Here is a 72,089-nt window from a genome sequence, read left to right as displayed (position 1 = left end):
AGAATTGGCTTGGATATTGGGACCGCCATCAAGGGTACAGAAGCAAAAAGGCAAATCCAAGAGAAAGTTAAGTCTTGACTCCTTCTTCAGGAGATTGGTTGGCAATTACGAGATTCCATTGTAACTTTTTTTCTCTCCCAGGTGTTTCTAAAACAACATAAGGGAGAAATAAGACCAAAGCCAGAACAATTTAAAACAAGTCATCCACATCCTTGGCCCAGTTAGATCTTGGTCTTAACATCATTGCTTCCAGTTCATCTCAGTGCCTTAAGGTCGTGTATTCGAGTATGTGGTTGCAAGCAAAAGGAATGGATTTTGGCTAACTTAACAAAATGGGAATTTATGAGAGTGCAGTGCGGGAGGACCATTGAGGGAAGCTCACAGAATGGAAAGGAAAACCCAGGCACTGGACTGAACTAGGGAAAAAAGAAAACAGATTGCTTTAGCATTCTTAGTTTCAAGATTTACTCACCCATCTCACTAGGCTCTGCTGCCAAGATGGGTGTGGGCCATCCTCAAGATTTAGGAGGGTGGCTCTGACTGACCTGGCTTTGTGACCTTTCCATCACTCATTTAGGGGAGGGGGAGGAGCTTTCATTTACAGTCCCACCCAGACTATACATCTTGGGGGAGATAAACTCTCCCTAAAGGGAAGGAGATTTCATTACCAAAAGACAGGGGCATGGATTCTGGATAATCAAAGAAAGAACAATTGTCTACTATGTATCATTCCCAAATGCAGTTTAAAAGAAGAATCTTTTAAGTCAGAAAGCTTCTTAATGAGTCCATTAATGAATTTAAAATTCAAATGTCAACAAGTCATGACTTAAATTTAGTGTTCTCTTCTTCGAATTATTGGGACTAATTTGAGGAAATGCCATACTCTTTATCGATTGTATTAAAGATGAGAACAATTTCCTGAGGAATAATTTCAGGCAGAGACAAAGGACAGTAGTTGTACAAGTAAGCGAACAAGTTGACCTTCTGGGCTTGCCTACTAACCTACGTTATAATCAACCTGAGTAATTCAATTTACCTAGCCTTGCAAATCATTAAAAAATAAGTAAAAACATAGGCCTGCAAAAATTCTGCCCGGCCTGCAAAATGTGCTTGGCTGCCCTCCATATTACCATCCTCTTGAGGCCTGGGCTTCTATCGTGGACAGAGTAAGAACACGCACACTCTGATATACTCCAGCACTCTAGAACTCTCTCCTCCATGGCTTCCCGGGAACCACCCCCCACCAACACACACATGAAACAAACAGAATTGAAGGAATGTGGAGGAGGGAGGGGATTGTTTTCTCATGAGGCTTCACGTGGCTTCTTTTCCACCCACGGCATGTGGCAGGAGGTGATTTTTGCAAATCAATTAACCCCTGTGCTCTTCAGTGTCAATAATACTTTCCCATTTTGCTGGGGAATTTGAATTATTGACTGTCTTGTGTCTTCATTCCCTGGAAGGTGAATTGAAGGAATTCATGTTTTTGAAGTCATTTTTTAAAAAAAACTTGTGTATACCTTTCTAGCAATTGGGTATTATTTTATTCATCCTTGATTATCTTGCAAAATGAGATACTGACTAAAAGCACTAATCCCAGTTTCTAGTGAGGCACAGAGAGGATCAGTCTATGACTTTGAGAACAAATTGGTTTCAGAGTATTCATAGAACCTTCTAGCACAAGCTGGCCCAGCATAGGATACGTTAAGTGTCTCCAGTTCAACATCTACATTCCCCTGGCAGCAAATTCCTAAGACTTTGAGGGAGAGGCTGTCTTCCAAACTGATAACATGATGATTTTCTGAGGCCCCTTTTTAATTAGTGTGCCTTTAAAATCAAACTTCAATATTTGTAATACTCTGAGAAGGAGAGAATAAGTGATCAGTCGTCTCAGTACTTATCTGAGGGCTTAGACACCTATTTAACTCAAGAAAAACATATTTTAGAAAGCCATGTTTGAACTCTTTACTATAACAAACAAACAGTAACAAAATACCCTTACAAGTTGTTGAGAAAAGCATGGCGACGCAGAATAAAAGCAGGAGGCTTGGAATTCCAGATAAAAATTCCAGCGCTGCCTCTTGCTAGCTGTGGGCAAACTACATATGTCCTCTTGAAGCTTCAGTTTTCTCATCCATTAAATGAAGGAAATACATAGTGCAGATTTTGCAGGGAGAATTAAGCAAGCCTAATGTATGCAAAGGAGTTGTGAGCTCTCTGCATACAATATGAACCCAATAGAGGTAGCTATGGGGAGAGAGAGTCCATGCCTAGGAAGCAGGCTGAAATGACTTGAGGTTTAATGTCTATTTGCTCTTCTACAGGAAGTAGATGACCAAGCCGTTTGTCTTTGGGTGAAGAGCCGATGAGTTCAAAGTAAATCTCCGGTTCTTCATGCCCCCTAAGACAGCTCTCCAGGAAGGGGGGTTTGCCCTCCTTTCAAGGTCAGTCTCTTTTCATTTTTTCCCCAAACCCTCCCCACCCCTACACCCACTTCTCCTTTACACGTTTAGTTACCTCACAGCTTTTCTCTCTAGTCTGTTTTATGCCTTCTTTACCCCCATGTAAGAGAAAGACAGCTTATTTGATGATATTTCTCATTCACTAAAGAAAGTGCTAAGTCACACAGTTCCAGGGTCGGAGGAGGGGGTGCTCCTCTGGCCAGGAGAGCCAACGGCTAACAGCCATCACGCTAACTTTCAGTACGGATTATTATTATTATTGAGCTTAAAGCACCTTGGCTGTTTGCCCAGCGTGTCCTTGCTAACTCAGGGTCACAAAAAAGAGTAATTCTCTGCCACAACTCAATAAGACATGGGATCTGCATGATTAAAATGACCTTAGCATTTGGGATCCTGAAATAATGGCACTCCAAATTAAATTAAAAATGGGTTAGATTGCTTTCAGTGAAGAATTGCTGTTATCCTGTACCTTTCTTCTTGCTCCCCTCCAAAGCCTTTATTGATTTCGTTGTTGCTCAGATCTGATAATATCTGTGCTATTGTTTGGAGGAATTTAAAATACTTACAAAGACTGAGACCAAATTAATAAATTAATGGAGGGAAATTGGAGAAACAAAGAAAATGAGGTGATCTGAATATACACACACGTTGCTCACGGAGGTTGCTTCTGTGGTAGACACTTCCTTTAATGAAGCCAGAGCAGAATCCTTTGTTCAACGGCCACTTTCTGGGTGAATGTGTTTAGGCAGGACATGAGACCACTGGCCCTTGGACAGCTCCTGCTCATTTACCTCACAGCAACCACGGTGCCCACACAGACCATTTCGATAATTAAATTCCCAGAAAACCTGCTCTGAATCACTCAATAATTGACTAAATTTGTATTTGGATGCCGTTGCTGATGAGAACAAAGCACCAAGCAATAATGCTTTCAGTTTCACCATGGTTTTATGACCTTATTGGACCAGCAGGGACCTGGTACATCCCAGGGGAAATACTTTTCAATTTAATTAACCTGCAGACATTCAGCTTAAAGAGTAATAAATAAAAGACAAATACTCCCCTTTCTCCTATTTGTCTCTTATGGAGAATTACAACTGCTAATAATGCAATAATTGAAATCTAAAATAAAGCCACACAGGCAGGGAGGTGATCAGACGGTGAGGAGTAGGGGGAGAGGGGAGCCGCGGAGGGCTTGTTGGGACGTCTGTAGGCTAGACCTGGTGGACTAGGGTTCTCCTTGGCTTTAAGCCACTAACTTGGAGGCAAAGAAGAGAGAATTCGCTACTTTCACAGGTGGATTTCGGGAGTCTCAGGAAGGGGCCCTGCTCACCGCCTCCCCTCCCAGTGCGCTGAGCCTCTCACTAGAAACAAAGCCTTTCTTTCCATTGTTACGTGGAAGGTTTGGAATGTGAAGTCTCCCTGGTGAGGGAGGGGATGATGTAAGCTCATTAACAAGAGGGGCAAGTGGCTGATGTCACATCCTCTCCTGAGAGCTGATTTTGATGAGGAAAAGAGGGGAGAAAGACCTGGGCTTTGAAGGGGGATGGGGAGGGAAAGAGTCCAGGGTTTGTCATACTTCATGCTTCTCCTGGGGCTGTTTTGGTGATGAAACATCATGCCTCCGCATCTGAACGGCAGACTCCTCGTCTACGGATATGTATTAAGCATTTACTGCGTGCCAGGTTCTAGGAGAGGTGCTTTCCCACACAGCGTCTCTCAGAATTATGATAACACTGCTGCAAAATAGGATTCCTAATCTCCTCTTGCTGGAGAAGAAATTGAGGCCGGTATGCATAAATTAATTTATCCAAGATCATCTGGCTTCTAAAGGGCAGAGCAAGGACTGGAATCAAGGCCAGCCTGATCCAAAACCCACATGCTTTTTACTCCCACCATGGTTGCTCATAACAGAGCTTGATCTCAAGTGTGGGGATGATTCTTTTGCTTCAAAATACCAACTAAATCAAAATTTTGCCATCAAACTTGGAATATTTTGGTGAAAGGAGTCAGAAGGATTAAGTCCGTTTAACAGACGAGATGGGAAAAGGATATGCAGGGACCAACCCCAGTTTCCACTGCAAAACAGAAAGTATTTGGGACTCAGTGTTCTGAAGTTATACTCAACTGCCGACTGGACTCCTCCTTTTGGGTCTCCCTCAGGTACCTCAACTCAGTGTGTATACAACTGAACCCATCGTCTTGTATCAGCCCATTGCCCATACCCCTTTCCCGCTCTAACATGGTCCCTCTTATATTTCCTGTCTTGACTGCGGGACACCATCACTCATCTTTAGTCACTTTAGACAGGAATCTAAAAGTACTTCTATATTTCTCCCTCTGCTGTACCCCCCTGTTCTGCCCCCCAAATCTAATCAGTCCTGTTGCATATACTTTCCAAATTTCTCTCAAATCACTTTACTTTTTCCTCTTCTCCATCTCCAACGTCAACTCCTTAGTTCATGCCCAGTCATTTCTCCTCTGTGTGAATGCTACAACCTCCTGAGTGAACTGGCCACACTGCATCCTATCTTCCCATGCTGCCTCTCCCGGTCGCCTTCAAATTGATGACAGATTGGTTTCTCCAAAACCCGAAGCCTGATACATAGAAAATGCTGAATGAATCAATAAGATAAGCAAGCAAACAAACAAAAAATTAAAAACAAATCTACTCTCAAGTACAAATATTAGAATAGTAACAAATCAGCTAGAAAAAATACAAGCAGTTTGTACTCCTTTAAACTGAGGTAAGATATACACAATGAGATATAAATCTTACGTGTAAAGTTCAGTTTTGTCAAAATATACACCTATACAAACAACAGCTCAGTGCACACAGAACATTTCCATGGCACTGGAAATTTCCCCCATGCCTTTCTCTGACGATGAATGATATTGAGCGTTTTTCACATGCTGGTTGGCCATCCATATGTTTGCTTTTGTGAACGTCTGTTCACATTTTTCACCTGTTTTTAAATTTGGCTGTTTGTAATTGTGAATTTGTGTGAGTTCTTTATAAATATGGATGAGATCTTTGTCACATAAAACTAATGTGAATATATTTTCTCAGGCTCACCTTTTCACTACTTAATTGTGGTTTCTGAGGAGGAGAAAAATTTGAATGTTGGTGAAGTCTATCTGATGAATTTTTTTCTTTTATGGTTACTGCTTTTTGTGTCTTGTCTAAGAAATCTTTCCCAACCCCAGGATTTAGTGATACTCTTCCGTTTTCTTCTAGAAACTTGACATTTTAGCCATTACGTTGAGGTCTAGAAGCCATTTAAAATCAATTTTGTGTATGTTGAGAGGTAGAGGGTCATAGTTTTTGATTTTTTCCCCATATGGATATCTAGCACCATTTGTTGAGAAGATTTCCTTCCCCTATAGAATTGCTTTGGTGCCTTTGTTGAAAATCAATTGACTTTGTACGTATCTGTTTCTGGATTCTGTTATGTTCTACTGTTGGATACCAATTCTACACTGTTGGTTAATACGCCTTTGTAGTAAGTTTTGAAACTGGTAGTACAAGTACTCCAACTTTCTCAAAATTGTTTTGGCTATTCTAAATCCTTTGGATTTTCCTATATATTTAAAAATATTATCCTGTCAATTTTCACAAAGAAAAGGCAATTGAGAGTTTGATTGAGATTGTGTGGAATCTTTAGGTCTGTTTGGGGAGAAATGACATCCTAACAATAGTGATTTTTCCAATCTATGAACAATGGTTTTTCCCCCCATTTTCAATGTTTTATTAATTTTCTTGTAGGTGTAGGTCTTGCATGTCTGTCATTCAAAATATTCTTAGCTATTCGATTTTTTTTTTAAAAGATTGGCACCTGAGCTAACAATTGTTGCCAATGTTTTTTTTTTTTCCTCTGCTTTTTCTCCCCAAATCCTCCCAGTACATAGTTGTATATTGTAGTTGTGGGTCCTTCTAGTTGTGGCATGTAGGACGCCACCTCAGTGTGGCCTGATGAGCGGTGCCATGTCTGTGCCCAGGATTCGAACCAGCAAAACCCTGGGCCGCCAAAGTGGAGCACAGGAGCTTAACCACTCCGCCACAGGGCCTGCCTCTATTCGACTTTTTGTTGCTATTTTAAATAATGTTTTTAGAAATTTCAATTTCTAATTATTTACTGCTAGTATGTAGAAACATATTTAGAATATTCTACATAAATAATCATGTGAATATGTGAATAAACCTAGTTTTGCTTTTCCTTTCCAATCTTTATACCCTTTATTTCTTTTTCTTGCCGTAAGATTTCTAGTGCAATTTGAATAGAAGTGGTGGAATTTGCATGCTCCCAAAGTTAGAGAAAAGAGATTTAACGACCTGCCATTGAACACGGTGTTGGCTTTAGGCTTTTTGTAGACGCAGCTGTAGATCAGGTTGAGAAAGTTTCCTTATATTTTCTGTTTACTGAAAATTTTTATCATGAAGGGGTGTTGAGTTATGTCACATACTTTCCTGCCTCTATTAAGATGATCATATAGTTATTCTCTTTTTTTCCTGTGAATGTGGTGAATTATATTGAATGATTTTTTTAATGTTAAACCAGTCTTATGTTCCAGGCATGAACCTCACTTGGTCATGATGTGTAATTCTTTTCATGTGTCACTGAATTCAATGTGCTAATGTTTTATTAAGGAGCTTTGCATCCATGTTCATGAGAGATATTGGTCCATAGTTGTCTTTACTTGTAGTGTCTTTGTCAAGCTTTCACCTCAGGAATGTAGCGGCATCATGAAACGAGCTGAGGACTATTTTCTCCTATATTCCTCTCCATTGCTCTCCATTGCTGGAGAAACACATCTTTATAGCTTTTTTGGTTTGCTTTTTGTTGCTCTAAGGCAATGATTTTCAAATCACCTAGAGAGTTTGTTAGAACAAACATTGGTGGGCCCTTGCCCCTGCATTCCTGATTCCATGAGTCTGGATAGAGACTGATAATTTTCATTTTTACCAAATTCCTAAGTGATGCTGATACGGCTAGTCTGTAACCCAAACTTTGAGGACCACTTTTCTATGGCTTAAAACATGCATCTTTAATTTATCATAATTTACTCAGAGTTAATATTGTACCACTTCATATAAAATGTATGAAAGTTTCAACAATGAAATTCAGTTTAATCACTATCTTTTTTGCTATTGTTGTCATATGTTTGATATGTACCTAAGTAATAAAAGCAAAATAAATTTTATTATTTTTTACTTAAAGAGTGATTTTTTGCAGCAAAATGAAGAGAGGGAAAATATATCTTCTATATTTTTATATATCTTTTATATTTTATATCTTTTATATTTTAATCTCACATTTGCTATTTTAGACCCTCTTCATTTCTTCTTATAGATCCAAATTTCTGACTAGTATTATTTCATTCAGATTAAAAAACTTCCTGTAGCATATCTCATAGTGCCCACATGCTGGAATGCTCTCCACTTTCGTTTATCTGAAAATGTCTCATTTGACCCTCATTTTTAAAGGATATCTTCACTGCATATAGACTTCTAGTTGAGAGTTGTTACTACTGTTGTTTTCAACACTTAAAAAAAATCATCTCATTTTCTTTTTCCCTCAGTTGTCTCTGGTGAGAGATCAGCCATTTTCACAGCTTTAGTCTCTTGAAAGTAGGATGTTTTATTTTTTTCCTCTGACTGCTTTTAAGATTTTCTCTTTATCTTTGGTTTTCAGTAGCTTGCTATGATCTGCCTTTATGATTTTTAAAAAAATTTTGCTTGGGTTTGTCAGGCTTCTTGGATTTATAAGTTGATACTTTTCTTCAAATTGAGGAAACTTTTGGCATTTATTCTTCATATATTTTTCTGTTTCATTCTCTCTCCTTCCCTTTTGTATCTCCAGTTACACGTGTTAGACTGTGTGGCACTGTCCTACAGATCAATAAATCTTCTTTCATTTTTCCTCTATCTTTTTCAGATTGGATAATTTCTTTTGATCTGCCTTCATGTTCACTAACTCTTCTATAATCCCTAATGTATATTATTAAGCCTATGCAGTGAATTTTTCATTTTAGATACTGTACTTTTCAGTTCTGGAATTTTATTTATTCTTTTTATAGTTTCCATTTCTCTGTTGAGATTTCCCATCTGTTTATTTATTATGGCTATGTTTTCTTTTAAGCCTTTGAACACATTTGTAATAGCTGCTTTCATGTTCTTTTCTGTCTTGTCTAGGCTATTTAGGGGTCTGTTTCTCTTTATTGCTTTTTTTCCTTTTTATGGGTCATATTTTCCCACTTCTTCTCATATTTCTTAATTTTGTATTGTACGATGGACCTTGTAGATGATTTGTTGTAGGAAACTGAGTTATGTCCTCTTCTTTTAAAGAATTTTGAGTTTTGTTCTGGGAAGCAGTTAAATAACTAGAGGATCTTTCAGGTTCTGTTGGGCTTGTTTTATTCCTCTTTAAGGACAGGTCTATTTTGGTTTTGAGCTTAATCTTGCATTGTGGCCGTTCCTTTGAGATCTGAGTCTTACTCCTGAAGTGTGGCCTTTTAGAGTTTTTGGATGAACACCCAAGGTGCTCAGGGGGCCTCTCCAGTGGATGTGCCAGAGCTCCAGTGTCTCCCAGTGCCTCCCAGTGCCACACAGCTTCCTGCTTCTCCAGTGAGCTCTTGGCCCTGCAGCAGCTGCTCCACTAGACTTTGTGGAGTCTTGCCCTGCAGAGTTTCAGCCCAGCCTTCAGCCACGGACGTATGGGGAATCCCCACAGACTTCTGGGACACCCCCTTTTGGAGCTCCCTCTTTTCTGGTACCCTGACCTGAAAATCCCAGGGACTTCTGCAGTCTAGAATTCTGACCTCTGCCTTTTCCACTCAGCAATACTGCCATTCTATGTGGGCTCCAATTTTCTACATTGTGGAAGGAAAATGTCCCCCAGCAGAAAGCCATGGAGATTCCTCTCTTCTCTCAGGGATCACAGTCCTTCACTGTAAGTCGTTCAATGCTTGAAAACAGATATGTCATATACTTTGACCATCTTTTATACTTGTTTATTGTGGGAAGGCAAATCTGGTACCAATTACTCCCTTATGGTTGGGAGCAGAAGTTTGAAAGTTGTTTGTATCCTTAAGTTAAGATTTTATGACTAACCACAAATGTGTTTGGTGAAAACAATGCAATAGAAACTGAAGTTTTTCTCACTGCCCTCCCCTCTGTCCCACCCTCACCCCTGTGCACACACACCCCCCAATCATCTGCAAATTCTGAGCTCTGATTACTGCTGGGTATTCCAGTGTGGCTAGGGCTGTGTATTTAAGACTTTTGCTTCAATAGTGTTTCAAATTTTTTTCGTGAGTTGTCATGAATTAAAAATTTGAGAAGTTTGACATAAAATCCAGAGTTTCTACTTCTTTTTTATAATGGAAAGATCTGGTGGCACTCAATGAGCATGGCAACAGTAGCCTGGAGCAGAGCAGTGGTTTCCTTCTTTAGAGAGGCTATGTGTTTTCTGGTCTGCCACAGTCCCAAGCCAGTCCGTTTCACTCAGTTGTGTTGTCTGTCTTATCCCTGTAGCTATTTGTGTATGTGATCCTGGCATGCGGGCAGATAAACTTACACCTAAGTAGTATGCCCACAATATCCAGTGTGATCCACTCCATCATGGCCACGTTCCCCATGATAGCTTTATTCCGTTAATACACCCAATTTTCCCAAGCTCCTTCTGGGTATGTAACTATCTCACAATAGAAAATAAACAAAGGGACAGGGAGCAGAGATATGGAATGGAGTTAAATTTCGCCAGCACACCCTGGTCTTTGCTCAGGTGGAAGTTGATCAGTAAGTGGTCAAGGGCCAGGCGTGCTGTCTGCTTCCATTCTGATTCCAAGGTTAAGATGTGTTTATGCCTTTCAGCCAACAAACCTCTCTCATGCTTAAAAGCTTCTCAAATATTACTTTCTTGGAAATTCAGTTTGGCCCTGCTCTGAATTTTATACCCATGGTTTTGCTTGAAAACTCAAAGAAATGAAAAACCATAATTGTTTTGCTTATGTAATAGGAAAATTGTCTTTGTGTTTTATAATCAAAATGTTGCTTTTTAAAAAATTTATTTTGTGCATGTGTGTATGTTTTGGGGATAATAATGCTAACTAACATGTTTTGGGTACTTACTATGTACTAGGCACTCTGCTAAGCATGTTATAGGAAAGATGAAATTTTACCTTCAACAACGATCTTTGCGAGGTAGGAATGAATGCTTTTCTCTTTTTACAGATGAGAAAGTGAGGCGTGGAGAGGTTAAATATCTTGACTGAGAACAAACGGCAAGTAAGCAGTGAAGTTGGAATTCGAAATCCCTGAATTGAAAATGAATACCTGAACCAGGTGCAAACCAGCTTGTGTCCTTTGACTCCCTGAGTGTCATGGTCATCAGCAAGAACGTGAAGGTCATGCTGCAGATCCCCACCTGCCACAACTCTTGCAAGTCCCCGCTTTGCACAATCCAGAGGGGTCTTTCATACCCAGAGTTACACTGCATGGCAGCCCTGCCGATTCGAGGATTCACCATGAAGAGGAATCCATTAAAGTGCACGCCTATTTAGAGTAGAAGTTAGCAAAACGTGCAAAACAAACCACAAAATGTCACAATGAAATGTGCAAATCACACAGGAAGTGAATATCACCCTTCGCGCTCTCCACTGACTCTGCCACTCGTCCTTGTGTATCGACCTCGCAGCTCTCAGACCCAGAAAGGAGGAAGGACAGAGGCTTGAAGCAAACTCTGCAGTGTTCCCAGAAAGACGTGGCTGAGGAGACCGGTAAACCTTGAGGAGTGCTCCTCCTTCTCACCCAGGGTCACAAAACACTGAAGATGGAAGGGGCCTAGGAAGACAGTCTTCTCCAGACCTCTCGTTTTACAGATAGAGCGACTGGAGGCCAGAGGTGGGGTCTGACTCCCCAGCTACCAAGTCAATGAAGGCAGAGCAGAGTCCGGAGTCGAGGCCTTGTGGTCCTCCACTCCAGTACTCTTTGCACAGTACCACGGAGTCTCTGCTGGGCAGGACGTAGGGTCTGCTCGGAGGTCACTCTATTCCCCCTTCTGCGTGTGCAGCAGAGGAAGAGCAACATGTACATGAGGGAGCTGGCAGGGGGAGAACAGCGATGATTCAATCAAGAGCCAAAATACCACGTTATTAAAAATAGAGCTGACTCTCCCTTCTATTACCACCCAAACTTTTTCATAGCAATTTCCAAGCTGTCTTCCAAGAGTTTGGAAGTAAAGGGAAACAGAGGGTATTGTTTTATTTTATTGGTTACTTCTCTGATAATTAGTGCCAGGAAGCAGAGAAATTAGAATTGTGAAGGTCCTAAGGACACGAGGAAGGTGTGAGTAACTCCTCACTTGCTTCAGCGCTTTGATGTGGCACCTGTGTCATGATGCTCTTTCATGCATTGTGTCCCATTGTCATAAGTGAAGAAAATGGGCTTGCAGAGGAGACCCGATTTTCCTCAGGTTGCACATCGACTGAGTCCAGAGCACCTGAAACCTCTGTAAGTTCAGTTACTCCTTCTGTGCATGTGCAACCCTCAAATCAAGTGTTTCCAGACATCAGGGAGACATCAGGATGGGGAGGCAAATTCTGAGTGGTGGACAGAGCTGAGACGTCCTACCTACAGACACAGGCTCACAGCTGTGTGGTGATGGCCAGCCACTCAACTTCTCCAAGCTTTAATTTTCTCATCCACAAAATAACAACAATAGCTGCCTCATGGACTAATACATAGACAGACGATTATCTTTACGTTACACAAAATGGTTTTCATTTTCATTTCACTCCACAGAGCAAATATTCGAGAGACGTTAGAACGTCTCCCCAGTTTGCTCTGTCGACACAAAATCTTCAAGAGTGACAAGAACGGAAGATCTCTAACTGCTTACTTACAATCAAGTTATCAACAGAAACACCCAACCATGGTGGCAGCATGCCTTCCGATCACACTGCTCCATGGCACAGCCATGGTCCCCTCTTTTTATGACTTTTCAGATCCTCCTATTGGCATGAAGTAAGGCAGAATACAGCTTTTTAACCTTTCCTAAGCCTCCCTATTTAAATCCTTCATATAAAACTCTGCCTCTACTTTGATATGCTAAGCTGGTATGTGTACGGGTTTTCAAGAGAGAATAGTTGAAAAGAATAAAGACTATACACAGGCCCCTCTTCCGAGGCTATAAACTTTGGTACCTACTCACGTCAGTCATGTTCTCTGGTTTGGAAACAGAGTTCCACGATGTTACATTATGCATGTCAATAACAAAGTGTAAACTCTAGTGAAGGATAAGGATATCTTTCATGGGCTCGTAACCACAAAAGTGATCGTAAATGAAAGTATTTAGTAAATGGCCAAGAAATAATGTAGTGAATTGTAATCAGATTTGTAGAGAAGACCTTTTGATGTGTCTGCCCAGCCACTGCTTTACCAGTTTTCTGAGAACTGTCCACCCATCCAAATGGGTAGATCTTTTGTGGCTGTATTTATACTGACTAACAACTCTTTCATTGGTCAAAGCTGATTGGATGAAAGATGGACAGTGGACCCAATCTGAGCCAATGAGATTCTCTCCTGGGGTTTGGACCTAGGGTGGTAATCAGTTAGTTGGGAGCCTTGATGCCAGGAACTGATGTGGTTCTAGAGTTGGACCCATGATGTCCCACCATGTGCAAAAGGAGCTAGTGTGGAGAGAGAAAAAAATAAGGTAGGAACCTGGAGAGAAGGAGAGGAGAGTGACTGCACAGAAAAAGTGGCCGTGCACCCTCTGGTTCTCATGGATTGTCCAGGTCCTATTTCCTTCTCTCCTGGAGCCTAAGGATTGTTGAATTCTGTGAGATAGACATGGATCCTCCTCCAAAATTCCCATTTTTACACATCTGAATTTGTGTGTTACTTACATAAAAACCTCTCTTGACCGAAGCTGTGTCTAAGATGATTAAGTGGTCAAGGTTATAATCCAGCTGCTCTCTACTGGGCGTGTCTTGTTGGGAGGCTGGGTTTCTCGTGCGGCAGTCCCGTGGAGCAGAGCCTCTGCTGGACACAGCTGCACGAAGCCCTTTGTTCAAGTTCACCTGCCATGTGGTACTCTCTCTCCTCCCTGTAAGCGGATTCTCCCTGACTAAACCGGCAGCTCCTTTAGGGAGACGACTCTCCTTATTCATCTTTTCATCCCCTGTAGCACCTGGGCTGCGATGCTATGGAATTTGCTGATGGTGTTTATGCAAAAAAAAAAGAAAAAAGAAAGAGAACTTTCTACTCTAATAATTTTCCATTTAGGCAAAACTTCTCTTGCCTCAGTTTAGGAAATAATCACATTTCTTTCTTTTTCAGTTGCAACCAATCCCTCTTCTCAGCTTTGTGTCAAGGAGGAGATAGGTTTATTTAGCCAGTAATTTCCACTGCAGAAAATCTTGGGCCCAGATTGCCCTGCAAAAGCAATATGTTCTGTTTTATTTTTATATTACATTATATTTATTTTAATTGCGTTCTCCATCTGGTCAAAGATAGCATTAAGCACCGTAGATGGAGAAAAGAAACAAAGAGATATCTAACCATGATAATAGTTTGTATTATTATGTTTTAAAGTCCAGGGGCACTGTAACCTCCAGGAATTAGGCAAAAATAGCCTTCCTGTTCAAGAGCTCCAGAAGGATTCTGGAGAGGAAGAGAGATCAAGAGAAATGGACGAAATCAGGGCCGCTGGTGTCCTCTGGGCAGCCCGGAATGGACTCTTGCACCCAGCCCACACCTGGAAGCAGTTCTAGGACGGTGTGGGCCACTGGGTGCAATTCTACACATAACCCTGTCTCCAGCGCTTTCACTATTTCCAAAGTAGTTTCAGCAGGACATTAGTGCACAGTTTCAATCGCATGTTTTATTAATAACCTTAGAAGAGACCCCCATGGGAGAGGTCATTTTCTTCTCATTTCAGGAGATGTTTTTGTGAAATTCAGCTAGCAGTTGGAGGTCTTCCAAATGAAGCTGATGTTATGTCAATGGTTTAGTATACCGGAAACCAAATCCTAAAATTGGAAGCCTGCAGGGGAGGGCCGGGCTCGCGGCTTCCAGGTGAGGATGCCGGGTGAGGGGTTAGTGGGGATGCGGAATCATCTGTTCCTGCTTTTAAATCTGAACAAACGAGGGGACTCGGGGGAGAGTTTACACGTGAAAATTTGCCAAAGACGAGTGGGCGGTGACATTCCTGACTATGATCCATTCCTCCGCCCCCTCTTTGCAGTCTATCACTTGGGATAGTTTACATTTCAGAAAACAAAAATCTGTCTGAAGCTGGCTGAAGTGAGTAATGGAATTTGTTGGTTCACGTCCTGACGGATCCAGGGGTACCTGGCTGCCGGTGTGATTTGATGCAGAGAGTCAGCAAATTCTCAGGGGTTCTGTTGACTTGAAAGCTTTTTGTCCACGTTAGTGTCAGTTCTTTTCTTCAGGCTGGGCCCAGGCTCAGGTTCTAGAAATGGTTTCACAGCTCTGAACATTGCATTCTTTCCCCATGTCGGTCAGAAGAAGAGAAAGCATCTTTCCTAGTCTTTAATGCTTTTAAGAGCAAGGAAGCATTTTCCCCTGAAACCCCAAGGAAAACTCTCCTTATGCTTTATTGGTGCACTCTGGGTGATGTGCTCATCTCTAAAGTAAGGCCTGGGCTGGGCTTTGTCAGAGCTCATCCCTGGAGCAGAGAGTGGGGTTGCTCCCACTGGGAGGGAGGCTTTTCCCCAAGGGGACTCTGGGATGTGCCATCATGAAAGAGGAAGAAACGGATACAGGCAGCAAAATCCCAGGTACCTACTACAATTGAGAGCCGTGACGAGGACCGCGGCCCCTGGCCCTGAATGGGCGGTAACTACTACGGATGCCTATTTCAGCATACGTTACAGAATGTGACAGAATAAATGTAACAACAAAAGGCAGAAAAGGACAACTGGTATTTTTGGGGCCTGCGAGGTCAGATGGGAGCTATCCTTGAAAGAGCATGCTGGAACCAGGAAGATGGATTTAATAGTTATAATCAAAGAAGGCAGTGTAGACACAACTGGTTCACCACCCACATCCCTTTTACCAGGGAACTTTCCCAGCTGCTATGAGTGTTGGCTGCTAACAGCTTAAAGTCCTCCTGTCCTCTGGGATGACCTGCTATTGGCTGACGGGAGCCACCTCGCCCAGGAAGTTAACCCGGCTCCCTCCCTGCCCAGCCAATCGCTGACTGATGGGACACAAAACTCCTACCCCCTTTGCTCAAGCCGAGACACATCTGTGGTGCAGTTTCTCTCCTGAGCCCCCGGGCCTCGGGCCAAGGCCAGACTTAGCTGAGACCGCCTCCTGGCTCAACTCTCTCTCCTTGCTGTTGATTCCCTTATGGCTACCTCCTGGAGAGCAGCCCCTCAGTAAATTCCACCACCTGAATCTCTGTCTCAGCCTCTGGTTCTAGAGAAGCTGACTTAAAACAGAGGCCACTTGGTGCAGAGGAGAAAAGGCAATGGACCAACCCACAAACAGCTGGGAGCAGGAGCCTTTGTTGAGATGGTTTCCACGAGTTGATGCGTGATAGGAATCAGAAGGTGCTTGAATTAATTGGGACTTTGCTCTTTCCAAGGAACAGAAACCAACCCCCAAGTAACCATAAAAGGGAGCATGTGTTACAAAGAATTGGGTGCCGCAGAGGACCTGGCTGCAGGCAGCCTCGCTGGAACTGCCCGCCGTCTCAGCACCAGCAGCAGTTGCTCCTCCTCTCTCTCACCTCCACACCTGCTTCACTGTTTTCTTCTCTATCCCCAGGCCACAGGGCGAAAGACTGTCACCCAGAGCTCTTGCACCCAGGAGCCTGAATTGGACTCTGCTGTTGTGATGTTTTGTTCCAAGAGAAGGAATTTGATTGGCCCATTTGTATCACATAAGCCCTGGACCAATCCATCGTAGCCAGGAAGCAAAGGTTTGGGGCAGGTGTAGCGTTACACAAACACATCCCAGAAGCCTGTCCTGTGGCCAAGTGAAAGAGAAGAGACAGTCCTCCAAGGGAGGCCTTTGCTCAGATGACACTACGGGTGTCCACTATGCTAATGAAAGTAACATGTCCAGGGAGCATCATTTCATGGACTCCACCACCCGGAGGTGATTCCCAGCTCTGTCCTAGTCACAACAGTTATTAATGACGGAGATAGTGTACCCATCGGACTCAGGGACACTTAAAACTGGGAGGAGCCACTAATATGTTAGGTGATGAAACAGGGATGTTGAAAGAGTTTGGTAAACTTAAATAGTGCCCAAAGAAATAAGATTATAAGTAATAGACAAAGAAAGAATCCTTAATTAGTTATAAGCCAATATCACCTCAATAAGAAAAGAATCTTTAATTAGGTTAACAATCTATTTTGTAATAATAGGATGGGGGAAACCTGACTTGACAGTTGTTAGTTAAAAAGAGAATCTGGGAATCTTAGTTGACCATGAGCTGGTTGTAGCACAGCTTGGCTTCTAACAAAGGTTTCACCATTTTAGGCTGCATTTAAGAGAACAGTGTCCACGTCAGGGTAGGAGGCGGAGGTGCGAGAGAAGGTAGGTCGTGGGTCTGTCAGGCCAGGGGTGTGTTCAGTGCTGGGCTCCGTGCTTTAAAGGCCTCAGAAACCCAAATTCAGGAAGTGGAGGAATGCATATTTATTTAGCACCTATTACTTGCTGGACACTACAGACAGACAGATTTTTAACTACAGGGCCCGGGTTACATGGGCCATCTGGAAATGCAATCTTATGAGAAATGGAACCAGGCATGTTTTGACCAGAGGAGAGCAGACCTCTATTAAGAGGAGAGGTGTGTTCAGGTATTCAATAAGTGGTCATGTGGAGGAAGAAATAAGGCTGATTTCTGCTGTGCGAGGATAAAAGAAGCACATGGAGTGTGGAGTAGAGAGAGGCAGAGGCAGACTGGTGCTGAAGAAGAAGGAGCTTGCTAAGGAGTGGGGATGTCCTGTGTGAGGAAATACACTTTCTTCCCGAGCGCCTGCACAGCCCTACGAGTGTCCAAGAGGAAACGGAGGTTAACAGTGATGACGCTGGCTGCCGTTTACTGAGCACTCCTGACACACCGGGTTCCATGACAAGTGCTTTGTGTGCCCTATCTCAAACCCTCACAGTAATCCTGCAGGGCAGCAAATTTCTTCCTCCTATTTTAGAAATGGGGAGCCTGATGTCTTGAGTGTTGAGTGACTTGCTCCAGATTGTGTTACTCATAAGTGGCAGAGCCTGGATTTGAACCCATATCTGTTTAATTCCAAAATAGAGGTGTTGTCAAGTAGATTCCTGCCTTAGAGGAGGTTGGATTAGATGACTATTAAGAATTAGCATACTAATTTTACTAACTTATTGGATCTCAGTTTCTGTCCAGTAAAGTCCAGGATCTCTGAAGTCTTTACCAAAGATAGAAGCATGATTCTAAGAAGAACCTTTTTTGGGAGAAGAAGGCTGATATTCTACCTTAATGAGGCCAGAATAAAAGAAAACTGATCTATCGGTAAGGATTGGCTGCAGTAATAAACAATTCTGAAATCTCAGTGGTTTAACCTGATAACTCTAGCAGAGGTGGGCAGGGGTGGTCCCCCACAGCAGAGACCCCAGCTGAGAGAGGCTTTATCTGGCCCACGCTGGCATCATCACAACAGCAGGTGGAAACACAGCAAATTGTGCACTGGCTCTCGAAATTTCTGCCTGGAAGCAACACACATCTTTCCACTCACAATTCTTTGGTCAACATGTGGTCACACCTAACTTCAAAGCCTGTGAGGAAGTGCCACCATATCACGAGACCAGAGGAGGAAAGCTGTAGATCTGAGGTTGCACTGATGGGTTTCACACTAGGATTTTGACAACAGCAAGTAGTAAGCATTGATGTTAAGTAATCATGATACTTAAGAATTCCTGAAGGAAATTGTGAAAATATAGTGTGGAATTCATTCCCTGAAAATTTGGGGTGGAATGCCCTGAGTCTTGTCATCCCAAATTGCCCACAGATGAACTAGGTTGGTGGTTTTCATTCTGTGCCATGAAATGCCTCAGATGCCTCCATAAGAGGTTAGGGGTAAGGTTCTGATTCTCCTTCCTTTTCTCTCCTCAACTATTTTCATCCATTTTATTTTGTTTATGTGTGTGTTTATGTGTGTTTGATGGCTTCTGCTTCTCAGCATCCATTCCTCCTTTCTAATAGCACCCCAATTTCCCTTTGGAGAATTACTTCCTCCATGTTGTATGCAGCCTCAGGATGTCCTGCCCACCAGCCACAGAGGCTACTGGCTCCTTTCAACAGAAGCTCTCATCACCCAGCTACAGCCAAGCGTGTGACCCAAGCTCCATCAGACTCCCTCTCCTTAGATTTGACCCTTAGACCAGTGACTACAAGGGCAAAAGAAATGGTCAGAGTTCATTCAGTGCCACGTTTGTTCCTGCCGCCTCGTCTATTCCCAGCCTGGTGCCTTCATCCTCCCTTCAATCATACAAAAGCACTAATATCTTTCCAGTAAGTTCCATTATGCTTTAGTTAGCTCATTAGTTTCTGTTGCCTACAACCAAGTAACCCTAAGTGGATAAAGTTTCATGAAGATTTGTTTTTGTTTGTTTTTCGTGGAGTTCCACTGCTAAAATGTGAGAGTTTGGACCAGATGATTTTAGTTGCTGCTCCTGGTCCTGTGTGTTTAAGCTTAAAAAACATCAGAAGAAAATGCTTATTGCAGGTCTGGTGATTGACTCAATGCAAACGTTACCACCAACAGGAACCACGAAGAAACGTAGGTCAGTAATATGCTCGTGTAAAAGATGTCTCAATATTTTTCCCACCAATCTTCCTGTGCTGGCCTGTGAAATTTAACTCTTTCTAACACCCAAACAGTCGAAAGCTGTAGGCCTGCAGGTTCTGGAACTGTGTGATCGAGGGCTCCCTCATGAGCCTCACCCTATACTTCTCTCTTGATGGAGGAGAAAGAACACCATCCTATACACTTGCCAAATTTGAATGAGGCGCTTTTTAGGTTTGCACCATTTCCGTACAATGGAGACACCATTTTGGGTGAATAATTTGTGTAATCCTGGCACCACCTCCTCAGTCTTCCTGGCTGATATTTACGAGTTTAAATATGGCTAATGATGCAACATTCCTGCCAGATGGTCAATAGGAACTACATGGATTCAGATATTTGAGCATCAGATAAATCCTCGATTCCTGTGGCTGAGACTCAAACAAAGCCATTTGTGGAAAATAATTTAATTCTGAGGACTCAAACATTATAAGAAGTAAACAGAAGTGGCCGGCACAGATCAGTGAAACGAGAATGAGCTTAGCGTGGACGACGCATCCTTCTCACCAGGTTGGGGATTGGTGTCCATCAGGGCGGGCCTGCCTTCGGACTCTTTCTGAGAGTTCTGTCTGGGACACCTGTGATCACGGAGGTTGCACAGTTAGCACACATTTCCTTTGTGCTCTGCCCAGTTTGTTTATAGGACTTCGGCCTCATCGTAAATGTTTAGAGGTTTTCCTCATCATTTTCATCACCTCCGTGGGCTCCACCCATTCCCCTTGTTGAGTGTCTTTTGCGGTGGTCTGAACATTTTGCGTTGTACTCCCAGAGGAGTCTTCATCTTTCTCCTGCTCTCTGCTGCGTCCCACCCTGAGCGTCGGCCTCTTTGTCGTCCTCTGGGCCTCCCTCTCCCTGTCTCCTTCACTTGATTATTGACAGTGCGCCTTGAACCGCCACCATGCATGCTGAACCCTGAGTTCTGCACGCTGTGAATTTTTTCTCACGCTGCAGAACAGGCACTTCTTCCTACCTGCCCAGGAAACAGCCTGGTTTCTGCGAGGACGGACTGGCCTCTTGGAAGAACCTCACCCCAGCACTCAGAACTAAACTTTATCTGTGAATTTTTGTTTGTTTTCTCTCTTTTAAAGCATCACTTGGCTGTCGCAAAGGCAGGGGTATTCGAAGTGCTGTAGAAACACTACTTCTGTGCATTTATTGTCTACTCTTTGCAGGCTCCATGTGAGGATTGCTCTTAGAATTAAGAAAGGGGGTGGGATGAAGAGAGAGTTTCATGGGAGAAAGGACTTGCAGACAATACAGAACAGAGTTCCATGGGGAGAGGGTTAAGGAAGATAGAAAGCAACTAGTTTTCTCCAAAAGTTGAAGGGAAACCACATACAGACTCTAAAAAGATAGAGGCCAGCCTCTCTTTCTTTAAGCATCATTTTCCTCTGCAGATTTCGCAGACAATACACCTGGCTGACCTCTCTGCTCCCTCAATCATGTGGAGGTCTCTGGCAAAGTCCAAGGAGATATAAACAACAACAGAAAATACAAATAAGAGCCCTGGAAGTAGACATGCAGCCCCCAAGCTCTGAAAGCATCTAGTAAATTAGGGGCATTGCTGAAGATCACTGCAGCCTCCTGCCCTGATCTTACCAGGCTCGTGCACTCTTGTAAACGTGAGCCGTGCCTCAGCACAGCGTCCTTCAGGTGAAAGATGGCTGCCTCCCGCTGTTGTGGCTCTGTCCCCAGGTCTGTCCTGAGATGTCATTATCAGCTCGTGGGAATGACAGTGTCCGCTTGCCTCATGGTACCACGGTCAGTGGGAAAACATTTCCCACCCGAGGGTCACACACAGTCTGAGGGCAGTGTTGCCTGTCACCCCCACGTCTCCATTCCCCTTGTGGTCTGGAACCGGTGGCCGGACATGGGAACGGCCCCGCCTCTCAGGGGACAGACTGATTTGCTGTGCTCTTCACCCAGAACAAGGGGACCTTTCATTTATAAAGCCAAGATGTCTTATTTCCCCCTGAATGAAAATCATGAAATATTTCTTGTAAACCTGGAAATTAAAATGCAGACAATACCTGTCCTTCAATTTCCTTGTGCTGATTTTCAGAGGTGAACCCAGGAACAGTGTAAATATGTATCAGGGTACCTCAGGCCTGAAGGTACCGAAACTCCACTGACAGCAATGCCAAGTGTGGCTGTCTGGCTTCTCTCAGGGCCCCCTCCCATTTCCTCCCACGCTGCGTCTCACTTCCGTCTCCTTACCCTGTTTACAGTGACTTTGAGACTGGTAAGAAGCATTTTGAGGTGACACTCGAGCAGCCGTGTGGTCTGGAATGCATTATAACGTTGTGTCTCAATTACAATATCCTTTGGTTGGTGCGGAAGGCAGGCACAGCCGGGATCCAGCCTTAGAGTGCACTGCCACCTCCTGGAAACCCTCTCCACGTGAGGCCTGCCGTCCTCGCTCCTCCAGTGCCACCGACGGGAAAACAAGGCCTTGGCTGCGGCCTTCTATCTTTAGAACCAAAGATCTGGGCGCACAGAGCCATCTTCTCCTGCCCCTTCCAATTGGAACACACCAATTCCCGAAGGAAACTCAAAGGTGTTGTATTGTCGTCTTAATTAAAAACAAGTAACTAGGTTGGGGAGACCACTGGCGCCGAGACTGTGATCATTACCTCCTCCTTCTGCTCCCAGGGCTGCTAACAGACTCTGCTTCCTGTAAGTGAGTGCCTGGCACCAGTGGGATCCCGCCCTGGGGCTCTGGGGAAGAAGCGGCAGCCTTAGCTACACCGCTAAGGTCAGGACCGAGGACGGGGCAGAAGCCACCTGCTCAGGCGGAGCATCCAAAGGAGACACTCCTTTGGCCCATTCGCTCCGTGGCAATTGTTCCTCTCGATTCCACCCCATGGGCATATCGGGATAACTAATGAGATATTTTCAAAATGCGCCCAAGACATGGGAAAACAGTCTTGGGTTTCTGTTTAAACTCACAGCATATGAAGGCCAGCACACACGGCTGTGTCTTAGCAGCACAGTGGGTTTTCCAAAACACGGCTTTACTGATCAGAGCTGGTGAGTAGTCAGGTTTTGATTAGAAGAACAAGATGCATTTAGGAGGATATCAGCCTCACCATCATGAACAAGAATGGGGTAACGGATTTCCTTTGAAATCACAAACGATTATCTGCATAAAAACAAATAAGAAAATATTCTCATTAACTGAATTAATTGATTTCAGTTAATTAACTGAAGCTTAAATTCAACTACGTCCCTCTGAATCAGCAGTTCTTATCTTTTGGAAGACCCTTGAAAAATCTGAAAATTTATATATTCTTTCCCCAGAAAAACACATACACATCCTGTGTGTGATTTACTCAAGTTTGTGGCGCTTCATCCCCACAGTGGCCGGAGCCAAACTGACCTTAGCAGCGCTCAGTTACAATGCCTCTGGCAGTGACACTTCTTTGCAAGCCTGGGTTTACGTTCTGCGCCTGCTGGTAATTTCAGGGGGGACGTGGGGGCCACAGAAATGTTTGCAGATGAACTCACTGCTGTGGTGGCACCTACCAGACGGGGCCAGGGGTATTGCCCCTTCTCGTCCATTCCCCGGCCTCATGTTGGAAGCAGGGTTAAATGTTCATCCTTTGAGAATCCTGAACTTGCAGAGGCACACGTCCGAGAAGCTCTGATGACACCTTGCTTCAGCCTGGCTCCGGGAAAACAACACCGAATCAAGGCTTCTGCCACGGTACCTGGTTGGACTGTCCTTCGTCTGTACCCCGGAGAGAAACCCGAATGAAAGTGATGGCAAACACAGCCCTCCCCGTGGCAGGAGGAGCAGACGGCACCTCTCCTAGGTCCCAGTGGGAGCCCCACAAACCTCTCAGGGGCCTCTCGTGTCCGAAACCAGGGGCCAATCTCAGGGCACTCGAAGGGGATGAATGCTAAGAACTACATTAAATTAGCGGTTAAACACAGACTTACAGGCTTTATTCCGGGGATTCAGGCTTCTAACCAAAGGCTGTGCCTTTATCATCAGTTCCTGGAAGTGTCTTCTTTCCTAATCTGTTGGCAGAGGCTGGCTGGTCACATGGGTAGTTTTGATTTGAACTTCCAAGAAAGTTTTCACCTTCCAGCTTCTCCTCTGACTGGGCCACTTCAGCAGGTCCCTGGGAACTCGTTCTTGTTTCCGTCTCTGAAAGTGATGGAAATGGCAGAGTCTCATATTTATATAGTACTTTTCACTTTTTTGGTATTTTACTGGGTTAAACCTCATTTCTTTCCACTTAGCGGGTGGGAAAACTGAAGCACATGTAGATGATGCTAATGAACATCAACTCCTGGCACACAGCAGTGACAACAGTGGACAAATGCTGATGGTTCTTGTGTGTTGGGCACTTGTTTGGCATCTCTTATGCATTGTTTTCTTTAGTCTTCCCAAAGTCCCTATAAAAATTACAATTATCATCCTTCTTTTTAAGTTAATTTAGAAAAAGTTCAGAAATTGACAGAAGATTCAGTCAGCTATTGCTGCAATCATGCTGTGAAACCAACAACCGCAGTTCTCAGGGGAGTACAACAGAAAGCACCCATTCAAGTCATGATTTCTGGCTTTGCAGGAGGTTGGCAGTGTCAAGCAGGATTCGGCTGGGGAAGTTCTGTTTCGTGTGTCTTCCATCCTTCTTGGACCAGCGGGCTAGCTGGGGCATGTTCTTCCCATGGTGCTGGTAGAGTTGAAAGCAGAAAAATGGAAACACATGAGACCTCTTGAGTCTTAGGCTCAGAACTAACATGGAGACACTTCTACTTATATGAAACCAGCTAAAGCAAGTCACATGGGTAACCCCAAAGTCAAGGAATGGGAGAGTACCCCAGCCAGAGATGAAACCATGGCAAAAGTGGGTCTAGGGTGGGGTAAAGAACTGGACCCAAACCAGCTAAGGGGCAGAGTTGGGATTTGGACCAAGGCTGCATAGCTTAAGACCCAAGTTCTAAACTACTATGTAACTTCATCAGAACTTAAGGGCCACTGTTGTTATTTTAAGAACGCAACTTGTCCCTGCATAGACTGGGTGGATTAATGTAGACAAACAAACGAGAGTAGGAGAGGAAAGTTATTAATAAGAAGAAATGATGGAAGAATAAGAAATGGGACCAGGAAGGAAGTTGTAACCATAGCAATAAGTCACAATTCCCCAATGCTCACTATTTACAGAATACTCTCTCATCGTTTCCATCACCACTTCAGAGCAAATGAACAGAATGTCCCATTTTGTCTTCTGAGTATCCATGTTGACATGTGCAAATGTTTTGAGACTCAAAGTCACTTTTCAGTAGTAAGTTGTGGGGTGTATCCCATCGAAGGAGCCTGCCCAAACTTACATAAGCCAGTGACACTGTGCTCTCCTGGAAAGGGGCAGGAGCCCGAGACATCAATGTCTGACCTCAAGAGGAGCAGCAAGAGAGCAAGCCAAGGTCCAGGAACCAGATGAAGACAAAGAGAAGGGATGATGCCTTAAAATGACCTTTGAGGACTAACGGGATTGGGATAAATAAAGGCAGCGGACAGAGAGCAGATGAGTGAACACACAGGAAACCTTTGCCTGCCGGGGGCAGACGACCTATTCCCTGTAACTTTGGACCCAACTCAGAGTGAGATTGCTGGTGTCCACTGCAGATAATCTCACGGGAGAGCAACCCATGTCAAGACCAGGCATCCAAATGCTCCAGCAAGAAGCCAGTGAAGACTGAGAGGAGGTCATTGCAAGAAGAGGTGACTGGCCCCTCTGACATCCAGAACCCTCCCACAGGGTTTATGACCTTCCCCCTTCCCTCTCTTTTGGGAGCGATCTCTTTGGACAACCTCAGACAACGGTCCTACTCTCCTTCTCCCTATTCTAACCTGAAGTAATATTTAGGGAACTACTGACAACCGCTCTTTGCTCTTCACTAGACGTGTGTGTGCCTCGTCACTGTGACACACAGAACTGTCTTACAGATGGAGAGAGGAAGAGAGCCCAGATTGCCCATGGAGGAAGAGACGTGACTCTGGGGCCAACCAAGGAAAAAGGCAGTGAGAGGAAGAGGCACATTAGAAGGTTCCTTACAAGAGAAAGAAGACAAGCCCCCTCTTCCTGGTGACATCAGTGAGGCTTGGCTCTCAGAGCAAGTGCAGAGGCCCAGCAGGCAGCCAAGATATGGGGGACCCCTGGGTGCATTTTGGGAAGAGTCACTCATCTGTATGCTGCCTCCCTCCTCCAGCCCAGCCTTTTATGGCAAGTGTTTTTCTTGAGGGGCAAATGCCTCTTCAGTGATGTCACTGTGAGACATCAACCCAGGATGACAGAATGCTGAGAAACCAGGAGCTAGAGGAGGGGATATTGGGAATATTTCGTCCTCGACAATCACGTCAGTCATACCCCAGGCTTTTCAGCACGGGGAGGATGGTTAGCAGCTCAACAGACTCAAGGACGCTTTACTTCTTATGGTGACTCTGTAGTAAGAGTTCCCTTCCTGTATCTCGGAACTTCCGTGAGAGCTGGGGCTGGGGTGGTAGGAATACTAGGAGGTGTCTTAACTCCTTCCATTTATTGGATACCTCCTTTCTGGTTGGTAGAGGTGGTCTGGCGTGGACAAGTGACTTTGTCCTGGAAAACCAACATCGTTCAAAGTGCTTTACAAACATTACCGTATTTGATCTTCCCCAAAATTGTATGAGGTAGGTCCCCCCTACTATTCCCATTTTATCAATGAGGCAGTTGAAACACACACAAGTTCAGTAACTTGCTCCAGACATCCAGACGTGAAGTGATTGAGCTGAGCTATAAACCTGGGCAACAAGGCTTCAAAGTTTTGCTATTAACACTGCCCTGTAGTGTCTCTCCATGAAATCTGGGAACAGTCTATGGAAAGGGCGACCTGAGGAATTTGTGAAGGGCCCAGAGACGCCATGGCTACAACTGAGCAGACACTGTGAGTGGAACGGACTCTGGCTTGGCATGGCTTTGGGGGACCCAGAACCTAACTTTGGATGGATGCCCAGCACACAGTTCAAAAAATAAATTGTTTGACTTCTTCTTGAGAATATGCTACTCTGAATCTGCTGGGAGGAATTCTGAGGCTTGTGCAAGGCCTGGCACTTTCTGGGATAGTGGTCAGCTGTTGCTGTTTGACTGACCAGGGTCCATTCGCTCTTCTTTTAGTACAAACAACCCGATTTTATTTCCTGTCCCCATCTGCATGGTTCGGAGGAGCTAGTCTACTAGCGGCCACGTGATCTAGCCCTTGACATCAGCATATTCCAACTTCTTGACCCAAAGAGGCTCGTTCAGACCCTGCTTGGGAATTTAATTGGAATTAGTGGGAAAGAGAAGAGTTTCCTCTCTCCCGGGCTTCAGAGAGGCTCAGAGACAGGCCTGGAGCTGCTGGGGCCACATTGCCTCCAGGTGAGAAGAGGCTGCATTAGTAAAACCAACAGAGAAAAAGCGGATGGAAAGTCACTAACCCTGAGTACATCTTTGGAATGCACGGTCCTTCGGTTCCTGAACTCCCCCTATACCTTTCCATTACGTAAACCAATAAATTACCTTTTTTTTTTTTTTGGTTTAAAGCCAGATTGTTTTGGGTTCCAGTCCCTTGTATGCGAAGAATTCTGCCTAAGACATCCGTGGATCCTCAGAAGAAGGTGCTCCCCTTCATCCAAGGCTAAGAATTCCTTTCCTTCAGAGCAGGGTCCTGGCATCTCCTCCTGTTGTCAGGGGTAGCAGCCGACGTTAGACACTCAACTTTTTAAGGAACGAAGAGCGGAGACAAGCAGATGTTCCTTGACTGGGATGTAGTTCCAGCCTCTTCTTCCCGCCTCTGGGAGGGCTTACTCAGGTGCACCCCCACCCCGGCTCCCCTGCAAGCCCCTGACTCAGCCCTGTCCCCCCACCCCATCACTGCCCCATCCCACCTCTGGAAGACTGTGAGAAAATTCTTGATTATGGAAGCATAGTGAATGGAAAACCCTCGGCTGTGATCAGGATCTCCAGTTAAAGGATATGTCTTGCTTAGAGCACGACTAAATCCAGCAAAGACTATGTCCCAGTTCTGCTCAAGCTTTCCCACGAGCCGGGAGACCTTCCCAGTGCCCGTGCACCTGCCAGGAGCTGAGTTCATGGCTCTCCTGGTCTCAGAATCTTCCCACTCCTTGCCTGGCCTCCGTGTGAGGACGATGCTTCTGTGAAGTGTGGGTTACTTGTCTGCATTTGGAACCTGACTCAAAGATCCTGGAGGGAAGAGGCTTCTGTATTTTCACCTTTTACTCCCTTTTACCCCCAAAATAAATCCAGGTGCCACTGCCCACCTGTCAGTGGCTTTGCCCTGATATGAGCCGAGTGCCGTGGTTCAGTTTCCCAGTGCCTTTCCTGGGCCAGCAGCATCAGCATCGCCTGGAACCTGAGAGGAATGCAGATTCTCGGGCCCCTTGCTGAATCAGGAACTGCCATGGAGCCCAGCAATCCATGCTTGACAAGCCTTCCAGATGATTCTGAGGTGCGATAACGTTGGAGAACCCCTGCCTCGCCCCTCGCTACTCACTGTGTAGGAGTCCGAGTGCCAACCACGTCAGCTGCACCGGGCAGCTTGGTAAACAAGCAACACTTCATGCTCTGCCACAGACCTGTGGTGTGGGCCAAGAATCCATGTTTTAACCCGCTTTCCAGGAAGCTGTGTGCTGTCAACCAGAGCATCCTCAATTTTCAAGAGCATCAAATTACCGAGGGATCTTGTGAAACCCAAGCTCCGAAGCCCGAGAATCTGAATGTTCAGCAAGCTCCCAGGTGGGACTGATGCTACAGTGGACCTCCATGAGGAGTCAGGCCTAGAGGGAGCCTGGAAAGTGCTCAGGGCTGCGGGCAGATGGGCAGGCAGAGCAACTCTGTTTTTATCTGATTTATATGCCATGCTTCAAGGAAAAATTTTATCTAAAGAATTCTGCTGCAAACTAATCTTTTAAGCAGCTGTGTTACAGAAAATAGTCATCTTTAAAGGGACAGACTTGCAAACCCAATTATAAAACAAATGTCATAGGGTAAATTAGCCTACGTACAGGAGGCTGGTGGGTATTACATTTTTTTAACTTTTTTAAAGCTTTTACCAAATTTCCGTGTTGAATGAAATTTTGAAACCTGAGATTGAAATGAAGGTTGCTTGTGACCACAGACCTGATTTAAAGTTGGAAAACGGACCCCGAGTTTCTGCTGACAGTTCAGCAGGACACTACATCTCCTGCTTCCTGTCTGAAGCTCACGGGTGCCTCAGTTTCCCTGCTCCCCTCTGGCTCCCGGCATCTGTAAGTCGGTTTTCAGCGCTGGTCTGCCGTACCTCTCCAGGAAGGGAGGAAAGCAAGCTGGCCTAAGACAAGTTCTCATGATCTTATGGTGCCATCATTTTTCTAACCAGCCACACACACTAATTTCAACCCTCCTTTTTCCATGTCTCCATATGCAAGCAGACCCCACAGTGAATCTTTTTGAACACCTCTGATTTCTGCCCCTTTGTTTCCATTTTTATCGCCACCAACTCATCTTGGTCAGTTTGTATATGCACAGTGTCATATTTTCTGAACTGTTTGCCTCCAACTTCTCCTCTCCAACTGTCTCACTCTAATTCATCCTTCCAGATGAATCTTCACACAGCATGTGTTTATTTACGCTCCTTGTGCGAAAACCTTGATCCTGTGGGCAGCCTATGGGCATAAAGTATAAAGTCCTGTCTGGCGCTCAGGACCCTCGACCACCGGATCCCAGCTGGACTTGCCCTCCCCGCGGGATCCTCCGGCCGGTCAACTGGGGTGTTTGTTGTTGTTGTTCAAACCCGTGAATACACATTATTCTGCCTCCTGTGTGTTTCTGAGGTTACTTTTGCACCATCTGTGTAAAGATAAAAGACACGGTTCACCTTTGATTTGCACCAATGTGTCGGAGCTCACTTGTGTTAAGTGCATTTTGAAAAACGAACAAATCCTCAGAAAAACATAAGGGCTCAGTGGGAAGGGAGCATGCCGGTAGGAGAGGAGTTAATACACTCACCCTCAAGCTCTCTGAAGCTTTATGATTATTATTACTATTTAAATGAGTGACTCCTTAAAAAGAAATAAGATTTCTTTATTTGGGTAGCTAAGGACAGACCATGCAGTCTGGATTACAGCAGACTGGGAAACTGTTATAAGGGGCTATTATTTTCCCATAAAGTCTTACCATAATACCGAATACTTCAAAATTTACAAGTCTGTAAACACTAGTCTTTTTTTTTACTGTGTCTTCAATAGAGACCAAACTGGAAACGCATACATTTTCCTGAAGTAAAAATCTTATTTGGAACAAGATTCCTGTGTTCTAGAATAACATCTTCAAAATAAGAATTTTTCTGTCCAGACGACATTCATGATGCCCAGGCATATTCTGAATATTAAATAATGGGAATACTTTTATTAAAGTTCATTTTAGGAAATTAAGAATGTGCTATGTTTTAGTAATAATTTCCCAGGGCGTTGTCTTGTGTGGGATTCCCCAGAGGCAGACTCAGAGGTGAGGATTCACGTACAGGTGGTTTCTTCGGGAGGTGCTCCCCAGAGAAGGTGGTGAGGGCTGAGGACAGCAGGGCAGGGAAGGGAGGAGGCCCAGCATGGGCACAGCCTCTGAGAAGGTTCTTGGGTGGGTAACTTCCTCCTGACCCCCAGGACCCCTGGAACAGGAATCACGCTTTGGAGTCTTCCCAACCACTGCACGGAGACTGGCCTTTCCTTCTCCTGGACCCCTCCGCCAGCATCCGGGCAGGGGCGGGGGTGTCTGGCGGCCAGTGTAACTCCCACACACTCAGGCAAAGTGCAGGCAGAGCCCAACCGTGGTCGTCGGAAAAAAGAGTCACATGTGTGAGCTGTTGGTGGCGAAGACACATCAAGGATGGGAGAAGGGGCCTGAAGGGGTCTGCTGAGGAACTGGCTGTGGCCACTGGACAGTATGTCCAACATCCTGGAACCAGAAAATTCCTATCCCTATAAATATTTGATCACTTGGTCACTATTAAGAACAGCATGACCATAGGCTGGCTACCTACCTTCTCTCTGTCTCAGCTCCTCCATTGAATGAGTGAAAGTAGCTAACTTGGGATTCTTACGAGTATTACCCAAGTAATACGCATAAAGTGTTTCAACCACTGCATATAGTAACAGAAATTAATAATTATTGATTTTAATTTTTTAAATTCCTTTGTATTTAGTATTGCAATTTATATACTTGGCCAGTGGGCTTCTCTCAGTGCCAGAATAAATTTGTGACAGATTCAAATTATACGCAGAAGATAAGAATAATACTGGGAGATATGAATAATATATTTTCTGTAACGTATCAGGAGATTGCTGAACGGCGTCAGAAAGGAAGGAGGACAGGAGCTTGGTCATCCATAGTGGAAACAAAAATATAACTCATTTTGACACTGATGTCAAAAAAATAGAGCTAGAAGCTTGGATACCACCTTAATTTATCATTTATCACCATTTTAAACTCTAAATTCACCTATGCTCAAGAAGATCTGGCTCCTTTGTAGGAATAGTTATGGAAAAAAGGCATCAGTGAAGTTTGGTGGAAGGAAAGAAATAGGAGCAGGAAAAGCAGTGTGTTCAAATTTCCTGAAAATAAAAGGAAAGGCATCGTGGAGACACTCTCATTAGCACTGGGACAGTATTAAGTTGAACTGTGCAAAATGGCTAATACTAGGACTTCTCCGACCTGTGAGAACAGCAGTTTCATATGATTCAACCTAATTCATAGAGCCTGTCGGGGGAGAGCCCTCTGGTGGCTTCTCTTCTCCTACCTGACTTGCTGGCCATGCCAAGGAGGTGGGGCCCTGACCACTCTTGACCTGGCCACTTCTCAGAGTGGTGTCTGCAGCAAACAAGCAACTTGAGCACTGAGGCAAGGTCTCCTTCCAGGATGAAGATGAGGCTTGCTCCGTGCTGCTGTGAAAGCAGTGAACCCTCACAGGGGGGCTTCTCTCTTGTCACACAACTCACCACATTTGCAGGGGTCCCTGGGCTCTGCATCACCCCTTGGAACTTGGGAGCAAGGGGAACCGATGTAAACATGCGGATGCTCATGCGGCTTACTGTGCAGTGAGTAACAACGTCCCGTCTCTGACTCAGGCGTCTCGTGTCTTCTAACATCCATGGAGCAGCAACGAGCTAACTCCTTGGCTTTAAGGTAGGGTCAAATCCGATCCCAGACCCAGCGAAGCCACAGTACAGGGCACTCTCAAGATTGCATTAGTTGTACCAGTTGTGAAGTTTTCCCTATTACCATTTAAGACCAGGAAGTCGAAAGCGTCCTAGAGAAAGATCAGGGTGGTCCCCACGTTCCTGTCCTTGCTCTCAGGATCCTTTCACAGGAAGTAAAACACTTTCAGGAGAAATGAAAAGCGTGTCGTAGCTCTCAGACCCCCACACCCTCAGAGCCATGTGAAGCCCCCCAGGAAAGCCATGCTTGTGTCCTAGGCTCTTAGAAGAATCCATGTGGGAGGGTTCAGGCCAGCTGAGAGCTTGCGTTTCCATCTGTTCCCTCCAACTTTCCTCGGCCGTGGGCTCAATCTTTAGACACGAGTTCAGCTTTGTAGACCAGAGCTCCTCTCATTCTCAGAGGTCCAAATGGTTAAACAACAGCGTCAGAAACTAAACTACAGGCTAGATTAAAGCTCAAACTGAGCCTTGAGGCGCAGCTCCCCTGCTTTCTTCTTGATCACAGCATTGGTGGCCACGCCAGTCTTCCCCCACCCGAGGCTGGCTGTGGATGAAACCCAACCATTTTTTCCAGACAATGCCACAATTGTGGAGTCCGAGTTTCCATGTAAATAGCTGTTGTCTGACTCATTAAGCCCCATCGCCCCTGACGTTTTCCTTTCTGACCCTTATCAGCCACACACTGGCAAAACAGGAAGAAATAAGGAGGACAAAGAAAGGCAACGAAAGTGTTACAACCCAGAAGTGTATGGTGACTGTGACCAAAAGGGAAGTCGGGAATGGGTGACTGAACACCCAAGGATGCCCTGTCACCTGGTCACAGCTACAGCATTTGTTTGAAGCCTGACAAGTGCTGAGCACTGTTTCAGGGTGTCACATAGAGATCCACCAGAAACGGCAGTCACAGACGCTGCCTTAAGAGCACCTACAGTTTAACAGACAAGACGCACAGCTAAATGCCTGAATCCCGCAAACACGCAATCTGCCCTTGCTTACCTCTCTGCTCACTCTTTCTCGCATAGCATCTGTCACAAGTGCAACATTTAGTTTATTTATTTGTGTTCTTGATTACTGTGGCCTGCTCAGGCTGAGATTTGCCTGGTATGCAACAGCGTGCCCATTCCAATTATTTATGGCTACCACCCCCACTCTCACCCACTGGAAGAGACATTCCAAGAGGACAAGGACCAAGTCTACCTTATTCCCCATCGTAACTCCAGAGCCTGACAAAATGTACCTAGTAGATTCTTAAAAAATATTTTTGAATAAATAAACAAAATATGAAATAAAAAAATAAATGAAACCAGCAACAGCTATAGAGAGAGATTATGTAACTGATCTCTTGAAAGCTGCCACTAACTTAAAACACAAATTAAGTGCAAACCCTGTTCAGAAGCTCAAGCAAATTTTCAGAATTTAGACAGGGAAAAAAATCTCTTGATTCTGGGGCAGCTGCCCTGAAACTGCCCACAGATGTGTCAGTGGGCACAGCCAAGATCAGCTGACCTGTAGCTTCCTGAGCCGCTGAATTTCAGAGTGGTTTGGCTTGTAGCATTATTGTGGCAATAACTAACTACTATTATACTCTTTTAACATAATACAAATTAATTACCAGCAGAACAAACATTAAAATGCAAACATGATTCATCTTTATTGAAACAGAAAGTGCGTATTTTCAGTTGAATTGTTTGGTTCCTCTCCGACCGCAGACAAACACCTTCTCTGTGAGCACATCCTCATCACTGGAGCTGAGCCGGCCTGGGAGGATGCGCTTAGAGAATGGATGTGAAGGACATTAGCAGGCTCAGCACCGCTGCGGGAGACGCCACCTTTCCAGCACCGTTCAGTGCCAGTATTTCTCACGCACCTCATCCAGGATGGAGAGGACAGCCTCCATGCCCTCTGTACAGGTGGCCTGAATCTCAGCTTCTGGCAGAATAAATCCTTACGTCCCATTGTCCCTCAGCTTGAAAGTGCATGCGAAGGGGATCCCAATGTCACGAGCCCAGTCTCTGGAAGACCCTGGTGTGGTGTCTATGAATGAAACCGTGAAGGCAGATTTAGAAACTGTACTGTGAGAGCACAGATTTCTATGGCCATTATCCAGCAAAATAAATCAACTCTTTCAAGTTAGGGTCCGCTGGCTGGCTGTCTTCTCCTTCCCCGTCTATCTTAAGCCCCTATAGGACAGGGGTTATATTTTGCTCAGCCTCCCTCTCGCTCCACCATCCCCACAGGGCTGAAGATTCTCCCCGGTGCATAGCAGAGATCTGGTTAACTTTTCTCAGCTAAATCAAAGACTGAACAACCTAATGTTTCACGGAAAGACTGAACTGACATGTAAAGGAAACAAAGTGACCAACAGGAAGATACTGCGCAAATATTTTCCAGGCGATCCTCCGGGGGGCAGAGGCGGTGGTGGTTGGGGGAAGGCAGTGCACTCTCCTTTCAACTAAATTCCTTGTTTTTAGAGCCTTTCTCTAGGCCCCACCTGCTCTGCTTTCTTAGCCTGATGGGTCCTCTGGGAACTGGATCAACTGACCAAGGATCACCGGAAAACATCCTTCCTGTTAACTCCCGCGCTCCTTCTCAGCTCTTTTTAACTGAAGCCAGAGGGAGTTCTGGTCTGAGCCCGTGTGTTAGTTTTTTCTTCTCGCTCACACCTCCTCCCTGGAGAGCACAATTCTGGACTCGTAGACTCCCTTTTATCCTTGGTGATTTTGATTTGTAAAACTTCCTGTTGATCTCAGGAACTCTTCTCTCCCTCCTCTGCTCACCCCAAAGTCCACTGATGTTTTTGTGCCTTGGATACTATGGAAGAGGTGAAAAAAAGATACTCGCATAAAATATCTGCGCTCGATCCAACTCTATAATTGGTTCCATGCTTTGCTTTCAATGTGTTTGCTGCCTTCTGTCCAACTTGGATCTGTAGGTGGGAAATGCAGAGACAGATATCTGGTGTGAAAAATAAATCCAACAATCCAGAGGGCTTGGTATTTTGTCCAAATCCATCGCCAGAGTTCCAGACTATGTCCCTAACTTCCCATGGGACATCTGTGCCTAGGTAGCCTGCTGGTACTTCAGGCTCCACATACTCAAGCCCAGTTTCCCCGTCTCCCCAACTAATAAGGCTATCCAGGTTCTCATCTTTCTGGCTGACCTTGTTCCACAAACACATGTAAAACCCTGCAGCCATCTTTGACTCTCCTTCTTTCAAATAGTTACCAAGTCGCATTTCCAGTGCCTTCACCCCATCTGAGTCTCATTGCCACTGAAATGGACTATTGTCATCTTCTGTTTCCCTTCCTGTCAGCAGCATTCCTTATCCCAGTTGATCCCACCTGGCTTCCAGGTGAACTTATGTAGGGTGGAAGTATGATTGTGATCCTGCTGAAAGCCTTCAATAATGCTCAGTTGCCCACTGAGTTCCATACAAACCTCCCAGTCTCGTATTTGAGATCCTCTATGATATGGCCCTAACCCGTCTTTCCAATGTCATATTCTCTACATCCCAGGCCAGATGATGAAATTCAAGCTCCCCCGCTCCTCCCTGGATGTGCCCCTTTCCTCAGACTCGCTGTCTTTTCTCAGCTGTTTCCTCTACCTGAGATGCCTCACCTCTTGTCTCTGTCTGTTGACATTCTGCCCAACCTCAAAGGACTTTCTCAAATGCCAGCATCTCCACAAGGCCATTCCTGATCACCGCAGCTGATTCTCTCTCCCGCTTTTTCCCCCAGAGCCCTTTGTTCACATCTTTCTCACCACTCCCCTCTTATTTTTCCTGATAGGTATTTCACACTTATCTCTCATGGGCTCGTGGAACTTCAGAGCTGGAAACTACACCCTTCCCCACACAGACCACCTCGTCACCTTACTACGTTGCAAATCCTGCAGAAGGCAATGCTGTCCAAGGTCTTGGCCTTGCTCTTGGCAGACCCTTTCCTGACATCAGAGTCACTGAGATCCAAGTGTTCTGCTGTGTTTATTCACATTCTGATAAATCTCCTCGCACACCTTCTCGACAGTCTAAATATTCCCGCCCCAGACTCCCTGATGCTCTATTCTCCCTGCCTGCTGGGATATCCCACTACTTCCCCTGGGTTCTACACAAACCCCCCCAGAACGCACGCCCACTCCCTGCCTGGGCTGTGGCCCTCCACCGCTTTTCACCCTCAGGGCAGCCTGACTGCACTTGCGGTGTCTCAGCTCCCCTGACTGCTGACTCGGGACGGGTCTCGTTTCAGACACTGCCTCTCCCTTCCTGGTCCTGTGCTGTCCAACTGAACCCTGAGGAGCGACAGGGTGGTGCTCGGGGAGAGTGGGGGGCAGGCCCAGTGAAACTCAAAGAGGAGAGGAGAAAAGGCAATGAGTGGTGGTGGGTTGTACGCAGCTTGTGGGCAGCTCCTCAGGGCGCTGGGACTTCCTGTGTGTGGCTAAGATAAAAGAAGAAACATTAAATTGAACATGTTTTCAAGCTCTTTGCCTCCTCTCCACTCACCACTGGGAATTCTGTCTTCGGCCATTCACCTTCTGTCTCTCTCCCTGAAAAGAGGTCCTGAGTCTGCCTTGGTTCCTGGGCTGTGTCGCCCAGAATTGAGCTGAGGAAGTCACGGAGTAAAGCTGGTTTAATCATTACGCCGTTTGTAGGAAGAAGACGGAATTATAAGGAGAGGAGAATCAGAAAGGGGATTTCTGGAGAGAGAAATTCTGGTGAGAAATGAGAACGGAGGGTGGAGAGAAAGGATTTGGGGCGGCTGCTGCATGAGTGGAGATGAGAGCCTGAGGCCTGGGGAGAGAGTGGTTGTGAGTCACCAGCTGCACTCCCTTCTCAAGTTCTTTGAGAGTCCCTAGCAGAGCTATGAAGCACTGTGAATTGTCCTTAATTCCCATGGGTTCTGCATTTCTTCAACTGAAACTCCATGCCGATGGTCCTTGTGGGGCCTCCACTCCTATGTGGGTCTCATGGAGCAGCTCCAGACTACCTTTTCCATCCCAATGGTGTCTTGCATTTTTTGTCTTTCCTGCAGGTCACCCCAGACACCCATTTCTTCTTCCCATCACCAGCCTTCACCTATTTTATCCCATACCCTTCTCGTCCCTCAAATCCCGGCTGTGGTGTGGGAAACAGTCTTCCCAGTTCCCCTTCTTTATTGACAAAAAAAACCCCTTTTTTTATGACCCCACCAGCAATGACTATGGGGAAGTAGATAGAAGCAAGAAAATAAGATATCTGAGAATTACAGTCGCAATCCGTAGCTTATAGGTCAGTCCTTTCTGAGAAGGTGAAGTGAAAATCTCCTAGACTCCGACTTCCATCTCTAGGGGTGGGATTCCTGATTCTTCTTCTCTCTCCTGACACTAGACTGCAAGGCCATGACAGCCAATTTCTTGGCTGCCCTTCTTCTCAGCCTAAAGGCACTGTCTGGTCAAACTAATGAAAATCCCTTTGCTAGTAGTACATAATTTACATTGCTAAAGACCCCAAGCCTGCTTCATAACTCCTCGTCTGGACCCAGAGAATTTCCTATAGGTATATGGTCACAGGCAGGTGCTCAGACAGATTGATTAAGGCCCGGGCATGTGTGGGAGGAGGGAGCTAAGGATGGGCCACAGGGGTTGATGTGGGAAGAGCTCACATGGAAAGAATGTCAGCATCTACAGCATCAGCTTCTCACAGCTGTTCTGATTTCCAGAGCCATTTGGAACAGGGCTGTCTAACACTGTGCCTCCCTGTATCGTGATTGCAAGTTCTCGATCACACGGTATAAGATCTATCACGATTTCTACGCATTTGGTTTTGTAAGTACATAGAGATTAATTGCTGGTCTCTGGTGGCTGCAAATCTTCCTAGAAATGGAAACTCCTTGTACAGTTGGTTGAACCTGTGTCCTTGTGCACTCTATCAAGCTTACCCCTAAGAACCTAAAATTTATACTGCTAGCTAGTGTCAATAAGGTTGACACATGGGGCAAAATCTACACAGTGTCTGGTTGTTGAAAAGTCTTGGGGATGAATGTTTATGCTAATTCTTCAGCACCTGAGACTGTCAGAGATACAGAAGGGAGAAGTCTCTCAATTCAGTTGACTGGTTTCCACACAGGCTACCAACGGTCTAGTCCTTTCCACCTCAGAATTACCTTCCAGGGATGGCGATGCAGCACCTCAGGGTCCTCCTGCCTTCCTGCCCTGTGGCCGGAGGGCTCTAATCTGACAGCCAATTAGCACACGACCCACTAACCTTTGAATACAAAGCTTGCAAAATGGTCACGTAGTATCTGTTTTCCTGAACCAAAAAGCGAATAAAATTCCCTAGAAAAATACTGGGTCTACGTGCCTCTTTTTTCTGCTAGTGGAAGGCCCGTCCCATCAAAGATCTACAATGGCCTGTTTTTGGTGGTTCATTTGTATTTGTCACAGATCCCTTTAAGCGGGAGGCAGACATCTATGGCAAGCATCACAGAAACTGGGAGATAAGGAGGGCTCTGGGCTTCCCCGTGGAAATGTCTATCTCTGCAGGTTTCTTTACTGAAGAAATAGAACTTCTGGGGCCCAGAAATGAGGAGGAAACAGGACACAGGGGACTGGGCATCTACCCTGGTACCGGCTCCTAGAAGCTGCAAACCCTTCCTGAGCAGAGAGAGGCAGTGTGAGGCGGTCGCCGGATGCAGCCTCTGGAGTCTGAAGACGGGCGTTCCAGCACGGGTCCTCCCTCACTGTCGAGAGGGGCTCCAGGGCTGCAGTCAACCTCAGGACTCAGTGTCCACATCTCCAAAGTGAGCTTAGTATATTGTCGTGAGGCTCAGATGCCATAATGTCTGTCAAATCCCTTTGTAGATTGCAAAGGTCTGGGCGAATGTTAGTAACTTCCACACCTCGCAACATGATCACAGAGTATAAATGTTCAAAAACAGGTGCAAGAAAGATATTGGGGGCCTGCCGGGTAGTTCTGACTGCTGGGGGAAGCCTTCCCTGCAGCAAAGAGCTGGGGTGGCTTTTCTCTTTCTGTCCAGGCCTCTGTTTTAAGGGTCCTGCTCCCGTGGGAGAGGGAATGGAGGTGTAATGGAACTGATGGGCCACCAGGCTTCTGTGATCTTAAGACAGAGCAAACTTAGCCCCCACCCATCCCAGCACTGGTTGATAATGGGGAGCTTGTTTTAAAAAATAAAAAAGTTAAAGGGAAAATAACAAGCTTTAGTGAGAATGTGGAACTCTGGTGCACTGTTGGTAGGAATGTAAAATGGTCTACCTGCCACGGAAAACAGGGTGAGAGTCCTCAAAAACTTAAAAATAGAACTACCATATGACCCAGCAATTCCACTTCTAGATATATTACCCAAAAGAGTCAAAAGCGAGATCTCAGAGATATTTACGTACCTATGTGCGCGGCAGCATTATTCACAATAGCCAAAAGGCGGAAACAACCCAACTGTCCATCAGTGGATGAACAGGTAAAGAAAATGTGATATGTACATGCAGAGGAATATTATTCAGCCTTAAAAAGGAAGGAAGTTCTGGCACATGATATAACGTAGATGAACCTTGAGGACATTATGCTGAGTGAACTAAGCTCGTCATAAAAAGAGCCGTACTGGATCCCGCTTGCATGAGGAATCTGGAGGAGCCAAACTTATAGAAAAAGAAAGTGGGATTCTGGGTTCCAGGGGCGAGGAGTTCTGGGAGGTGCTGTTCGATGGGTGTAGAGTTTCAATTTTTGGAGATGGGTTGCACAATTATATGAATATACTTAACACTACTAAATTGTGCACTTGCTGGTTAAGATGGTAAATTGTATGTTATGTGTATTTTACCACAATTAAAAATTGAAGAACTAATTTTAAAACAGATAACGAATATCACAACAATTATAAATGTACCCCCTCAATCCCTTGTGTCTGTTGTCCTCAGGTTCACAGCAGGGAGAAGAGTCCAGGCCTCATCAGCACTTCCCCCACCAGGGCTGGGTGAACATGGCCTCGGAGAGGGACCCCGAGGAGACAAAGCCGCTTCCCGACCCTGGTTTCACAGCACTGCCCCTTACAAATGCTCCCAGGCAAATACCAGAGGCAGAGTTTGGAAGAAAATAAAGCCTCGTGTGCAGCAGAGAAGGAGCAGACAGTACTAGCGTGTTATCTTAGATTTGCCATCTTCCACTAACAGCTGGCGAGTTCTTTAAAGCACGGTTCGAAAGCTGTAATTGCTGAACGAAGCTTCAAGAGAATTTACAGAAATGAAAGCGCATTCCTGCAGATTTTTAACATAATCATCTCATTTATATTATAGCCGAATAGCTAAGATGTCTCCCAACTTGACACTTTGCGAAACAGTTAGTTAATTAGTGTAGGTAAAGCGGCATTTAACCCGAAGCCTTTCCAGCAGGCGTCTGGGAAGGTGCAGAAAGCAGGAGAAAGGAAAGAAGGAAGAGCAGAGAGAACAAAAGCGGGGCTGGAGCCAGAGTCTTTGGAACAGAAACAGGGAAAGGAGGCAGGGCTGCCACGAGGCTTCTCCCAACGCTCTGGTCTTACCAGGTCCTTGTGGTGACTTGACTTGTTTGTGGTGTAGCCGTAAGGCACGAGGAGGAGCTGCCCGTAAGAGCGTAAGGTCAGGAAGCAAACAATGCTCTCCTTCTTGCTGTCTAACAAGCTGGAAGCAGCTTTTGTCTCTGGTTCAGACGCTGGTCCTGCCCCACAGAATGCTATATCTTGGCAGTTTTTAGTTGTGCCATTACCTAAAATATACAGGAAACCACAAACAAGGCGGGAATCCCCAGCCCAGTTCAGAACCGACCAAGGGTGAGTCATCCTCGCTCAGGGCGTCTAGGGTGGAATCGGGGCTTGCTCTTGCTTGTCTAACTAAGTTAGCCCTGGTTAAATAAGTCAGCTTGGATAGTCATTCAAGGAGAAACGCAGACAGGCAGGAGGGCTAACGTTCAGATTTAGAAACAAACATCATGCTGACATGGCCTGGGAAGGAAGAAGCAACACGGAATGGCATTTTCAGTAATCTTGCACTTGAACTTGTGGTGGGCCCTGAAACAAATGATTGGGACCAGTCTTTGGGCTCCCAGGTCAGACTCTTTAGTCTCGCTGGTTGAAGTCTCTCTCCCACAGTCCAAACGGCTTGAGTCTCATTAGAGCTATTTTGCAAGGACATCAGCAGTCAGTCCTCCTCATCAATACTAGTGAGGACCATCAACGAAGCACCCTTTACATGCTGGGCACGTGCTCAGCCCCTCCTAAGTGGCATCTCGTTTAATCCCCACAACAACCTGCGGATAAGATGGTATTACTGTGGGCCACATTATAAATAAGGAAAAACCGAAGCAGAGAGAAGATGCAATTTTTCCAAGATCACACAGCCGCCAAGCCTGAATTTCAACTCTTGCCATCCTGTTCCTAGCCAGACTCCCCCTAACCACGCTGACCTCTTTCTGTGCTTCTGATTCATTGGGCACATTGGGATTCGGAAGCATGAAAAAGCCTTAAGGAGAAGAACGCACTCATTTACCTCTGCCCTCCTGCTGTAGAATAATCTGCAAGGATCATTCTCTGATGCTCCTTTTCTTTATGATAATTCATATATTTTAAAACAAAGCAATAGGATTTCAAACACATTCATAGGGGTCTAGGTCTGCTGTAACCCCGTTTAGCCAATCTCAGAGACCTGCGCCTGAGTGTCGGTGGTTCCTACCGTGGAGATAAGGTCATCCCCTTAGACGACAACACTGGAGAGGAAGTCTAGAAAGCTGCACAAAATCTGTTTATTTTCAAAAGTCATATTTCTAGTAATTCACCTCTTTCCTGGCTTCTCTGCTCCATTTGTCGTTGTTCTTCATCAATTCATCTACTCAACATGTACTTACTACTCCAGAATATGTTGAAATTTCTATTGAGATCGGTCCCAAAACATGTGCCATTATTATAGGATGAACGGGATTTCCTCCAGATCCTGTAACAGAGGAAATGAGGATGTTGCCTTCGGTCTCATAAATCACAGCATCAGTGATGATGGGTGGCTCTCGAATGTTAAAAATGGTTCCTAGGGTTGTCTGGAAGAATTGCCTTAACATTATGAAGCTTGTGTGTGTCATTTTTAGTCTCACAGGTGGGCTAGCAACCCCCAAAACAGGAAGATCTGTCCAACCAAACACGTACACACGTGTAAACCATCCAACTGGAGGGCGTGGTTTGGCCTTTTCCTCACAAGCAGATTAACAGTTCTGGGTAGATGAGATCTGCTTCATCAGGGAAAGCGTCAGCGTCCTTTTTCAGGTCCGAGTGATAAAGGAGGAAAGGGAAATAGCTTGGCAGATGGAAAAAGGCTGTTCCAGATGTGTCAGAGATTGCCTTTGCATGTTTCTGGAAGCAGAAGACTGGTGAGTGGAGATGGGGATAAAGACAAGTTTTGCCAGATGAGCTCGGAAGGAAGGACCTGTTCACACTCCAGGCCAGAAAGCACCAGAAAGACAAAGGGGTCTCACGAAGGGGCTGTGGGTCACCATGGGGGAGGCGGAGGAGCGAATACTCTCTAGAAACAGGGGCCCTTGTTTGTGGAGTGATATGCGTCAGAAACCTTTTAAAGACGAATTTGTCTACTAAATGCAAGGGGTTAGCCCTGAGCTCACATCTACACCCGTCTTCCTCTATTTTGTACGTGGGATGTTGCCACAGCACGGCTTGATAAGTGGTGTGTAGGTCTGTGCCTGGGATCCAGGCCTGCGAACCCTGGGCTGCCTACACCACCAGGCTGGCCCCTGCACTGCCTCTGTTAACCTTGTCCCCATTTCTGACTATAGGGTCCCTGAATAGTAAACAAATGTCCCTGGCTTGGGGCAGGGAGACCTCTCACCCCCAGTGAGGTAATTCCCAGCCCTCTCACTCACCTGCAGATAATCCGGGCCGGGCCTCATCGGTCGTCCCCAGGAAGTGCTGAGTCACCACCTCCGCGCACTTCTCTCTTATCTGGCTCATCCACTGGTAGATCTGCAGCAGCCGGAGGACTGAGGGTATCAATGAGAAGACCGTTTGCTGCCTCGAATTAAGATGACTGCTTCTTTCATGAACATACTGAACTCCAAACTCTGCTCTAGGTTGCAACAGCTGTGTGCTAAACAAACCAGAAGAGTAAACCGAAGAATTATTACCCACCTCCTCCCATTTTCATTAGAGATCTACCCTGTCACCCAGTCTCAGGACACTGTCGAACTTTACAAATAAGTTATTGCAAATTAACAATTTCGATAGTCCACTGATAACACTTCGGAAACACTGTATAACAACACATCCTTCAGATGGCGCCAACTTCCAGGCTGCCAGGTGGTGCTCCATCGCGCCGGAAGCTTCAGGTCAGCCTTCTTTTGTGGGAGCTTCTTCAGTCTTTGTGGATCCCAACAATTTCCTTTGCTGATGTCTGTGGATCCAAAATTGGAGAAGACCTGGGGATGCCCTTCACAGAACACAAAAGAAGTTTCTAAATCAAGCCAAGTTAATCATTTTGGTCCGCCTGAGTAGACCTGAGTAGATGCTGATTTAATTACAAGCCGTACACCATGCTAGAAAGGAAGGGCCTGAGACCTTCTCCCGTAAGTCAACACCTTGGGGCTCTATAAGGGAGAGTGAACAAGGAATTCACAAAGATAGGACATATTAAGACAGTCGCCGGCATGCGATATGACACTGCCGCACTCAATTTCTAGAGTTGAAATATCTGACTGACAAGAATAATGGTAAATAATAATAGTTAATTTGCGATAACAAATATTCTATTTGAAAATATTCGTATCTCAATTGACATTCATCTTGTCATAGAACCTCCACAGATAAAAGGCATGATTATAACTAACAGTGCTTAAGTGGGGAGGAGACTGAGAAGTCGTCCCCCGGGGCCCGTGTGTGATTCTTGATGGCACTGGGCAGGGTGCAGACGCCTCACATCCTGGGGAGCTGCACACAGCAGCGAGGGGCAGCAGCAGCAGCAATGTTTATCTGCTGTTCAGTGAGCTGTCATGTGGTTTATCTCACTTACCCCCGAGACAAAGCTGCGAGAAGGCTACTGCTCTCCCTGCTTCACATCTGAGGAAACTGAGGCCCGAGGAGGACAAATGTCTTGGTCAAAGTCACAGAGCAAGTGGCCAAGCCAAGTGTGACCTGTCTCTGATAGCAGGGCAGTAGTTTTCCATGGGCCTTACTGGACCTTGTGCAAAATCGTAGAATTTTCAGTGCTTTTGAGTGATTGTTACAGAGGAAAATGTAATTTTTTTCTTGTACTCTGAAAAAAGTTCTGGAAAATATTAATATATTTTCCAATACTGAGAGAAGAAATGGTAAAGCTTGTTTGGAGGGTGTCTTGTGCACTTATATAAAAAATTTAGATGTGCATATCCTTTAACCAGTAATTCTATTTTTAGGAATTTATACTCCAAAAAAGTTTTGCATAATGTTATTCACACACCCCACACATATGCATATGTAGTAACTAATTTTTTACCGTATCCAGTTTCAAAATCCACCGCTCTTATCTTAGCAGCAACACAAATACTTCTTTGAAAAAAAGTTTTCCCTTCTTGAGAACTGCTGCCTGTGTCCCTCATACCCCACAGGAAATACCACATTTTCAGCCCAATACAATTCAGTCAGAAGGCTTCTCCACTCCATGTCCCACACCCCCGTACGCACTGGCCCTGCCCTGCTCATACTGGCCATGGACCTGATGAACAAGAATATGGGTTAATTCTGATCCATGTTCCCACGAGCAAAGCTGGTTGGGACGTTCTTTTCCCCTGTTTCATTCTTGTTGTTAATTTACTTTTTTACTGCATATCACCAGGGTTGTAGCTTCAACGGTGGTCATCGGGGGGTGATGTTTGGGAATCCGCTGAACTCAGTGCACATGCAGATCTCAGCCTCACATTTTGAGACTCTCCCGTCCACAGGCAGCAACAGTGAACTGGATCACCCATCCTAAAGTGGGTGTGACACCACCAGCCCCCGGCCCCCAGGTGTCCTGCTCACCTCCCCCATGGGGTGGTATCTGTCATAGGAATAGGTCTCCGGGCTGCTCCTCGGACTCACTGTCTCGTCCATGCCCTCTCGCCTGTGTTGCACTAGGGATCTGCAAAGGGGAGAAGGTCAGACCAAAAGCAATGAAGAAACCAGGCTGTCACGAGGGCTGCGAGGCTGTTGAGAGGTGGAGAAAGTGATGAGCGCAGCCTTTGGAGGACAGAGCCAGCGCTTTGAGACCTCGGGCAACCAGGGAGTCCCTCTGAGCTGCAGTTTCTTCATCTGAAGGGTGAGAACAGCCATTCCAACCTCGCTGGGAGGCTGGAATAATTCCATAAGATATTATCGATAAAAATACTTATAAATTTGTCAAAGAAATAATAGCCAAGATTTATTGAACTGAAACTTACTATAAGACATGCACTGCTCTAAGCCAATCAAATCTCATTTGCTTCTCTCAAAAGCTCTGAGACAGGTATTCTTATTATCCCCATTTCAGAAACGAAGAAATTGAGGCAGAGGGAAAGTGTTATTGAGATTTAAACCCTGACGGTCTGATTGAAGAGCCTGCAACATTAACCACTGCACTGCGTGTAATGGTGAGAATTAATCTTTAAACAATAATGTATCTTTCTTTTAAAATAAACTTTATTTTTTAGAGCAGCTTCAGGTTTGCAGCAAAATTGGACAAAAGGTACAGAGAGTTCCCATGTACCCCCTTCCCCACACAGACGCAACCTCTTCCACTGTCAACATCCCCAACTGCAGTGGTACGTTTGTTACAGTCAACGCACCTACATTGACACTCATTATTTCCCAAAGTCCACAGTCTACATTAGGGCTTCCGCTTGGTCTTGTACATTCTATGGGTTGGGACAAATGTGTAATAACATGTATCCACCATTACAGTATCACACAGGAGTTTCACTGCTCTGAAACTCTTCTGTGCCCTGCCTATCCATCCCTCCCTACCCCTTAACCTCTGGCAACCACTGGTATTTTTACAGTCTCCATAGTTTTGCCTTTTCCAGAACGTCGTTAAAATTGGAATCATATAGTGCGGAGACTTTTCAGATTGGCTTCCTTCACTTAGTAATATGCACTATGCATTTAACTTTTCTCTGTCTTTTCACAGCTTGGTAGTTCATTTCTTTAGTGCTGTGTGATATTCCATTGTCTGGATGGACCACTGTTTATATATTCACTCACCCGCTGAAGGACATCTTGGTTGCTTCCAAGTCTTCACAGTTACGAATAGTGGCTATAAACATCAGTATGCAGGGTTTTGTGTGGACAGAAGTTTTGAATTCATTTGAGTAAACACCAAGGAGCGTGATTGCCGAATCATATGTTAAGAGTGTATTTACTTTTGTAAAAAACTACCAAACTGTCTTCCAAAGGGGCTGCACCATTTTGCATTCCCACCAGCATTGTATGACAGTTCCTGTTGCTGTACGCCCTCACCAGCATTCAGAGTTGTCTGTGCTTTGAATGTTGGCCATTCAGGTAGGTGTGTACTGGTATCTCATTGTTTTAACTTGCGTTTCCCTAATGACACATAATGCTGAACATCTTTTCACATGCTTACTTTCATTCTCTGTATCTTTTTTGGTGTCTGTTCAGGTCTTTTGTCCATTTTTTGATTGGATTATTTGTTTCTTATTGTTGAGTTTTTAAGAGTCCTTTGGGTATTTTGGATAACACTCCTTTATCAGATGTGACTTTTGTAAATATTTTCTCCCAGTCTGTGGCTTGTTTTCTCATTGTCTTGACATTGTCTTTTGCAGAGCAGAAGTTTTTAATTTCAATGAAGTTCAGATTGTCAGTTATTTATTTCATGGATCATGCATTTGGTGTTATATTTAAAAAGTCATCACCATACCCAAGGTCATCTAGGCTTTCTCCTAAATTAACTTCTAGGAATTTTATAGTTTTGTATTTTACATTTAGGTCCATGATCCATTTTGAGTTAGTTTTGAAGGGTGCAAGGTCTGTGTCAGATTCTTTTTTTTTCTGTGTGGCTGCCCGGTTGTTCCAGCACCGTTGTTGAAAAGACTACGTTTGCTCCATTGTGCTGCCTTTGCTCCTTTGTCAAAGATCATTGATTATACTTATGTGGCCCCTCTCTGTCCCGCTCCACTGACCTGTTTGTCTGCTCTTTCACTAGCACAACACTGTCTTGATCACAGTGGCAATCAGGGAGCTTTACAGTAAGTTTTGAAGTCGAACAGCGTCAGTCCTTCACTTTGCTCTTCTCCTTCAATATCATGTTGGCCGTTCTGCGTCTTTGGCTTCTCCATATAAACTTTAGAGTCAGTTGGTTGAAATCCACAAAACAACTCACTGGGATTTGGATTGGACTTGCATTGACTCTATAGATCAAGTTGGGAAGCACCGAGACCTTGACAATATTGAGTCTATCCATGAACATTGAACATCTCTCCATTTATTTAGTTCTTCTTTGATATCTTTCATTACAGTTTTGTAGCTTTCCTCATATAGATCTTGTACATATTTTGTTAGATTAATACCTAAGTATTTCATTTTTAGGGATGATAATTTAAGTGATAATTGTTTGTAATTTCAAATTTCATTTGTTCATTGCTGGTACATAGAAAAGCAGTTAACTTTTGTACATTAACCTTGCATCCTGCAACCTTGCTATAATTGCTTATTAATTCCAGGAGTGTTTTTGTCAATTCTTTCAGATTTTCTACATAGATGATCACGTCATCTGCAAACAAAGACAATCTTATTCCTTGCTTCCCAGTCAGTATACATTTCATTTCCATTACTTGTCTTATTGCATTAGCTAAGACTTCAGTGCAATATTCAAAAGCAGTGGTCACAGTGGATGTCCTTAACTTGTTCCTAATCTTAGTGGGAAAGCTTCTAGTTTCTAACCACTAGGCATTAGGTTAGCTGTAGATTTTTTGTAGCTATTCTTTATGAAGTTGAGGAAATTTCCTGTATTCCTAATTTACTGAGTGTTTTTGTCATGAATGGGTGTTGGATTTTGTCAAATGATTCTCCACATGTTTTGATATGATCGTGTGGTTTTTCACTTTTAGCCTATTGATGTGATGGATTACATTAACTGATTACTGAATGTTAAACCAGCCTTGCATACGTGAGATAAATCTCACTTGATAGAGATGGTGGATAATTCTTTTTATATATTGTCAGATTCAATTTGCTAATATTTTGTTTGGATTTTTACATCTATGTTCATGAGAAATATTGCTCTGTAGTTTTCTTTTCTCTTAATGCCTTTGTCTGATTTTCATGTTAGGATAATGCTGGCCTTATAAAATGAGTTAGGAAGTATGTCCTGTGCTTCTGTCTTCTGGAAGAGACTGTAGAGAATTGGTATAATTTCTTCATTAATGTTTGATAGAATTCACCAGTGAACCCATCTGGGTCTGGTGCTTTCTGTTTTGGAAGGTTATTACTTATTGATTCAATTTCTTTCATAGATATGGGCCTATTCAGATTGTTATTTATGGCTTATCTTTTAACAAACCATTTAATAAAACTGTTCAATGCCTCCTCTATGCTAGATATTGTGCTGGCACCTACACATTATATAATTCATTCTCATTACAACGCTGTGAAGTGTTATCATCCATGTTTTACAAAGAAGGAAATGAAGGCCAAGAGAAATTAAATGACTTGCAAACAGTCCCAGAGCTAGTAAGTCGTACAGCTGGTCCTCTATCTGTCTCACAAATGTTTGATGAATGTCTTATTCACTAGTTAAAAGGCTTTATCTCAGCAAGAAATGGGGTGATATTTTCATTATTAGCACATACTAACTGATAATTTTTTTGCCCAACAAATGAGTATGGAGTGATTACCATGTTAATAGCGCCAGGATGTGAGGTTTGGGGAAGCTGAGGTGTGAACTTTTGGATAGTGACCCAGCATTGCAAGGAAACGTGTTAGAAATCTAATTAGTTAATGTTTCAATGACTTTTATCTATTTTCCGACGTTTTTTCCCCTTAACATCCATGGTATGATATCTGCTCTTTCCCTAAGCCTTTATTTCCTTATCAAAAAATGGGAGTAATAATACCATCCCAAAGGATTCTTATGAAGATTAAATAAGTTAACCCATGTTGAACAATGAGGACAGTTTCTGAGACCTAGTTAATGCTTACTTAGTAAGTGTTAAACATCAGTAGTTTGGGGCTGGCCCTGTGACCGAGTGGTTAAGTTCGCACGCTCTGCTTCTGTGGCCCCGGGTTTCACTGGTTTGGATCCTGGGCGCAGACATGGCACCGCTCATCAGGCCATGCTGAGGTGGCGTTCCACACAGCACAACCAGAAGGACCTACAATTAGGATTTACAACTATGTACCGGGGGGCTTTGGGGAGAAGAAGAAGAAAAAACAGAAGGTTGGCAACAGATGTTATCTCAAGTGCCAATCTTTAAAAAAAAAACAAAACAGTAGTAGTTCAAAACAAAGCAAAGTAAAAATCCAATTTAGCTTCAAAGATATTAAAAATAAAAATTATATGGAGAGTGATTTGGCCATCTAACTGGCATTATCTTCAAATAATACTAAACTAAAAAAATATTTTGATAGAAGTGATTAAAACTCAAGTTCCATTCATATCTACACAGCTCCAGTAACTGGAGTGACTAAATTTTAAATTTTTTAATCTGGTTCATTTGGCACCATGTACCACAATTATGCTAACAGGAATCAATTTCTCTACACAGTTCTACAACTTTAAACTTGGAGCTAAATTTATTATTTTTAATTGTTACTAAAATTAATAATAATTTGAGCTTAACAGAAGATCTTTACTCTCAAAATTGTAAATGTTGTATTACATTGTTGAATGAATTTTACCTTATTTAACTTGTCCAAGTGAAAATCTCATGACTTAGGATTGTCTAAAGACTTAATTAAAACAATGAAAATGAATTTTAGAAGGAGATTAAAAGAAACAAATGTTACTAAAATTGTAATAGTTGAGGAGAAATACGTTTCTGTTATTCAGAGATTCATTTCTAATATTTATTATTCATTTGATTTCTTTTAATAAGCAAGAGCGTTTCAGAGTGAGCAATTTCAATACAAGCATGTATATCGGTGCAAGCAATATGCTGAGGCTGATTGATTTACAAAACACAGTATCATGTCGTAAAGAAAACAAGTATATTCCGTGGTGTGTTTAAAACTCACAAGAAGTCAATCTGCACATGAATTTTCAGGAGCACATTTCATGTCTTTATCAAATAATCAGCAAATATATATATTTTATAATAACACTAGTTAGATCTTATTGAGCACTATATGCTACACACTGGCCAAAACATTGATATGATCATCTCATTTAATCCATTCAACAAGACAGTGGGTAAGTACTCTCGATACTCTGTGCAAAAGTAATAATAGATAGTAGTAAAAGAAAAGTAGATTAGTCTCTTACAGAGCTTAATATCTACTTAGGGGAATGAGACATAAATACATGAAAAGCAGAAAAATTTAGCCAATAAGTAATAAGGCAGGAGGTGTGATAAGATGGTGCCTGATTTGCAACCAATTAAATGGCGCACTAGGTGTATTGAGGACAAGGAGGGAGGACTCCAAACTGAAGCCCAGCCAGGAATAATAACAACCAGCCTTCTCCTGGCAACTACACACGCCAGCACTGTGTGAGGACTCCATTTATAGAGAGAGATGCATAATTCTAACATACATACATATATATAATCCTAACAACAATTCTTAAGGTAAATACTATTATCCCAGGTTGTTGGAGTTTTTTTCTGAAAATTTTGTTACATAGGCTAAATTATACTTTTATTATACCCTAGAATATAAGCATAAAATATTTATTAGCCCATTTTTAAAAAATTGTCCATCTCTGATTTGGACTACAGAGAGAACAAAATAATTATCGGCATTATAAAGTCACTATGGAATAATTTTTGTGCTTTTTCAGAATGGAGAGAGGGGAGCGAATGAGGCCAATGAGAAGGGTGCCTTTCGCAGCCCCCGCCCTCCTAGCCCCTCACACTGGCCGTCCTGCCTGTTGTGTCCTGCTGGGAACTGAGATCCTTAGAGACACTTTCATGCCAGTGTTGGGACCAGGGACGGTGGCTGTTCAGAGAGCCCCTGTTCCTTCCTTCACATAGTTCAGCAAATGTCTGGGTCTGCTTTAATCACTCAGTAGGGTAGGAGATGAGTGCCCCAAAAAGCAAAGCGGTCATCTGGTGAATTCCTCTTTCAACTGGGCCAGTATTCCCTGGCAATTTCACAAAGTAGAAGGGAATAAATTAAAGGTAACTGGACACCATCAAGCACCAACATTTGGCTTTCCCAGGCCCATGACTGCAAAATATGTGAGTATGTTGCCTCCTCCGCCCAGCATAGAATGACTGGGTGCGTGTAATATGCAAAAAAAGTGAAATGTATGGGATTTGAGTGAAAACCATGATACTAAAAGTGCTCATCATTTTCAGACAAAATTAAACACAATACTTAAACTTCAGAAACCCAAATACTTAGTTCAAGCAATGTTTAAACAATATACTTAGAAAAGGCAGTTTCCTGTTCCTAGGCAGTTTCTTGGGTGATGCGTAATCCACGGAGAGAGGGACGGGAAAAGCTGTCTACTCCCGCAATTTATCAGCAGTCTCATCTCACCCATCAAATGAAAGGATTATTGCACTTTGAGTATTCTTTCTGAACAGAAATTCATAAAATGTTTAACAGAGAAAATGATCCTTTGGGGTATATTGTTAATAAATACTGCAGATCAAAGATTGTCTGATGGAATTTTCACTGGAATGTATAAAGAGGCAAAAAAACTAATGACTATTGAGACAAATTTGGTATTTTAAATAGTACTTAGTGAGGAAACAGCTACATGAATATTTCATGATAGTAATATATTTTCAAACATTTTTCCTTCTGCAAAATTGACATATACTTATAGTGGAAAATTTGGAAAGTTCAGAGGGAAGAAAAATAGAAAAGAGAAGGAAAGAATAGTCTTCAATAACCCTACTTCCCTGAGGTAACCACAGCTGGTATTTTGGCATATGTCTTCTCAGTCTTTTATATTACAGCTGTTCCCCTTTTTGTTTTTTTGCTATTATAATTACGGAATTAATGACTTTTTGCATAAATTTTTGTGCTCATTTCTGATTATTTCCTTGAGCTAAATTCCAGGAAGAAGAATTGCAAGGTCAAAGAGGATGAACATTCTTAAGGCATTTGAGTCATATTACTAAGTCTCAAATGATTCTACAGATTTACGCTTGTATTGACAGTATGCAATATGGATGAGAGACTGCCACCCTAAATACCCAAGAAAAGGTTACCATGCTTGTAATTTTTAACTAAGGATTTCCTAGGCTATCAATACATAATATGTAGTGAATAAAGAGTATCAAAAATGGCAGCTAGCCTATGTTTTGAATTGATAGGAGCATATAAAAGTGGACATTATTTTTTATGTCATCATCCATTTTTTTTAGTAATGTCTTATAGTTTTCATTGTATAGGTCTTTCACCTCCTTGGTTAAATTTATTCCTAGATATTTTATCCTTTTTGTTGCAATTGTAAACAGGATTGTATTCTTGAGTTCTCTTTCTGTCAGTTCATTATTAAAGTATGGAAAGACTGATTTTTTAAAGTTGATTTTGTACCTAGCAACTTTACTGTAGTTGCTGATTATTTCTAATAGTTTCCCAATGGATTCTTTAGGGTTTTCTATACATAAAATCATGTCATCTGTGAACAGTGAGAGTTTCACTTCTTTAAAGTATCATCACATATAAAGTATACATTTAAAGTATATTTTAAAAAGTATCATTCTTGGTAAATGATAATGAAAATGAAAACAGCCAATAAGTGCCAGGAGTAGCAGATTTGGAATGTTTTCCTGAAGTGCAGTCATGAGGAGCTGCTCAATGGGAGCTGTCTTGTCTGAGTTCCACTGCCTGAGCCAAACCACTTTGATAATTTAATCTGGGCTTGGCAATCATCTTTTAAAATAGAAGTTTTATGCATCTTCATTGTAGAATATTTTCAAAATGAAGAATAATTGAGGGAAAGGAAAAAATTATCAACCAAGGATAATAATGTTCATTTTGGTTCATATTTTTTCTTTTACTTTTCTAAGTATTTTATTACACTATTTATTCTGAATCTTTTTTTTTACCATAAAACATGCCTTTTCCCATGCTATTAAAAGTTTTTCAAAGTCATTATTCTCCTGGAAGAATAATATCCATGCTCATATATCACGTATCAACATTTGTCTAACCTGATAGGGGACATTCAGATTATTTCCAATTATTACAATACTTAATATAATATTTATATTATAAATAAAGCTGCATCTCAGTGCATAAAACTCTTTCCATTCTTAGTTTATTTTCTAGGTATAAATTTCCAGAAGCAGGGATACTAGGCCAAAGAATGTGTAAGTTTTAAGGCTTTTGATATTTTTAAGCAGGTGGATTTTTTCCCCAATCAAAGCCCTGTGATGTATGTAAGTCTTTGTCTCTCATTTACGAACGACGAATCTCAGAAGGGCAGGTAAGTGCAGCATCTACATGAAACCAAGTAAACGAATGGAAAACACGAGATGGCAGTGTCCACAGGGGTTTTGGCATCACGTGGATCTTGGACTCTGTTTATGTATCTGAAATCAGACTGTCTATGAAGCTAAGGGACAAGCTGAGGTCACACAGTTGTCTGGGGCAAAAATCTCAGAGGATTTCTCTGTTCTGTGACAGCAAGTTCATTGCAAGATTCTTTTAACCATGAAGCAAAGGAGGCAGCATTGTTTATCACTGTCCATGCTTAACCGGATATGCCACAGGAGCAGAGTCACAAGCAACATATGAACAGAGGAAAACACTTTTTCTATGGAAACTACATGCATGCACGCATGCCCGCAGAGTTTAATGTAGATTACATATTGAGAGAAGTTATGATTCATTATGAATAGGAAAAGAACACAAAAATGGGCAAATCACATGAACAGGCAATTTATAAACTAATTAAATCAGTAACAAACAAGACAAAATGCTTATTAACCTTATCAGAAATCAACAAAATGCAAAGGAGGTCGACTGTGGGTATTATTCACTTGTCAGATTGACAAACATTAAGAAGTGCTTTCATACAGTGTGGTTGGATGTGTAAACTGACACAACACTTCTAGAGGCCATTCGGCAACGTGTAGCAAGATTCTAAAATTTCTCAGCTTCTGACCCAGTAGTCACACTTCTTATAACTTATATCAGGAAAATAATCAAAAATTTGCAAAGAAAATTATATGTAGCTGGATGCTTATTATGGCGTTATTTGCAAAATCGACAAAGTAGAAATCAACTAAATGCCCCTAGGGTAGCAATGATGCAATGGTACTAGCGATTGTAACATGTTTTAAATGAATTATGAATGTGATAGGAAAATGTCTATAGGACAATTTAACTGAAAAATTCTGGCAATAGCACTCTATACATAATTATCTATCTATTTATCTATCCAAAAAATTAGCAGTACTAATCTCTTGGTGAAATTATTTGGTAGTTTTAAACATTTTTTCCTCAGTAATCAGAATAATGTGATTTACCTATTGAGAAACCATGTAAGTGAGGGATATAAATTTTCACTATAATTTCCTTTTTTCAATTACGAAACATGACATATCTGTCGGTATTTACCATATGTTGTGCTAGGAAATGTTTGTTAGATATTTGTTCATTATCTTATTCAAAGATTATCAGAGGAATGTTCAGTGATAAAACTTCAGCAATCTTTATTATTCTCACTGCATGGTGGTGTGTATGGGTAGGAAGAGGGGAGAATCCAGCTGCATTGATACTAAAAAGAGCCTTTCATTTAGATAATCTGAACCATAACAGATGGCCCCCTTTCCACTTCACACTCACCTACCACGTCCTAGCCCCCCGGGAACCAGCGTCTCAAGAGGTAAAGGGTTCCCAGCAGAGGCTTCATTCTTCTGCAAAGAGAGCGAGAAAATCCAGGCTTCTCCCGCAGGTCAGAGAATCAAGTGTCTCTGAGAATGCACGAAGGGCAGGCTCCCACAATCAAGATAAGATAAGTCAGTCAGTGGATGTCTCAGCAGAAATAATACGCAAGCAGGTGCTTCATTAACTCCATCGTGTCTTCAAGCAAGTTTTGAACAGTGAAAATCCTACCATTTGATTTTTCATTTCTCCTCTAAAACCAAATTTACACAAACTCTTGGCCCCACTAGATCCAGAAAGAAGTTTCTTCCCTATGTGAAGTCCTCATTTCTAGGAATCCCCATCACCTATACTCAGGAGCTGATCACTCTTGTTCCCTCCACACAGGCCCCTGGGCATCATAGGTGATGTGTCTTCCGCTTTGGTCACGGTGGCCGTGACTATTCAGGATCTCCACTCCCCTCTGCAATCTAAAGCTTTATTTGGGGTCAAATATCTTCTCTTGTTCTGGTGGGCCGCATCACCAGTTTCTTAAACAAACCCAGGTTTCTCCAAATCTGAGCAGTGAAAATATTTTAAATCCTTTCCCAAGTGGATTTTCCCACATCCCCCTCTCACATAAAGAACTCTATCCCCGTCACGTTTTCAGACAAACCCAGGATGTGCCTAAATCTCAGATGGTGATCAGTAAAGGAAAAGGCTCAGGTTAAGATCGTTGCTAAAAGTCTAATTGAGCAAGGCAAACTTCAATGCAGAGAAGTGGAGGGTTTAAACAGAGCTCCAGGCATTTGGGGGCCCAGTCTCAATCCTTTGCCCTGCAGTCATTCATTCATTCATTTTACAAAAATGTAATGATACCCACATACACCAGCACTAGTACAAAGATGAATACATGCAGGATGAATGAGGTAGTCTCAGCCTTTCTGGAACTCACAGTGGAGCTGAGGGAGCAACCATTAACAAGTATACCGAAAAATACAATTTTAAGTAAAGAGAATCAAATTAAGGAGATAGATGATGATCGTGGGCCAAGAGTACATTAAGATAGAGAGGCCTCTCCTGACCAATTTAAGATGACTTTCAAGTTCTAAACGATGTGGTTTGGGTGAACGGCTGTAGGAAAGTGTTCTAGGTAAAGGGCAGCACGTGTCAGGGTCCTAGGAAAGAAGTGAGCTTCATGTGATCCAGGAACTGGAAGAAAGCCAGTGTGTGAGTGAAGCGGGAGCAAGAGAGAGCGGTGGAGGACGAGGCCAGCGAGATAACCAGGAGCTGCAGATGGACTGTGGGTTTTATTCTAAGAAATCACTGGAAAAATTTGGTTTTGTATTTTAAAAGGTTACTCTGGCTGCTGCAGAGAGAATAGGCAGGAGAGGGCAAAGAAGGGGAGCAGAAAGAGCAGCTAGGGGGACACCGCAGCATTCCAGGGGAGGGGCAGTAGGGCCTCAGGCTAGCCAGTCATGGTGACATGGTGAGACACGGTCACGCTGGGAATTGACTTTAGAAGCAGACCTAACAAATTTGGTTATGGGAAGAATATGAAATGTGAGAGAATTAGAGAACTTAAGAACAATTCCTAAATTGGGGCACAAGAATTGAATGAACAACAGTGATTTCTTATGAGACGGGGAAAATTGAGGGAGGAGTAGGTCTGAGGGGATGAAATTCTAGAGTTCTGTTTGGCTCTGATAAGTCTGAGATGCTCCTTAGACATCCAGGGGACTGGCAAGTGGGCAGCAGCTGTGGCAGGCTGGAGTTCAGAGGGAAGCTGGAGCGAGGCGCATAATTGGTGACTCTTCAGCATCTAATAAGTGATGTTTGAAGCCACACAGAGGAGCTCATCTAGGGTGTGAGTGTAGACTGAGAAGAGAAGAAAAAGGACTGCGGCTTACGTGGCTCCATCATTTAGAGGTCTCGGTAGAAGAGAGGAAACCAGCAACAGAAATTGAGAAAGAAGAGCCAACCAGGTAGGTGGAAAACAGAGACTGTTGTGTCCCAGAAGCCGAGTGAGGCAGCATCTTAAGAAGCAGAGTTTCCAACAGGGCCAAATGTTAAGAAGTCGAGCCAGACGAGGACTGAGAACTAGCAATCTTATCCAACAGGATAGAGGCCCCTGGAGACCTTGAGAAGACCAATTTCAGTGGTCATGTGGCATGTGGTGGGGACAGAAGCCTGACTGAAGTCGGTCAAAGGAGGAAAGGAAAGCGAGAGAGGCGGCAGTGGGTATAGGAAACTCCACCAGCTTAGCCTGCTCAGTGGAAACTTTATTGTTGCTATCTTCCTCCATCCCCTTGGGGTATTGTCAGTTCAGAAATCTTGACTTTGAATTTTAATGATGTTCAGAACAAGGGGTAGAATGCAACACCCACGACACTCTTCCCCTCACCCGAGTGCAGGGACGGGGCCTGCCTCGGTTCTAAGGGAGCTGTGGGTTCCACAGAGGGAGCGGGGACCAGAGGACGGGAGCGTGTTCTCTTTCCATTCTCCGGCTAGTTGGAATGGGACCAAGATGGACTCAAGGCAAAGGGACGTGTGGGGAGTTTAAATAAAAAGCATGTTTAGAATAGGCTTTCCCCCAAACAGATACGTTATTCTGAAGAAAACAACATAAATAAAAATAAGAAATACACAAAAATTCACAGTCAAATAATACACAAAAATTGTAGTAGAAACTTGTACATAATTTTTTTAAAAGTGTTTTGAGGACATTTGGCATTGTTACACAGGGTTTTCCTAACAGTCACTGATAATTGGATTTTCCTCAATCCCCATGTCCAATTTCACTGTAACATGTGGTCTCTTCCAACCCCCTGGTCAAAGTTATCTTTCTTCAGCCTTATGGAATGCAAGCAGTGACCCAGAGCACCCGGGCCGATGAGCTGGACCCACGGACTCCTCACTAACAAGGGTGAATTATTGTCACATCTCTCCTGGTGATTAGATTATCCCTTGTCGTGTTTAACAGCTTTCTAGTTAGTCATCTCAACACAATTTATTCACAATAATCATGTTTTTTATGATTGCTGTTTTATAGTTCCTATAGCAGTAAAATTTATTCTCATCTCTATTATTACAATATTCCACTACTAATGGAATTCTTGTTTTTATTTGATTGTGTTTTAAAGCCATAACAATAAAATTTACTCCCAAAAATATGACTGCAAGTTTTATGTTCTGTAAACTACTTGATCGAATGCCTGCAAACACATGTGCTTCTTTAAGCCACATGAGAGAAGGCCTGCTGAAACGTAAACATTGCTCTTGAAAAAACAAAATGGGAATTGGTTTCTATTATGGTGAGTTTGTTGATAAGGCAAGTAATAGGATGAAAGAAATGAAAGGACCTTAGAGACCAATGATTTTGAGGAAGATTAAATTCTAATTGGCAGGAACATTTGTTTAAAAAATCACCCTCTTTCTATTACCTGCCTAGACCTAGAGAATTCCACCGTCTTTATCTTCCACAATAATGTGCTCTCACAATGATGCCCATGATTTCTCATGGCTGGTTGCCATATTTGTTGGAAAGAGGCTGCTATGAAATATTATTATGAAAGGCCAGGGTCATTCTGAAGGCAAACAGCTTCAGTGACTTAAGAATTGAAAAGCACACAGCCAAGCCAGCTCACCATCTCTTCTGCTCCTTAGTTGTTCTGATTGACCCTGAACCCAAGGACATGGCAGTAGACCCCAACACTTGTTGTGTACCTTTTATGCCTGGAACACTGAGTCAAAGGGCTAGAACATGAATTACAGTCCATCCAGTGGAGCAACGTCCCTGCAGGACTCAAGAAAGAGGTGTGTCCGACTGGCAGAAATTAGGGTGTGTTTAAGGACTTAGTTTCTGATGTATGAGAAGTTGACTTATGGTCACAGGCAGGGATGGAAGCGGCTTAGGTGGAGATACAGGCTGGTTGTCACTTAGAGATTATGGCCTTAGTAGCAGAAGAGGCAAAATCTAGATTTGGTTTCTGAGGAGGCATCAAGGATAGATTCTTGTTCTGACAGAAGCTTCAGAGATTGCTGCTATCATCTAAGGCAATAAATGAGTGGGTGGGTGGATGCATGGATGGATGCATGAATCTGTACCCACGTTCTGTCAGATGGCATAAATCCATTGGCTAGATCTGGCCTCTCACATATACAGCTAGGCACTTAGCTTTCTGTGACCGTCTGCTTCCATTTGGCCAGATGTGGCAGCTGTGGGATTGCCCCCATTGAGATCTATTTTCAAGAAAGAAATTGCTGCCAATCTCTGGCTGTGCGTGTCTTCAGAATCCGACTCAGTATTCAGGCTGAGACTAAGTGCTGCCTGGACATCCCCCAACCACTGACCGAGCACAGAGGTGGCACGGGGGCTCACCATTGTGCCTGTGCAGGGCTCTTCTTGAGCAGTCTTCTTGGAGCTGCACCACAGTCAGAAGCTCTTCCTACCTAATCGTCCTTTCTTCCTCCCTGCTTTAACAGGTGTTAGACCTGAGCACAGTCTGAAGGCTCTCCTGACCTTCTGCTTCCTCTCCCTTTTACCCTTCACAAGGACTACCCCTACCAATCTCTTCCACTTCCAACTCCATCTTGACATCTGCTTCTCAGACACTATGATGGTAATCATTTTACAACATGGAAGTGTATCACATCAACACATGGTACAACTTAAACTTACATAATGCTATATGCCAACTATATCTCAATAAAGCTGGAAAAAATATATATAAAGGAAGGCAACCCAATTAGAACAGGCTTCCTCCTGGCCTCTGAATTTCCCCCCAGGTTCATTGCCCTACACTTTCTCACTGCTGTTACTATACGCATTCAGATCATTACAGATCCTTATATTCATCATCAGAACCTCAGTGCAATACTAGACGGGCCATGTGCTGAGCACTGGGGTAGAACCAGAAGCCTTGGGTTCCGATTGTCGTTCCACCATTTATCAGCCATGTGATCTTGGGCAAACCTCACCCGTCTTCCTTCGTAAACAATTATACCTGTCTGGCCTCCCACTGAGAGTTGTGGAGCATATTAAATGAAATTACAGGAAGATTGTAAAAATGATCAAAAATGTGTGGTATAATTATCATTGACACTAGCAACAAGGATCTGTAACCAGATTATAGTTCTATGCAGGATTATTCCAATACGGTAACCACACTATCAAAAAGAGAAAAAACAAATCCCCCAAAAAGAAAAATGTGAAACTATTTTCTCTTCCACCATGAAATTTCTTAATGTAAAGTTCAATAGAGAATTTCCCTACAGGTGACGGGTGGAGGGGAGGGAGACGGGCAGTTTATCAGCTTTATGTATGTTAGAAAAACAGATTTTTGAAATGCAGCATCTGTTGAAAATGGGCTATATCTTAGTTACTAAAATCAACTGTATATAGTCTGTACCATCCTAGCTTTCTGTTTATAAAATAAGAACATTATCCAGCACAAGTGACCTCATATAAAAATATCCCTAATTTAATGTAATTCCTATATCCCTATTCCTGTGAATTTCCCTATATCTCTAAAATAATTTCTAAAAAAGGATAGAAGTGAGGCGACTCTGTTACTTCATAAATTGAGATTAATTTTATACATGGAAAAGTAATTGTTACTAAACTTATTATGAGGCTTAATAAATCCAAACACGTTTGAAAAGTTCAATTCCACGTTATGCACTGAGACCAGCAAATTTCACAAGACCCCTACCTGTTATCTCCAAACAGGAACTAATACTGTTGGTGAACAGTATTTCTTATATCCTTCTTGCTTCTATTTGCATTTCCGCAACTCTTTAGAAGGGTCATGTTACTCTCTGGGAAGTCTTTTAAAATTTAAAGCACACTGTAGAGTTGTGAAGAAAGTTTATAGAGTTATTACTATGTCCAAGACATAGTGTGCTTTATTTATTACTATGCTTTAATGCACAAAAAACTTGATGTAGTCGGATCATTTGTTGACCCCAATTATAGAAAAGGAAACTGAGTCACAGAGGTCTCCATTGACCAGCCTGTCTAAAACCCAAAATCAAAAATCAGAATGTGGGCTGGGACCAGCATCAGGAGGATCCAGACACCATCAGAAAGGCATAATCTCAGAGCCCAGCCCAGACACGCCATTGTAACAAGACCCCTGGTGAGTCACATTTTGTTACCTTTGTGTCATTGGTTTGTTGCAGGTTCTATTGGTTTCTACCAACACCTCCTTGACCTGGAGGAGCTGTGTTACTACTGTGCTTGCTCCTCTCTCAGCCTGGAGGGCTCTGCTCTGAGACAGCCAAGTAGCCAGCTCTCTCTCTCCATCAGAATGACCACTGGGACATAGTTTTGATCATCACATTTACTCCCAGTCTCTAGAACAGAGCCTGCATATAGTAGGTATTTGGTAAATATACGGCGAAGGAGTGAATTCTATTTTCATCGTTATATAACGTAATGGCAACATTAAAAAGTTATCCACATACCACCCACCCCAGTCAAGCTTTCCCTCATTCTCTTAGTAGCAAGTCACAGAAGCCCCCTTGGCAAACCACTTGTATCTCTGAGCCTTGCTTCCTCATCTATAAAACAAAGATGCAAACACCTGTCTTGTAGGGTTACTGGGAGGGTAAATTAACTCAAGGAGCTCATGTAAATTGGGTAGCACAGTAATTCACTAACTTGGTTTCATTTTAGAATCATTTGGTGAGTTTTCCCTGGCACCTCCTTCCCCAGACCAATTACATTGGAATTTCTGATAATGGCGCCCAGGCCTCAGAATTTTTGCATTTCCACAGGTGATTCTAATGGGTAGTCAGGTTCTACAACCTCTGGCACCCTTTGCCTTCTATGTTGTGGATGCCAAATAAAATTCAGCCTTGATTCTCATTTTTCCTACGCAGGCCTTGTCAAGGAGCACATCTCTGAACAGGTCATGCTGGCTTCCACCACCCTGACTCTCAGGCATGTCCTCCGCTCTCAAGGCAAGTTCTCTCTCCCTCTGCTCTGGGTTTTCTGAAGTCCTAGCTCTGAAATCATACCTCTTCTCTGAAACCAAAATAGGCTACTCCAACCCTGATGGCAAGTTTAAGTTCAATGGCCATCGACGTCTATGTTGTTAAATCTACTTACTTGCCCCATTCTCTCATATGTAGTTTGTAACTGTTTCATACGTGTCAAATTGGCATCTCTCCCATGCCTCCAGCCCAGTGCTAGTGACACCCTAAACTAGACACTGAAAAAGGGTAATTTTTCAAAAACATAAAGTCAAGACTTTCACGTAAAATGAACACAGGTCAAAGATTTTATTTAATGCGTTAACTGATGAGAGATCCAATAAGATGCTGCAACCAGTTCAAAGAAGTCAAAGAAACACGGATATATAGACAACAAGGAATGTTGAAATGAATTTACAAAAAGACACAAAATTAGTCACTTGTGTTCCATGAACCACTAGTCATTTGTATTTCTATGGACAAGAATCATTTGGATTGTTATTCATTTTGTGCAAGGTACAGAGTTGTAAAATAGATTAAAGACGATGAAAGACAGAGATAATCACAAACAGTGCTCCAGTTAGTGTCTAGTTTTTCCATTGTAGATGCCCCATAATCTTTGTGGTCGTGACATAGCTCTCCACCATTTCTCCTGACAGCACTCCCTATTTTTCTGATCTATTGACTGTTGGAACAGACGAACAGTTAGATGAAAACCAAGGAGGAAGCTTCACTTCGGAATTTGAGTGAGATTAATTCAGCTAACAGTCTCTTCAAATAACTGCAGCCAAGGTAAAGCCCCAAATCCAAGCTTTGTCTGGGGGAGCCCAGACTTTCAAGACATCGGCACAAATTTTACTGATAAGGAGGTCAAATGTCCAGTGTTGCTTGGAAAGCCATTATCCTCAAGCTGGGAAAGAGAGGGAATAATCACTGGGAAGCTCATTCAGGTCTATGGAAGAGAAGCAGGAACGTTACAGAAGAAACTAATATTCTAACAGAATGTTCTTCAGGTACCTGCTTACGTGATACCTCAGTTTTCCATCGACCCTGAAAAGTAGTTACTTTTATCCCCGTTTTTCCCATGAAGAAATTGAAGTTCAGACGGGCAGTGGGATTTGCTCAGCTGAGGGCAGGGATTTGAACCAGACCCATCTTTGCCGACATCCACGCTCTTTCCTGTAGTTTAAGGTTGCAGATTAACTTAGTCCATTTATCTGTTATTTCCAGGAAACTCTTTTACTTTTTGAAGCAGTGGTTTTACTCTGAGAGGGAAAACATTGGTTATTACTCAATGTGGCCTAGGTTTATTCTAGGAGATCCAGCAGCAACTTGAAACTTCATTTTTGACACCAGTTCCACCCATACTTCCAAATATCTGAATGCTTCCCAGATCTACTTCTACTTTCTTCCATTTCTTATTTAGCTAAGATATTTGAAATGCAATCACTTTTACGCGTATTTTGCAATTGCAGGAGAAGGTACTGTAAAGTACCAAAAACCTGGAATGTGCTGATGCTAAAGTGGAGCCTTGGGATGCGAGATCTGCATACTGCCTCGTTTCTAAGAATCTGTGATGAGCAGACCAAGCTACAATCACATGGCGCAGGGAGTACAGCCTCTCAGCCTTATGTGGGGGGCACATGTGCTTGAAACCCCGACTGATGAATAAGTGGACTCCATTCCCAATGTTGCTGTTAAACTCAGGGGTTACTCTTAAATCTTTTAAACTAAGTACCCAAGTAAGAGGAAAAAATCCAATCTCACTCCTGGACTTTGTTCACGAGTTTTCCACGGTAATAAGCGTGCTGCTAATCATTCTATTCAGCTCGTTTTGCGCTGTGCATCTTCACATCACCCACACTGTCGGGCTGTACTCAGTAGCTGTGCAGGATCTCTTCATGTTGCAACGGGACAGCTCACTTATTCGGTCTCCCTGCCATCGAACATTAGGTTAGATTAGGGCAGCTTGGTTGGGGTGCATGGATTTTTAAAACTGATAATGATAAAATAAATATGGCCTGTTGGTTGTTAAAGATATATACAGGTTTTAACACTAACTTAGCTGTCTAAAACCCAGTTAGTCAACTTTATTTATTCTGAAACATATTGTTTTCAGTCTAGCGTTTGTCACCGATCACTCGATCAATGCACAAGTATTTGGGGTGTGTTCCTTTGGACTCCCCAAAGCAGAATTAATAAGTCTACAATTACTTTACGAAAAATTGAACGCAATTGCAAATTACGAGACTCCTAGTTCATCAGCCTGAAGCCACTCTTCCTCCCCTCCAGTCTGTCTCTACCCTGATCCCGGAGAGAGCATTCCAAATCCCAAATTTGGTCATATCTTTCCAGGACTGCACGTTGCCTTGAAGGTTAAGATAGTCTCCTTGGGGCCGGCCCCGTGGCCGAGTGGTTAAGTGTGCGCGCTCCACTGCGGCGGCCCAGGGTTAGGATCCTGGGCGTGGACATGGCACTGCTCGTCAGGTCACATGGAGGCGGCGTCCCACATGCCACAACTAGAAGGACCCACAACTAAGATATACAACTATGTATGGAGGGTTTGGGGAGATAAAGCAGAAAAAAAAAAAAAAAAAAGAAGATCGGCAACAGTTGTTAGCTTAGGTGCCAATCTTTAAAAAAAAAAAAAGTCTTCTTGTCACTCCCTAGGACGCGTGGTTGACCTTTTCCTGCTCTAGATAAGACCATAAGACCACTGTCCCCTTCATACCCTGACTCATTCCTCAGGGAGACCTTCCCTGGCCTCCTGCTCCTGAATGGGTTACATCTTCCTGTTACACGCTTTCCTACCAGCACTAATCAAGAATCCTTGATAGTACTAATTAAGGCTGCAATTTCATACTTCTTATGTGGTGATTTGGTTATTGTCCTCTCTGCCGTTGGACCATAAGCTCCATGGGGCCAGGCTCTGCCTCTTTCTGTTTGCCACTGCATTTCCAGTGCCCAGCACAGTTCAGGCCCGGAAGAGGCACTCAGTAACCATTGCATTAATAACTGGACGAAGAGCTCCCAGTCCTACACAAGCGCAGCAGTTTCCTCTTGGTTCCCACAGCTGTATCGATGCACTTGCTGGCTTGTTTTGTTTGAGCTTTTCTTGCTTTGCTTCGCTTTGTCGCTGCTATGACAAGATTGCATCATAGAAATGGGAAGGAGGAGGCAGGAACTGAGCAGGCGCCAGGACCTCTGCAGAGCATTTGCACACGATCTCATTTAATCCTCATCATCTTTGAGGCAGGTGTTATTGTTCTGATTTTACAGAGATGAAATGGAAGCTTAGAGATATTATACAAAGTTACACCACTAGGAAATGCTACAGCCGAGTTTGAACCCAGACTTACCTTTAGCTGCTGGACGTGGCATCGGAGGCCTTGCTGGGGCAGCAGGCTGGGAAGTCATCGACTGCTTCATCTTCGCAAGACTTTGTGCCTCAGTCTCCTCCTCTGCAAGATGAAGGCTAGAAGCCAACGCTGCTGTGCATTTCTTTCATCACTAGTACTGACACACAGTTCCCAGGCCATGAGCTACTATTCTCTGGTAAAGCCACCAGCCTCCTTTGCCAATTCTTGATGTGGGGTGGGTTACAGAAATGGCTGCAGTCTAACCCTTCCCTGACGTCACACGCTTTGGTAGCGCCCTCCCGCGTGGACTCTGGCACTGACCATCTGACTCTTCTGGCTCGTGGAACAGCAGCCAACATGATGCAGAGACAGGTAAGTACCTGTGCATGCGGTTTGCTCTCTGGCTGCACCTGGAACCCACCTGCCATACATGCACAGACTTCAACGAGACTTCCAGGTGATAAGAGCAGGTGCCTCCTTTGCTCCAGCCAACAGCCAGCCAACCCTGAGAGGCAGAACCCCCTCACCAACTCCACATGTCTGAGTGAGCCAGCAGACAGCAGCAGAAGGACCCTGGAGCAGCTCAAGTTATCAGCCCATGGACTCATGCACTAAGTGAATGGTGACCATTTTAAGCCACTAAGTTTTGGGTACTGACTTTATATCTATATTATTATTATTAATTTTTTTTTGATGAGGAAGATTGGCCCTGTGCTAACATCTGCTGCCAATCTTCCTCTTTTTGCTTGAGGAAGATTGTACCTGAGCTAACATCCATGCCACTCTTCCTCTATTTTGTATGTGGCACGCCACCACAGATGGCTTGAAGAGCAGTGTGTAGGTCTGCACCCAGGATCCAACCTCATAGATCCTGGGCTGCTGAAGTGGAGCACAAGAACCCAATCACTATGTCACCAGGGAGGCCCCAATTATTTCTTTATTTTTAACAGTAAGTTTATGTTTTACGTTGATCTTGTAATTTTCCCGTTCTGAGAAAGTGCCATATTACTTAGATTTATTTTATTAAATGATGTAAAATTCATAATTTAACAGATACATATCTATTCTTCATAAGTGGAAGAAATAAACTTTTGTTTTCTTCTTATTTTGATACCATTTAACCCACTAATTCATATAGAATTTAATGAAATTTTAGAGATGAAACATGGATTTAACTTATTTTTCTCCACATTAATATCAATTGTGACATCTTTTATCATCTAATAACTCTTTTCTCAAGTGTTATATTGCTTCTTGATTTCCAAGGATTAACTTCATGTAATGTATTAGTTGTAGTCTCTGGAATTGCTATAGATTTCTATGAACTATTCTTTTTAAAACTTAACACCATAATTTTATTACAAATTTACCATTCTTTAATATAAAATATATTGGTAAGATGTAATTTAGAAAAGCTGTTTATTTATAGCAGCATAATTAAGGAAAACCCTGTGAGTCGCAGCAGAGCACCGTGTGACAGAGTGCCAGACGGCGGGAGGATGCGCACGCAGACGGCCAGCGTTGGTCCTGCTGTCCCCGGGGGCGCTAGGAGTCGGCTTGTACTCGGCGGTACTAACGACAAGTAATGAAGGCCCTTTACGGGCACAGAGAGCGGTTTCCCTCTCTCTGTGAATTTTCAATCCTTCCCGTCTGCCTTCCGGCTCCCCCGCAATTCTGCCTTCTCCTGCGTCTGTGTGATTCCCATCAGCCTCTGCCCGACTGTAACTTCTGGAGAGCGGGGGTGGGAAATATTTCCCTTTGTTCAGTTTGCCACAGAGTAGATGTTCAGCACCTATCTGTTCGGGGGATGTGAAGTTCAATATCCCTGCAGACGTCAGTTCTTAATGCAGTCGTCCTGACCCCGTGAGCGTCCCTTGCTCCTGACGTGCCCAGTCTGTACAAGCCTCCCCTTGTTGCCCTGCCTCGGGTGACCGAAACAGCGTATCTGCACAAGAGAAAGGGCAACTCTTGGATGGCCTGAAAAAGACCATCAAAACGGGCATATAATTTTACCTGATTGCGAGGCCAGTGGAGACAGTTTCTAACTACTAGTAAAATAAATGGATGGGAGGCCTGGTGACTGTTGAAGGTCAATGCCAGCCTACCGGGCAAGGCCCCACATGCCAGGCCCAAGGCCTGCAAAGATGACTCGGGTATGGTCCCTGCTTTCAAAACCAGCATAATAATAGTGACCAAAATCTATGAGAGTTGCACCGTTTAGCCACATAATTGTGCAAATCTCATTTCAACTACTTGAAAGAAAATTATCTATAAGAATTCAATGTCAACATTGTCATTGAAAAATCGAGTTCTAATGTCTGTTCCCTTCTGCCACTCACAAATCTATTTTTCAAGTAGATTCTATTTGTTGTTTAAACTTTTTTCCCTCTTGTTCTTGATGATGGGAGGTTCCCACCGGATTGTGAGGAATGCACCGAGAAGCAGGATTTAAAGGCCAGGAGCACATTTGGACCCACCAAGGTCACATCCCAGCCCTGCCTCGACTCCAATGCTTCCCACAAACACTCCCCTCCCATGGCCTCACCCCAACCATTTCCTCATTTTGGCAAGCGCCACCTCACGGATCCTACCCAATCCAACCCTCATGAAGCGTTGTGTCAACAAGGCTTTTGTCAGCACCCTTAACATCTTCCTCCCCACTACACCCATCCTGAAAATCTTCCCATCACTCGGGATCACTTAGCCCATCCACCTCCTTTGCTTCTCCACCCTGGCTCCTTAGAGCTATGGGAGAAATCTCACCACGGCCATACTGCTGATGCTTATTCAGTCAGTATTTATCTAGCACTTATCATGCTCTGAAAACAATGGAAGAAACTATGCTAGCCTTGAAGAACACATGTGTAAATAGGAGACAGGGTTTCCTCCTTCTCAGAGCATGAGGTTTGACGGGGCGGGGAGCTCAACAATTACACCGTAGTGTGATAAGCATTATCATGTGGAAATAAGAGTGCCATGGAAGCCCACAGTGGGGGCCTAACCTAGAGACTTGAAGGGTCAGGGGAGGCCATGAGACCTCACATTCATGGTCTTCAACTCCACGGGGCCCTTGGCACCTCTCAGCTATGATTTGTCTGGTCTTCCGCAATTCCCCTACATGAATGTTTATGCTTACAACTTCATGGCTGTCCTCAAGACCCCCAGTCCACCCTTGTCTTACTCGTGTCTCATCAGGTGAGGCAGCCTCTGACTGCTCTGAGGAAGTCCAGTCCCTGTGCATAGATGCGTTTCCATGTCTTCTCCTCCCCTCTTGACTCAGTGGGAAAGGTGCCCATCCCTGGGTCCTCTTTTTCCACCGTTACCCCCTGATTCATCTGGGACCAGGACCTTGACAAATTGGTTTATTTCCTCCTTCACTTATATTTTTTTATATATTCAAGCTCTTCTTCTTAATTACTCGACCCATAGCCAAAAAACATACACACATCTCTCTTTCAAAGAAAGTAAACTATAAATAAATTTTAAAATAACACAACTCAAATGCTCTCAGGCCTTGCCAGCCTCCAAATTAAACCCAAATTGTACCAGGTAGAAAACCTACCAGTTTACAGATGTTTTCCTGCACTTTGCCAACTATTCTAACCCCAGCCTCCACTGGCCCTGCCTCTGGGTGTGTGAGGGCTTCCCAAAGGGCAGGCGGGGCTTACCCGTGTTCATGGAAAAGCTGGGACTGGTGCCTGTTGCTGCTGCCCCGCTATGACCCTGCCCCTCCTGCCTGCTCCAGGCCTGTGTTGAGGCTCCATCATCCACCGCTGGGGAGCTGTTGGCACTGCTGCCTCCAGCTTAGCTGCCTTGGAAGAGTCCAGCCGAATCTGCAACGTGCTAATTGCTGGCCTCGCCTCAGTGAGCTAGGGCTCCATGCCAGGGTGCAGTCCCGCTGATGGTTCTCAGTGTGGATGCCAGCACTGTGACATTGCCTGGTGCCCGGACCACCGTGGGATGCTGACAGAAGTGAAGGTACCAGCTCCCACGCCTCTGCCCTAGTTTCTTCTGAGAAGCCCAGTGGCAAGCACACCCCTGACAGACCTGATGCCTTGTATGACTCCAGCGGGCTCCATGCACACTATTTTCTATGTGAATGACACACTCAGAACATAACTCCTTCGTGTTCTCTCTCAGGGGCAGTGCTGTCTGATATTCCAGTCTCTGCTTGCCCACCTCCAATCAAACCCCACCCGGTAGACATGTCCAGATGTGTCTGAATCCCCCTCCTGGGTACAGCTCAAGGTTCCTCAAGAGGATCCTCAGCCTCCTGTAAACCAGTGGGTGTCAGTAGACACCCGGGTGGGAGAAAGATGTCTAACTCAATATAATAGTTTCAGGGGAGGGAAACGTTTTCCTTGATCCCCTTAGGGTCTCTGGCTGGGTCTGAAAATTAAACTGACACAAACATTCATAGGAGAAAAGCATACACATTTATTTAAGTTTTACACGTCGTGGGAGCCTTCATAAGGTAACAAAGACCCAAAGCAAGTGTTAGACCTGAGTACCTTTCACCAGGTTTGATGAAGAGAGGGCTGCCGTGTAGAAATGTGCCGTCAGGGAGTCTGAGGTCAGTGTGGTCAACCCGGGGAGGTTCAGCGAGGCCTGCTTCTAGGGCCTTCTCGGCATCCCTTCGCTGCACAGATAAGGATGCTCCTTCCCTCCAGGTTCAGAGGGGGCATCTCTCACATGAGGGGCAGTGACCTCTCTCGGGAGGAAACGGGGTCAGGGGAGGTCCGAGTGACCTTCCTGCTCTGCTGTTCCACAACCTCCTTTAGCTTACAATCTCGGTGTGCCAGGTGCCATGATTTAGAGCAGCGTCTCCTGAACCCTATCATCCTGCACCAGTCGTGGAAGAGCCGTGCCTCCACTCCAAACAGGAAAACATCGTTCCTCAGTCCTGCCCCGAGTTCCAGCTCCTGCCCTTCTCTTCCCCTCACGGACAAGCTCCTGAAAGATTGAGCTGTCATCTTTACTTCCTCACTGTGCCTGCGCTTTCTCAATTTAACATTATATTCTTTTTAAACGTTTATATACTCACGTGGTTTAAGTTCCAAGAAGTACAAAAAACTATTCTTGGTTACCAGTGCCCTCCCTCGAGGCAGCCCGTTTTCTGCGGATCCCATCCGAGATCTTTACTAAACACAAGCAGGAACACATCTATTTCCACTTTTTGAAGTAGCTTTTGCATCCTGTATCTACACACACTGTTCCTTTTTTTTGCTTAATACTATATTTTAGGGATCATTTCAAATCAACAAATAAGGAGCATCATCATTATTTTTTAGGGGGAGCTGCGGAATATTCTATTGAATAGCTGTACCCCAATTTATTTAACTAGTCTCAGAGTGCTAGACTTTGGGTTGTTGTCAATTTTAGTGATTATAAGAAGAAACAAAATTTTTTTTAATGCAAGTTTCCACTGAGGCACCTCGATGTTACATTCTGTTAAAAAACAAAATTCAACTGAGTAAACTTCAAAAATCTTCTTGGTTTTATTTTACGATTCATGAATTGGGCTGTTTGCTATCGAGCAGGCAGAAAGGAGCTCTAAGGAGCTATACAAAATGAAAGATGTTTATGGGCAGAAGGACCAGACAAGGAAGTTATATTAGGGCAAAAAGCAAATTGTTTGTGGCAAGGTCACTTTCCTTTAGGGGACCCCAGGAGTCCATCAGGCAGATGACCTCATTAGTGCTGACCAGGACGTTCCTGATTCACCAGCTTGAGATTCCATTTCTGGGAGAGCCAAAACTATAATTAAGTTAGGTCTCAGTTTGGTGACATGGAGCTTAGCATAAGCAGCACCATTTTGAGCCTGTTGTCTTATTTTTAACCATCCCAAAGTGAGGTAAAAGGTCATACAATTTCTAAAGGAGGTGAAAAACCAGGTTTGGGACTCTCGAGCTTCCCACCCACAGAGAGGATGCACAGGGTTGGGATTTGGAGAATAGGAAGCATTTTGGAGACGGTAGTCTTGCATTGTGAATCCAGCTCCCTAGAGGGGAGCGCTGAGGATCCTTACCCTTCATTTCATGACAGAGGAAGAAGCTTCAAGACGCTTACCCACTGAGTCTCACCCTCAGCCCACCTAGAAAGCCTGAGGTTGAGAGATGCGCGGCCAACTGCTTAGAAGGGAACACGGAGATGGCTGCCACGGAGCCTGCACTCAAGGGCTGGGCAAGGGATGGTGCTCCTCTGGATAAGATGAGGATCACAAGCAAGGACACTGTGGAATGTCTTAGGTTTTGTTCAAGAGGAATGCCTGGAAGAAAAATCACAGCGGAACTGAAGCCAAAGTTCATAAGGGTTGAGGAAAGCGGAAAAGACCAGTCGGAACAGAGATGGATCTACCTTCACAGAAAGTGAGGGGAGAGATTCCCAGGAAAGGAGGGAGATGGACATAGGTCTCCAAGCATCCATGAAACATCCCCAGGAAGATTCTAATCAAAACACCTACCTCAGTCAGAATTGGTGTTGACCTTCCTTAGTTGGTGAAGAGCTTCCTTGCTATTCTCTGTGCCCACTGTTCCCGCCTGAGAGCGTCTAGACGTGGATTAGAAGGACAGGAGGAGGGGCAGAAGCACAGGCGGGTAGGGGACAGTCAGCGCCCTCCTCTCCAGAGGCAGTGAGCTGCAACTGAGAAAAGGGAAAAACTTAAGTGGAAATTTAAGAGTTTATTGTTATACTGGACTGAACATTTGAATTGCTGACTCTAAGACATCTTATTAACTGAAAGTGATCAGAATAGTCAGAGGGCTTGTACCAACTTACACTGAGGGACTGAGTTCCACAAATAAATTTAATGTCTCTTTAAATGAATTTATAAATAAATAAATTTCAAGAGACATTAGGTGACTTCCATTTCTTGTAATGATGTAAAAAGTCACAAGAAACTGTTGCTTTCATTCTAGCAACAAGAACACTAAGAGAAGTTATTAAATCATAGTTGTGGCTGTTTTTTCTTAATCTGTCAGAGAGCTAACAACACAAAGAAATCTGAATGAACTAAGTCCAGCAAGCGACAAGCCTCTCCTAGGAGAAAAGAGAGTCATGGCCGTGTGCATCCCTGGGACAGTGGTGAGAGAGGAAAATCTGACATAAACAGGTGGAAGGAAGGACCAGCTGAAATCTGCACATGCTCGTAATGGACGCATGTGGACTGCACAGTGGACGTGAAACACAGGGATTCCCAGACACAGAGCAAGTCTGCACTAATTTAGAACTCCTGCCCACAGTCTTTCACTAAGTT

General features: G+C 43.9%; 1 protein-coding gene across 1 annotated transcript; it reads right to left on the bottom strand.

The window, feature by feature from the left end:
• Positions 1–33,208: 33,208 nt before the first annotated feature.
• CPO (carboxypeptidase O) lies at positions 33,209–54,546 on the bottom strand. The gene is given in 10 exon segments (XM_046659870.1): positions 33,209–33,400; positions 33,403–33,588; positions 34,396–34,480; positions 40,077–40,279; positions 41,414–41,499; positions 41,755–41,923; positions 42,434–42,533; positions 44,562–44,661; positions 54,480–54,513; positions 54,516–54,546. Coding segments are annotated over 10 exon segments (1,068 nt in total). The 3' UTR covers positions 33,209–33,326.
• Between the last annotated feature and the right edge of the window lie 17,543 nt (positions 54,547–72,089).

Source organism: Equus quagga, chromosome 4 (assembly GCF_021613505.1).
Source record: "Equus quagga isolate Etosha38 chromosome 4, UCLA_HA_Equagga_1.0, whole genome shotgun sequence".
Taxonomy (NCBI): Eukaryota; Metazoa; Chordata; class Mammalia; order Perissodactyla; family Equidae; genus Equus; species Equus quagga.
Note: the sequence above shows the minus strand (reverse complement) of the source record. Positions and strands in the feature narration are given on the sequence as shown.